The 72,089-nt window shown below is 34.6% G+C and overlaps 3 protein-coding genes and 2 long non-coding RNA genes across 33 annotated transcripts; 1 reads left to right on the top strand and 4 right to left on the bottom strand.

Moving 5' to 3' along the window:
• Positions 1-20,992: 20,992 nt before the first annotated feature.
• LOC113716457 (uncharacterized) lies at positions 20,993-29,386 on the bottom strand. Of its 25 annotated transcripts, XM_072071377.1 has the most exons (12): positions 29,082-29,386; positions 28,740-28,974; positions 28,230-28,313; positions 27,606-27,840; positions 25,166-25,209; positions 22,786-23,219; positions 22,478-22,691; positions 22,155-22,290; positions 21,803-21,955; positions 21,608-21,675; positions 21,244-21,368; positions 20,993-21,140 (listed from the first exon to the last, which is right to left on the bottom strand). In XM_072071377.1, the coding sequence occupies exons 1-6, from the start codon at positions 29,131-29,133 to the stop codon at positions 23,168-23,170; spliced, it is 702 nt and encodes a 233-aa protein (XP_071927478.1). In that variant the 5' UTR covers positions 29,134-29,386; the 3' UTR covers positions 20,993-21,140; positions 21,244-21,368; positions 21,608-21,675; positions 21,803-21,955; positions 22,155-22,290; positions 22,478-22,691; positions 22,786-23,167. The 25 variants fall into 25 exon arrangements, 9 of the variants coding, with proteins under 9 accessions (XP_071927478.1, XP_071927482.1, XP_071927483.1 ...); XR_011823326.1 differs by lacking the exons at positions 21,608-21,675; positions 25,166-25,209 and having other exon boundaries at positions 22,786-23,234; positions 27,606-27,853; positions 28,740-28,776; positions 28,933-28,974; XR_011823324.1 differs by lacking the exons at positions 21,608-21,675; positions 25,166-25,209 and having other exon boundaries at positions 22,786-23,234; positions 27,606-27,853; positions 28,740-28,813; positions 28,933-28,974.
• Positions 29,387-31,522: 2,136 nt separating this feature from the next.
• Positions 31,523-36,643, bottom strand: LOC113717224 (3-isopropylmalate dehydrogenase 2, chloroplastic-like). Its single transcript, XM_027241938.2, has 11 exons — positions 36,227-36,643; positions 35,944-36,073; positions 35,744-35,855; positions 35,511-35,586; positions 35,334-35,422; positions 34,564-34,650; positions 32,893-33,009; positions 32,672-32,779; positions 32,514-32,567; positions 32,256-32,408; positions 31,523-31,929 (listed from the first exon to the last, which is right to left on the bottom strand). The coding sequence occupies exons 1-11, from the start codon at positions 36,450-36,452 to the stop codon at positions 31,855-31,857; spliced, it is 1,227 nt and encodes a 408-aa protein (XP_027097739.1). The 5' UTR covers positions 36,453-36,643; the 3' UTR covers positions 31,523-31,854.
• A 645-nt stretch (positions 36,644-37,288) lies between these two features.
• LOC140016626 (uncharacterized) lies at positions 37,289-44,832 on the top strand. 2 transcript variants are annotated; one of them, XR_011822824.1, is made up of 4 exons: positions 37,289-37,618; positions 38,695-38,780; positions 38,906-43,530; positions 43,651-44,832. It is a non-coding gene; the product is annotated as an uncharacterized lncRNA (long non-coding RNA). The 2 variants fall into 2 exon arrangements; XR_011822823.1 differs by having other exon boundaries at positions 38,906-44,832.
• Positions 44,833-59,795: 14,963 nt separating this feature from the next.
• LOC113715557 (BRAP2 RING ZnF UBP domain-containing protein 2) lies at positions 59,796-67,561 on the bottom strand. 4 transcript variants are annotated; one of them, XM_027239784.2, is made up of 12 exons: positions 67,340-67,561; positions 66,480-66,595; positions 66,240-66,348; positions 66,031-66,145; positions 65,094-65,191; positions 64,033-64,139; positions 63,651-63,900; positions 63,490-63,543; positions 62,098-62,247; positions 61,934-61,998; positions 60,422-60,476; positions 59,796-60,332 (listed from the first exon to the last, which is right to left on the bottom strand). In XM_027239784.2, the coding sequence occupies exons 1-12, from the start codon at positions 67,433-67,435 to the stop codon at positions 60,261-60,263; spliced, it is 1,287 nt and encodes a 428-aa protein (XP_027095585.1). In that variant the 5' UTR covers positions 67,436-67,561; the 3' UTR covers positions 59,796-60,260. The 4 variants fall into 4 exon arrangements, with proteins under 4 accessions (XP_027095585.1, XP_027095583.1, XP_027095586.1 ...); XM_027239782.2 differs by having other exon boundaries at positions 67,313-67,561; XM_027239785.2 differs by having other exon boundaries at positions 67,290-67,474.
• A 2,242-nt stretch (positions 67,562-69,803) lies between these two features.
• On the bottom strand, positions 69,804-70,059 carry LOC140016799 (uncharacterized). The gene is made up of 2 exons (XR_011823033.1): positions 70,008-70,059; positions 69,804-69,886 (listed from the first exon to the last, which is right to left on the bottom strand). It is a non-coding gene; the product is annotated as an uncharacterized lncRNA (long non-coding RNA).
• Positions 70,060-72,089: the final 2,030 nt, after the last annotated feature.

The raw sequence follows: 72,089 nt of genomic DNA on the forward strand, positions 1-72,089 counted from the left end.
GTCGTTTTGCAACTGCAATAATCTCATGGAAATTGACACACACTCATATTAATATAAGATGGCAGTCAGCATCACCTGATATTGAATCTCTGCTAAAGGGGTTTCTACTAGCATATGCTATTCTTTCCACGAAAATATGTGGTGAAGGACTTGTTGATTCTGAACTAAAATAGTCATATTAGTGACAACAACTTCTTCAATTAAATTCAACAAGAAAATTAACAAAAATTCTTATACCTCAATATTGCATAAAAATGCAAATAATTTATACCATTAAAGTACGTTTAGCATGGGTTGAGACGCGGATTAGATCGCTCTTTTTAAAACTATTCGTGCTCCTACGGACTGTAATCCGATGTAGTCGGTTTCAACACGTCATCTCTAGATTATAATAGCCCAAACCTTTTGTCACTGTAGTTCATTCCAGTCTACACTATTGGAGTAAGACAAAAACCTCACATAACACTGTTCTTGCTCTATAAACTCTAATAATAGTGAGAGAAAGAAAAGTAGAAGACAGACTAGAGACAGCAAACTACATGTATGATTTGGTTGATAGAATCCTCTATTTATAAGATGAGAAATTAGGAGTACTAAAATACCAACATTAAGAGGAATTAACACCTCATATTTTTAGCTACAAAATTGAAAAGGTTTAGAGTCATTGTATAACCGTAAAAGTTCACTAAATGAATTAAGAAATAAATCTCATTTTAAAGACTTAAGTTACACTTTTGAATGATTGAATATGTATTTGAAATTCATTAAAGAATTTGTACTTTATTGTGTTCGAATGCAAAATAAACATGTGACATTTTTTTAATTAAAATATCTAACAGGACTTCTATACTTGTTACCTATAAATATAATTTATAATATATGCATTAACACAATAAATGTACGTACTAACACAATGAATTTATGAACTTAAACAACAATTGTGAAGCAACAACAATTTCTTACAAGCTATTGGGATTTGTGTGGCAAAACCTCTTGTTACTCTAGATGTGTTGTAGCTCATATATTAATTGTTGAGTACATACATTTTAGAAGGATATAATTATCGTTGATAATTGTATAGATCCTTAACCCAAAACTCTGAGTTATGATGAATCTTTCAGAATTGTTTATGCAATAGTCTCTTGTCCATGTCTACACAATCATATACTTTACATTTCATTGTTTTTAATAGTTTAATTCCACTACCATCATGTAAAATTCTTCAATGACAAAGACAGAGGCAATTTTACATCAAATTAGGTAGCGATGGAACCTGGAAGTTGTGTTATCAGTGATAGGTTGGGTGACTGTAAACTTCTTTGTTTGGTCAATTTCATTTATGAAAAAAATGAAAATCAATAACAAGGACAAGCGCACTTCAGTACACACTCAACCAATGACAAAGATAAGACATTCAGGCAAATAAGGTCAGTCAGCATAGTCTAAATCTATGAAGAAATGCGTACTCGGTTACATCTATAAATTTGGGTTAATCCTGTCAACACGGACGGCGAATACACTAAGCCGGTCTGAATGCATGACAGCAGATTTTGATTTAAATTTGACTCCAAATTTTGTACATGTAACATATATTCAAGTCCGCTATGGTATATATTCAAGTGGGGAAGATTAATCCATAAAAATCTATTTTGAAGACAAATTAAAATTCAAATAACTTTCTTATCTTTCAAATAATTCTAAAACTTTCTATATTTTGGTGTAACAGCAAACAATTAGCATTTGTTTAGCAAGGTAATGAAAAGAAGATGAGGATGTTATTAAATTTAAGATCGATTGGAGGTCATAGCAGTGATGAAAAACAAATAAAATATTTACTGGACTCCCTAGCATAATTTAAGTTAGGTTTATGAGTAAAGAATTATGTCTCACATTGGTTCGAGAAATAGAAAAATAACGGTTAATATGTAAGGGTCCGAAATCTAATAATTTAAACTTTTGAATTAATCAGAGTTGAGTTTCTGACTTGCATATTAGGCTCTTTGATGGGTTCTCTTGAGTTTGACAGGTGACCGGTGAAAATTTTCTTGGGTTTGGCAGGGGGACTACTCATGATCTTAGGTGTTAAGGTGGATTTGCTTTGAGTAATAAAGTGGGTTCGAAGAAGAGTTTGTAAATTTGAATTTAATGTGAGGGGGGGACTTATTAGATTCATAAATAAAGGATTATGTCTTACATTGGTTCGAAAGAGCCCTTAATATAAGTAAGGGTTTAAAATCTAATAGTTTAAACTTTTGGATTAGAGTTGGATTCCTGACTTATATATTGGACTCTTTGATGGACTTTCTCGAAGTGTTTCTTCCTAACAATTTACAATATTTTCAAACTTGAGTCTTGACCACTGTCTAAGTCTAATGTGGCATACAACAATTTGCATTTCATTTCCTATATATTGCTGCGTTCTACCGTTTGATGTAAAATTTGCAAAATATTGCTTGAAAATTCTTCAATTTGGCTTAAGACAATGTAATGGCTTGGCATTTTAGAGTAACCAGAACTCAAAATACCTGAACTCCTGAAGCCTTAATTGTGGTCATGTTGTATAAAGGGTTTGAAACTAAGACACAAAATTGATACGAGCTTTTATAAATTTATCATATGAATTTTTAATTGTTAATGAAAACTACAATTTATTTTCGTTGTTTGTTGTTTTCCTAAAGAATTAATCCACCTTTATTGGCTTCTTATAAAAAAAATTAAGCAAAGGGAAAAGATGAAGACACTTCAAGAAAATAATACAGCATTATGCGTATGTGTTTGTGTCTGTCTATATGTATATTTAAATACATATAAAAAAGTATATCCAAAATTCTATCAATACTTTCACTAATTTATGCAATAGAGAAAATTTGTTATTGCATAAGAATCATTTACCTTAAAAGGAAGAATATACACTTTAATCATTTCAATTTTAATGTACACTATTATCAGGCAATACATTTATAGGCAGTTGCTTATGACGCACTTCGAAGTTTGTATTACAACTTATAATAGTTAGAGAGACTGAGATGGTTCAAGCTCAACATTAAATGGTCTAGGGTACTATATGGAGAAAAATTTGGTTCGTTCTCAAATGTAGTGTTAGTATATATGTACAAGCTCTCACGAATAGCATATCCACAAGCTCATTAGGTGGTTCTCAGCAGAAAGGTCCAATAATACAAGACAGTACGTGATTGGTTTCGAAAAGTTCCTGAACTTCAGGCATTCATCCACAAGCCTAAAAAAGCTAATTTTGTCTTTGAATTTATTTATCTGACACTATTAGCACAAAAAAAAAGTACATAACGGAAGTAAAACTATCATATTGAATTTCGATAGATTAAAAAATAAGCTCGCATTTCACAATTGAGTGGATGAACCAGGATAAAAGAAAAGGAACCATAAGAAGAAGACTTGGAGCAAAATAATACTCCCTCCGTCCCATTGTTAATGTCATATTTCCACTTTTTGTTTGTCCCAAAATTTGAGTCACTTTGAAAAAGTCAAATCACTTTTACAATTATTTTCCAGTTATACCTTTCTATTGACAAGTCAAGATTGCACTAACCAATTCTGATGGACCCCGCCACGACACATCATGGAAAGTTATACCCTTCTGATTGTCTTTGCTTTTTAGTCAAAGTGACTTAATGGCAAGTGGTCCCACCAATTTGTTGTTTCACTCCACAAACAGCAAAGGGTACGCTTGGAAGAGTCAGATAAGCCTGTCCCGTAATGCTACTGTACATAAAAAGTGCGTTTCCCAAAAAGCGTCCCAAATTTTGGGACGGAGGGAGTACTATACTATTATCTTAATATTGGATGAATTTGCTAAAATCAGAACAACTGACCACAATGCCATTAAATAGATACTATACTAATCAATTCCTACGTAGACTCTACCACTATCACGTAGACAACTTTCTCAACCAACTACGAATCCAAATTCCCCTGCAATTTTAACAAATAATAAAACCCAATACGATCTTGACATCAATATATAACATAACTAAAGCACTACTATAGAATTCTGAGTCATTTGGTTTAAATTAGTCCAAGAGACAAAATGAAATAATCAAGTCTCATTTGTCTTGCTATGGACATCCCACACTTTGAATAAGTGAAGCCCTCGCTTCTTATCCCTGTGCGGGTGTCTATACGCATCCTAGCTTACCCTCTTCAAATATCCTTTTGAAGCCACACCTTTCATTGGAGGTAAACCTAGGAAGACTAACATGTAATACGTTATTCATAAGTTGGTTACAGATATACTAATGGCTAGAGCCACACTACGTAGGGAAAGAAATGGATTGGATGGTACGGGGAGAGGGTACGCAAGTAACAAATTCCAGATTCAAAATTTTTCATTTACACAAAAAAAATTTTAAGAAAAGAGCCACACTATGTAGAGAGTGGGCAATTGTCCTCTCTCAACTTTACAAAATTTAAAGAGTAGTCTTAAAACTAGTACAAATTTTTATGTTTTTTTTATCATAATTGTACCCCTTAATTTTTTGAAAATACATATTGCCCTCCTATATTATGAAAAAGTTTCATTCCACACATATTATCTCCTTAAACAACCAATTTTTGAAGCATCTTTCTTGTAATACAAATGCTTTAAAAGCTATTAAAACACAAATTGATTACTATTTGAATAAATAACTTCAATAATTTCACAATACAAAAAATTTGTAATAAAAATATTATGTTTAATTAAATATCTTTTCACATAATAGCTACATCACAATACAAAAAATTTGTAATAAAAATATTATGTTTAATTAAATATCTTTTCACATAATAGCTACATCATTTTAGGTGTACAATGTTGTCTCCACTGGCTATATGTCTTGGCTCCGCCACTAATAATGGTATAATCATGTGCAAACTTTTGGTTTCTCATAATCATTTCAAATGCCACATTTGAACAAAACATAAAACTTGCGTCAACATATTATATTTCTTACGTACGGCAGAGTACATGCTCATCAAGTGTGCCAATAACCTGTATACATAGAACTTATAGAAACTTTAGCTTACGTGAACAAATTGATTTTTGCCATTTGAATCGGTTTGATGCCATTAGTAAACTTCTCAGGCATTCTCAGTGGAAATCAAGGGAGGAAAAAAGTTATCTTTAACACTTGGAAAGTACTTTAAGCCTATCTCTTGGAAGGTAGCCTATCTTGTTGTGGACAATTAGAGCTTAGCCCTCGAAGAAAATTACATGTGCAGTTTGGTATAAGGAACGTGAAAATATGTGGTGTAGTTTGATGTTGATAAAAATGTAAGGAGAAAAATTAAATTATGTTTATTGAAATCTTTTTGCTTCTTGCAACGGGAGAATGATCGAATTGAAGAACAACCTACGTACTTTACCTTTTTTTTAAAAAAAAAAAAAAAAAAAATTTAAGTTTCATATTCTTAGCATCTACTTATCACACTGGTTATCCATTAGTTACTATTTTGATATAAAAGATTGCAAATTGTTTTTACATATTTAAGGCAATTTAAGGGAACCAAATTCAAGCTAATTATCCTTATCAGAACTCCAGACGATAAGGGAGACTGAGGATTTTATTTCATCAGTCAATATATCTGAAGTGAAATGTTGAAATTCAATATTCCTATATATCAATCATAATGTGCCTCGAAAATTTTTTATATCCAATTAATATTCAAGAACACAAATAGCTCACATTAATAGGAAAAAAACACAAGCACATTACAACTCAACAACATGGCATTAATTCACAATTGGGTTCTAATATCTGGGACTAATTATGACTTAAAAAGTTGACCTGTTAGCCACCCAGCTTATCATCTTCATCATATTTTAGATACTTGCAGATAGTGTACATCAATTCTTCACAATTAAGAACAGCTTATCATCTTCATCATATTTTACTCCAATCCAATCTAAAAGTTTCTTAAAGATCATAGAAAAAGGTGATGACTGAATCACTGTTTTTATTTGTCTTATTCATAATTTTTTCAAAGTTTTGACATCATAGAGAACACAGAGTCACAGACACATCAGCCTGTCAAATGCCCAATTAGATTAAGTTTCTTCAATCTTGTAGTGGCAACCATTATAGTGTATTAAACATACTTTAACTCAAAAAAAAAAAACACTTAACTTTTCGTCAACGGATTGATTAATATACACCCAAGTTGGGCTTAGCTTCTTCAAAGTACTTTAAGAACAGTCCTATTTTATTAGCCTATAATAAAAGGTGGGACTTTGTTTTCAAAATCTGTAAAATTTATTAGTTAAATTGTTCACAGTTCAGAGATGAATGATTGTCCTAGAAATGAGTTGGGTATTAATTACTTTGTTTTCAAAAATTGTAAAACTTTTTATTTAAAATTTACAGCATTCATAGATTAATGGTAATTTTTAGAGGTTTCTTGGCGGGGCATTAGCCTTTGGAAAAAAAAAATTGATATCTTTTTGTAAAGGACAAAACAAAAGAAAACTTCCACACGCTTACCACATCTTATAATATTCAGGTATGGAATTCTTAGTTGACACCCTTTTCTCCTAGTCCAATTCCACTACAACTCATGGTCCCTTGTCCAGTAGCTTGAAAATGCCAATTTTTGACTAATTAGCTGGCTACTTATCCATCAACTTTTACATGCTTTATAAGCCCAACCGTATGAGATAATGACGTTATGATTTTTTTGTTCACCTTTTAAAAATTAGGTTGGGTGATGTTTTTTCCTGTGGGTCATACTTGCATGCCCTAGTTTTGAAGCCAATTGTAAGTATCAATTTGATGATCAACTGGTATCTAGGTTTACATTAATCCTTAGTTGGGACGCCGGAATGTTCAAAATGAAAAGTGATTTTTCACTCAAAATATATTTTCACCCAGAATGATAGGAAAAACATTTATTATTCTATAGTCCGGTACACATGTTAGAATAGAATGTTCATTCAGTTTTTAATATTTGGTATAACTAATATTTCAATGTTAGAATGGAATACAGTAAATACAAATTTGACTTATTTGCTCTAGATTAATTAATAGATATAAATATTTAATGCCTTTTGTTTTATTTGTTTTTACAATAGTTTTTATTTATTTACGGGAAATTTTGACATTTTTTACTTTAAGATTAAATGAGGACTGATATCAAAATTCTTCAGTTGTAACACTTGATTCGTTATAACAATTAGATTTTATGTTAAAGTTTTGTGTCCTTTAACAAATATAATTAGCAATGTGAAATATATTTACGTAAACTCAAACAATCATAATTTATATTCTAATAAGAAATTCTTCCACAATTGCTCAAAATACAAGGAACTAAGTATCTTAAAACATTCATTTCCTAGTAAAAAAGAAAGAACTATTTTAAACACAAGAAAACTACTTATTACGAAAAATTACTTTCAAATATTAATTAACCTTACAAATAGGCTAAAATATGGTAATATCAGAATAAACTTGACAACCTACTCTTTTGGCATTTCGAATTAAAAGGGAAAAGAGCTTGACAAATATGATTCCAAAAAAAATGGAATAAATATTTTAGAGAGAAAGGACTTTTTCACTTAATGATCTATACCAAATACTGGAATGGAATGAATAAGTTAGAAAAGTCTTTTCCTTTCAGTTTATTCCTAGGCACCAAACAAGGGGTAAGGAACGTTTGAAGGGGCGGATTTGGATTTAATGGAAGGATATTAAATAGGGACTCAAAATATGTGAATTGAAATCCACATATATTGAAATATATTGTTTGCCTGGCAATTACGACATGGAGGCTAACCATGTCAATTAGAACATTCTTTTGTATACTTTTGCAATTTTGTCTTAAATTAAAAAAGGCATGATAATCTCATGGTTAACGTTTTCTTAGCTAACTAATTGTCAACATTTACCCCCGAAAAGGCTAAGCCCAAGAAAACGTTAACCATATATATATAATGGTAGGTTAGGCTTTTGTCACTTACTTTTGGGAAGGAGTGGGGAGTGTGGGGTTCGTTCATTTTAGGCCATAAAAACTACAAAACAAGTTCCTATTGATTCACTTATTATATATATATATATATATATATATATATATATATATTCTTGTCAATATGGCCCCCAAAAAGGCTAAGCCTAAGAAAACGTTAACCCCATATATATATATATATATATATAGAGGTTATTATGGAGGCTTTTGTCACTTACTTTTGGGAAAGAGTGGGGAGTGTGGGGTTCGTTCATTTTAGGCCATAAAAACTACAAAACAAGTTCCTGTTGATTCACTTATTATAGTTAGTTTAATCTAACTTTTGAAATCAATGCAACTTCTGTAGCATAAGAATGAACTCTTGTGAGTAAAACAATATTGTCTAAGAAGCTAAGAACTTGTCATTGGCTTACAAATATATATGCTCAAATTGAAGCAGCTCAATTTTTGTGGTCTCCGCAATAAGAAAATTCAATTTGTCATTAATAGTCAATTTTTCAAACATTCTACCGCAATTGACACTGTGAGGTACTAAAAGCATATTAAACATATAATGGAATTTATAGATCAACTTGATCCTTAATGTCTTTCACTTGGATTTTTACTTCATTTTGAGGGATTGGGTCTCCCACCTCCACCTTTTTTCAGGAGCTAGTGATAAGATAGAATAAATACTTGGATGTTTACTAGCAATAGAAGTATTTCTAAAGAAAGGTTGGATTGGGTGATAAGGGAAAGGGCCACTTACCAAGAAAGGGGATTTGGGGGAGGGGAGAGAGGGAGGCAAAGGATGCATTGGATGGTATGGAGGAGAGTGTGTTACTGAGTATGGTTAGTCATCGCGGGTTGCAGTCACAGTTGTTTTATATCTATCACATTATATCGGGTGATACGCACATTATAACACATAAAAGTTTTTAAAAATATTTAAAAAATTACTAAAAATAGAAAAATATCATAACAAGCACAATTATCAAATTAGATGTTGATCTTGGTCCCTATCTTTTGATGTTTACAAAACAAATGGATGATACTAATATCTCTTCAAGATATTCTTTCAGTTATGAAGCAAATTAGATTCCAAGTTCAACTGCAATTGAAAGAAACAAAGGTTGTTGAAAGTTGTCGGACGCTGTCGAACGCTTGTGAAGTCAAGATCGGACATCCGATAATCATTGTGCAACTTCGGACGCATGAAGAACTCCATCACTGGACGTCCGAAGGAAATAAGACATTCCCCCTAGCTCACTGACATCGATCGGACGCAAGCATCGAGCGTCCGATAGAATCCTTCAAACTTTTTGTCTGCTATCGAACGGAAGTACCGGACATCCAATAGAATCCTTCAAACTATACGAAAGCTGTCTGACGCTCACAAAGACGATACCGGACATCCGATAGAATTGAAGAAGATTTTTCAAACTCACTCACTGCCTGCTGTCGGACGCATGCTTCGGATGTACCGAACGTCCGATACTCCCAACGGCTAGTTAACTCTTCAGCTACTTTTTATTCGTTGGAAATATTAATGAAACACTTTTTTGGTCTCCTATAAATAGAGTATGGTCAGAAATTTCAAATAACTTTTGCACACTAAAGATACAAAAGATCTAGAGTGATTTTAGTGAGAAAATACTCTTCAAGGAAGATTTGTAGTCTTGGTGATGTGAAGTTCATTGTAAACTTTTCATTTATGAGTGAATACTTCAATAGTGTAGCTCTGTGAGAGTTATCCTGAGAGATAGTAAAACTTTCTACCTTGACCGAGTGGAGCTTGGGGCAAGGAGAAAGTGAACCTTCCTTTGTACACAAGATTGGTTGTATTTCATCAATTTGAAGAAACTTGTTTAAATTGATCTACAAGTTCAAGAGAAGTTTGGTAGTCAATTGGTTTGCAATTCTTCCCTTCTTATTTACTTATTGTTATTTGTGATCTTTAAATTGCTTATATCTTTTACTTCTCTCAAGTAATTTTGTTCATTGATTGATTGATTCATTATGTGATCACTTATCACTTAGAAAAGATGGTAAATTTCATATTGAGCAAAAAGTGCTCATAACTTGATTAGTTTTCTAATCAACCTAATTCACCCACTCTTAGATTGTTTTCGATCCTTACATTAGATTTGGTGAATACCTACATTATCATATATATATATATATATATATATATATATATATACACACACACACACTAACTAATAATGAAATAAAGTGATGCTAATGTAACTATGGACCCATAGCATTAAAAGTAAGTAATTATACTGGCAAAAGCACCTTGTATTCCTATTATCATTAACAAATTAGCATTAAATGAAACACGAAATTTAGAGCTTAAGATGGAGCTAGTTAGGGTCTGTTTAATAATATAAAAAAGTGTTGAATTTGAATTTTTTCAAACATTCAGATGTTTGAGTGTTTGATAAATGAAAATATATTTGCTGAACTTGTTAAGCAGTACTGAACCTGTGTGTATTTTTTTTAGCACAAGAATCCTAACTGAATGCTTAATTCTGATGAAAATCAATAGAATTACTTCAACTATCTTATCTTATCTACCAAATCTACCCTTGTTTGTTAATTATATTCAAAATTCTTATCCAATTAAACAACCTAAAATTCTCTCTCTAATGATTTTTAGTTTCTCTTTTCTCTCTTTTTAATGACTTTCATATCTTCTCCATACTCTTCATATAATATATTTCATCTTTTATACTAATTTGATTTAAAAATAAATATTGTCATTTTTATACCTACAATTTTAAACTAATTAAATCATTGATTCTATTTCTTTTTTGAATAAAAGGATATAAGGGCCAAATTATCAAATTAAACTTATTAAGCATTCAGCTATAAATATTTATAAACAGTATAACTAGATTTAGCGTTAAAATTCAGACATTCATATTTTTTTTTAGTGCTTCAAATTCAGCAAATTAATTATTTCAGTATTCAAATTTCAGAATTCAGATTCAGTTTTATCAAACGGAACCTTAGTAAGGATGAAATTGAAAGTAGGAAAAAGTGATCATCCCTTTCTTTTTTTTTTTTTTTTGACTCTCTCTCTTTCACATGTACTCACCTTAATTCTCACACTAGAACTATTCTTCTCCCATTTCTTCACCTCTCTATTTCTCTCTTATATATATATAAATTTTTCCTTCTTATTTTTCTATGTTCACACTCCAAATTCTACCACGAATTAGGAATCATTACTATGCTTTATTTGATTTATTGTTGAAAGAGACCCTAATTTTGATTTTTATGTAATTAATGGTAAACAGTTTCGAATCTAGTCCTATGTTAGCTGCAGCTTTTGTCCCTCTACAGCCAAAAATTTTTTTTGTTCCATTTTCAAAACAACTCAGTTTAACTTGCCGATTTCTCAACAGTATGCACCGCAACTGCTACAACTCATCCGATCTCGGCTGGGTTATTACAAGTCACGTCGGATATAGCTAAATTTGTGATTCAGGAATTGGTATTGTACTGATTCCCATTGCTCCAGTTATGTCTCAGTTGAGTCATCAGAAACTCAGTCGAGACGACAAACCATGTAAGTGAGAGCTCTCAAGTTCCGCACCTCCTCTTACACCAAAAAAAAGAAGGTGTAGTTTTTGGTTGATAGAGAGCAAGGTCTGCATCTAAAGTTGAGAGGACAAAAAGAGGAGATAAACTTTTCTCTGTACAAGTTCATCAATAATAGATCTAGAATTTTTTGCGAACAAATGGCTGCTTCATTTTAGAATTCGAAGAACCATCATACTTTCCAAATTTAAGAAATCTTGGAATAAAATAAAGATCCCATCAAAGAGTTCCATGCTTCCAATCATTAAATTCCATGCATTGGACCATCTTGATAACCTTGACTAAATCATCCTCCAAGACAATGTGCCAAGAATTAAACTGAAGTAGAGCCTTTAGAAGCTAATACGCCTCTTAGTTTCTTACCAGCGATGAATTTGCCTCCATTATTCATAATTTCAATCAACTCCTGTGAAACCTTTTTAAACGCTTCTGCACACTTTTCATTATCTATGTGTCCAAGTCCGACACATTGTTGTTGGAAGTTCTCATACCATACTCTCGGGATCGATTTTCTCAGGGAAGAAGCAACCCCACTACATTCCCGGAAAACATAGGTATAGTAGCTTCCTGCACAATGGATCTGTCTTTTTGGTACTTACACATAACTGATCCAGGAGGGTAATTTATGAGGAGTTCCTTGATATACACCATGTTCGACATTAAACCCCATGTCGTCAAAGCTTTTTGAGGATGTTGAAGGTATGTTGCTGGCTTGTACATCATCAGTTAGTGGAGGCAAATGTTAACACGCTAATTGATCATAGGAACCAAACTGCAGCAGGCCATTTAGCAATTGTTCTATTGGGACTCCAGCGAGGAGACTCTCTAGATGCCGATCACGTGACTTTTTTGTGGTTTTCTTATCAAAGGAAGGGTGTCTGGAAATTCCTCTGTTTTTAAACACAGACCGGACCGGCCCGGCAAGTTGGCGGTCCGAGTTAATTCTAAAAATCAGGAAATCAAAAACTCGGTCAAATCAGATCAAAATCAGAGTTTGACCAGGTTTTGACCCAATTTGACCGGAAAAATGAATCCGGTCTTTTTTTTTTTTTACTTTTTTTGAAAGGGCAGAATATTTTTAATATGATGTTTTGATCCTTAAGTTGTTAAAAATTATTAACATACCTCAAATATTTCATACTTTATAAATGTTGGCGTAAAGTTTGGTGTTATTTTTCAATTAAGTCCATAATTCTAATTCTAAACTTGTCAATGCTTATTAAATAATATAAATTGCTACTTGATTGCTCTAATTTATTTATATTTTCTTATTAAATATATTTGAAACATCAAATGTATATGAATATACCTTTATTAATATTAACATGTTATTAAGTATTTTACATATAATATTTTAATTTTTAAATAAATTTTATTTATGACGTCATCCGGTTCACCCCCTATCAAACCCGGTTGAACCCATTGACCTCTGACCCCTGAGCTCGACCGAATCGATATCTAGTCCGGTTCTGAAAACATAGGGAAATTCTAGCAATTGTCCTGGCACACCTACTTACAAACCTATCATCAAAATGGATGAGGAGCTGTTGCAGCTGCTAGTGCAATGCGACACAGGGTACAATTGATGGCCAGACCTGAGTCGTTGAATTCAAAAATGAAAAAAAAAAATCTTTCTTGAAAATTTGAATTGGATGGCTCAGAGCTGACCAAGCTCAGCTCGGCCAGATCTGGCCATTGATTATGGGGTGCACTTGTCACTGGCAACCGCAGAAGCCTCGAATCCCACCAAGATAGTAGAATATACCTGTTGGGCCTTCAAGCAACAACCTAGTAGAGTTGAGCCATATTTGCTGACTATCTAATCCTCGAGAATACTCATGTTTTACTAGGCATTCTAGCAAACCTACGGAGGAGGCAGAATAACCTCCAATGCAAGTGCCAGCATTGCTAGTTGCCAAGAATTTGGTTATTTTTAGGAAGGATGTCTATAGGTCATGAATTACCTGTCTAGCATCAATATTGTTGATTGGTTACAATACTTTAGCAACCGATGATATTCCATGCACTATGACTCCATAACTAGGATGTCCTCTCCACAGTGAGGGAATTTGGTTGCGGTCCTCCTTTACCGGAATGAAGGGCTGTAGAAGAAGTATTTCTTAAGCCCAAACCCGGGGAAGTTGACGACAGTCCTTTAGAAGAAATATTACTCTCTGAAAAAAGAAAATATTTAATAAAAGTTGTTGGTGCAATATTTACAAGGTTTATGCTCATTTTATCCCCTAACTTTTATAGCTACTTAGATCAATTTGTCCCCTAATATTATCTTTTAATTAGTTTACTCCCAAAACTAATGGTCAAAGCAAACGGCATTATATGATTTAGATGCAATGACATATGTTGCCCAAAATAATAGTTGATAACAACAATGGCCATTTATTCCAAAATTGCACTGGGCGGGAAAAAGATACGTTACATAGGAAAATAAAAGCCTTAAACTTACGAAAAAGTTCATATGACTTTTTTACACTTACGAAAAAGTTTAGATAGGTTTAGAAAAATTTCATATTATAACCTTGTAGCTAAAGTAGTCAAGAAATTAAGAGAAACAACAAGAAAAAAGAAAAAAAAATTTAAAAAATTAAGGGATTTGTGAATAATTTAAGAAAAAAAAGGATAAAAAAAAGGCTAGACATCATTTTAAGAGAAAAGGGATTTAAACAAAAAAATCAGGACAGTTGCAAATGTTATGAGCCAAAAAGAGAAGAAACAAGGCTTAAGGGTATTTTCATCCTGAAAATTAGTAACGATACAGAAAAAAATCACATGGCCAACTTTTCAATCAACTTGCTGAGTTGGCTAATGGAAATGAGTATACTGACTAAAAAATAATATTATGGGGTAAATTAATAGTAAATATAAAGGTTATGGGGTAAAGTGATAATAACCCTATTTACTAAGTATTGGCAACATTCATTTAGGGTCTGTTTGGTTGGAAGTAAAATGTTTTCCTTGGAAAAATATTTTTCGTGGAAGTAATTTTCCATGAAAATCATTTCCCTTTTATCATTTTCAGGTGTTTGGTTAGTTTATTGAAAATATTTTCTTACTTCATTTTTCTGGTGTTTGTTTAACTTTTGAAATATTTTCACTTTTATCTCTATCTTTACTTTCTACACATTATAACTACATACTTCTTCCCATGCAAAATAAGAAAATTTATCTCATTGTTTAACTTTAAAAAATCTTGGAGAAATGTATATATGGATAAAAAATATCTCCTTAAGCAATAAACAAATTGCTGTCCATTTAGTGGCAAATATCAATCACATGCAATGCTTATTGTGACATATATCTTGGACTCTCACTGCTGAAAGTTTCTCTAGAAAAGAATGTTCTTATTATACATAATTAATTACTAGCATAGGATGAGCATGATGAAGTTTTTTTTTTTATTTTGAATATACTAGGGGGAGGGTTGGGTGGTACGGGAGAGGGAATGTAAGGAAGAGATCTTGCGTTCGAATCCTCCTGTTTACACTAAAAAAAAAGAAGAATATACTACAAGATGTTTTCAATAAGTTTGGAACATACTACAGGCGGGATGCATGCATTTCGGAAAACAACTTCAGTAAGTTTGGAAGGGAAGTTGTTTTCCATAAGATGAGTGAAAATATTTTACATAGGAAAATGTTTTCAGTAACTTTTGTACAACCAAACACGGGAAATTAGGAAAATATTTTCCTGGAAAACATTTTCACCCGAAACAAACGGACCCTTAAAGCTGATCGACAATCGATATGATGGCTGATATTCATCAAATATTGATTAATCACAATTAGCTTATAGGAAGCTATTGGGAACATCTATTTGAGACCGATCAATAATCAGCGTGGTAGTTGATATTCATGCACCCATCGGTATGAAAGAATATATGCTGATATGTGTAGATTTAAAAAGGAGATAGGAAATCAATTGTGCTAGTGAATCTATTTAGGCCTGATAGTTCATCCATAGTCGTCATAGGGATAATCAATTGTATCATAAGGAGCTCATCAGTTATGACAAATGAAGGTCACATGAGGGACTTGATTGATAACTAGTCTTTGAAAATTTTCAACTAGAAATCAATCAGCAGCATCGGTTCAAAGTTGATAAGGGGGAGCGGTGAAGGTATTGTATGAAATCAACTATCATGACTGATATTTGCATACTCATCGATGCATACAGATACATGCTAATGCATGCTTGTCGATGTGTATAAATGCTGATGCAAAAGGAGTTGATAAATTGATAGGATTTTTTTTTTTTATCGACAAGAAGTGTTTCAGCATTGGCTAGATTAATCTTCCTGCGCTTGTGCCCCGCCCCCCAAGGAAACACAAGACAATAGAAGCAGTTGGCCTGCAAATTAGGGAAGTGGTATAAGCATCAACTATGGCCTGCAAATTGGTGGTTGCATCATCCCTTGAACATAGGAGTGAGTAGTTAATAATACTCATGATCTAGCATGATGGGCAGTTAAATACAAAAATGGGCCACCAAGGAAGAAATGGGTTTATTATCAGAAGTAAAGAGATAACCGTCAAACATCTTCAACTATAAATAGAACGAGAAGACAAGACAACACTTTAACTCCACAAAAATGACAAATATGATGTTTCTTTCTTTTTAACAGCTTTCTTGAAGTTATAGGTTAGAATAGGATTCCAAGCTTTTCCTAGAATCATTAGGCTAAAAGTTAGGATTTCTTGATTTTTATGCAGCCATTTCTTTCCCATTTCATGCTTTCCAGGCAAGTTAATGTTATTCTCAACAAATTTTCCTTAGAATTGTTATGAAATTTCTTTGTATGCAAGCAATCATTACATTTTCAAGCAATTTTCATGAATTTTTAGCAATCCTTACGTTTCTTGTCGAGTAGTTTATCAACTTTCATTTGTATATCAGTTTCCTTCATTTTCACTTTCTTAATCGATTGTTCCTACTACGAAATTTAAGTCCTTGAGGCTATTCAAGGCAAAACGAACAACAGTCATGTCACAGGTCAGAAATTTAGCGACACAATCTCCTCAGCATATTCATGAGGTTTTCCTGGTTTTGCTCATAAAAATTAGGTGGCGCGCTAGTGATTATCAGTTCACCGGCAATAGCTTGTTGGCCGGAAAAAGTCGGCGCAAACAGAAGAAATTCAACAACTAAGGATTGACAATATCCCTACGGTTTAGGAATCAACAAAACATCGATTCTTGTAATTCCCCATCCATTTGTCTATTAATCTCAATACATAAACTCTACTGGCCTTTTTTTTAACAGAAAGTTTTATATATATATATATATATATATATATATATATATATATATATATATTTACTTATGAATTGTAATCTGTTTTAACTCTTTAATTCATATTCTTTAAATTTGTGAAGCTTTGATTTCTTTCTACAAATTCTAAAATTTTAAAATTTACTTAACTAAATTATCTGAAATAACACTCCATCTATTGACGACTTTAAAATAAACTAATTTGTGCCTATTTTAATCCATAGAACTTTGGTTAAAACGTAATAATATAAATTTAGTAAGTGGAACAAAAGACACAATTTTTTTAAATGAGGGAAAATTCTAACAAGTATCTTATAATTTATAGGTATATTTATGACATCACGGATCGATTACAATTGGTCCAACAGTTGAATTATTGACTCTTAACCCAATGATTTTCCTGGTTACTGGACGGGTTAGGTTTCCAAACCTTTCTCCTACGTAATTCACCCCACCATTTGGCAATGTTACCGGTTGAACCACAAGAATGGATACTAACTTAAGAAGTGCGGCTGATTCGATCTCTTACTATAAGTTTTCTGAGACCGTTGGATCCATAACCTCTTATTCCCGCAGGTGACAGCAGGAGTAAGGTCTACTTATGAGGGCTGAGCTTAGGGAAAACAGTGAGTTGCTTCGCTCTTCCACTAGCTAATTCGAAGTTTTTTCCCCAGGCAGGTCAAAGAAGAGGAAGTCGAAACCTAATATTGTAGATTTTTTTGGACGATTGAAGGGAGATGCCTTTTCTATACTAGTGGATTCGGTTCGAATTTTCCTATTGAGACACTGGTATTGTTATTACTAGGTTGTGTAGAATGCTAGGTTGTATTTCCCTATAACTAGTGAAGACCACCAGGCTAGTGTTAGCTTGTCATCTTGTAAGGAAGCAATGACAAGTATTTTTATTTTTATTTTTTTCATCCCATCCCTCCCAATACCCTTCTCATCTCTAACAGTTAGGACTAAATTTGACAGTGGAAAAAACCTTAAAAGTCCTTCCCTAGCCACTGAAAACTAGTGACAAGCATATAGGTTATTATTATACAAAGATGGGGAATTACAAGAATCAATGTGGAACGGGAATTAGCTGAGAGGATAGAAACAAGATGGAGGAAAAAGAAGAACAAGAAACTATAGTAGTAGTAGCAGGCCATGATGAAATATTTTTATTTAGTAATGATGCTTGTATCAATATTACTTGTTATGATAATGATTCGGTCTTTTTTTTTTTTTTTTTTTGTCGACACAGGGGTGTCCGGATCAATCCTTACGGGACCCGACTAATCCCCTGCGGTCCGGGCCCGGCGTCCCAACCCAACCCGAACATGTTAAGTGCGCGGAAGAATCCAGCGGAGCGGAGACTCAAACTTGTGACCTCAAGATTCACTGGTGAGAGGTAGGGATGGTAATGGGGCGGGGGACCCCTCCCCCATCCCCCGCCCCGCTACCTACAAACTTCCCCCGCCCCCGCCCCGTCCCCTGCCTCCCACTCCCCCCGCCCCGCCCCACTTCCCCCGCGGGGTTAATAAAATTTTTCCCGCTAGATTAATAAAATTTTATTATAGTTAAATTTTAATAAATAATCAAGTACTAAAATATCAACACATCATCAAGTTATTATTTATTTTAATTTTACAATTGAAACTCATAAAAACAATCAAACAAAAATTATTTGAATACAATCCAACATGATGAAATAAATACAACTAAAATAGTTAAGTTTTCACTTTTGGTACAAATACAATCACTAATTCATTATTGTGTTTGTGCTTTTTTTTTTAGCAAAAAAATGTTATTCTATTAAGTATAATTAGAAATTTAGTATAAATGTATTAGTAAATTTAGTATAACTAATTAATAAATTCTATTAGTAGACATGTCTAATTATTCGTATAATTGATAATATTAATTATATTACATACACTAATATACATTATATAATACATCTAACTAATAATATCATTATCATAAGTTTATAACTAATTAAATTACATATTATATATAATTATATATATATAATTTTTTTTTTTGCGGGTGACGGGGCGGGGGATGGGGCGGGGGTATACTCCCCCGCCCCCCGCCCCGAGAGCCCCCCGCGGGGCGGTTGCCCGCGGGCACCCGCCCCCATTGCCATCCCTAATGAGAGGTGCTGCCGCTGAACCATTCACGCGGGAGTGATTCGGTCATTGACTCGTGTGTAACTTATCATGTTGCCCATCACAGGTGCTTCTACTCAACCTCTACATCAAACGATATTTTAGCTATATTAGCATGGAAAATGAAGTCTCATTCAAAGAATTGGCTTGAAAGATATTTACATAACGCATACAGGGTGCTAGTTGGTTTTGAAAAAGGGATAATTGCAGAAACCTCCCCTGAGATTTCTGACATTTGCACTGACCTCCTCTCTAGGTTTAGAAATTGCATTCACCTCCCCTGAACAGTAACAATTCGTTGCAGAAACCTCCTTGACAGCTTTTGTAGAAGTGAGATAAGAATTTTCTTCCAATTTTGCCCTTACTTGCTTGACAATTATTATTTGCTTGACAATTGCTTAACTAATTATCTAATTAGTTAATAGTTAAACTAATTAACTATTAACTAATTATCTAATTAACTATTAACTAATTAACTAATTATCTAATTAATTAACTAATTATCTAATTAACTAATTAACTAAAGCTGTTGTCTGTCCGAAACTAACAAATTATTTGCATGTTAAACTAATTAACTAATTAACTAACTAACTAATTAACAAACTATTTGCATGTTAAACTATATGCAGTACGCATTACCTATTTAAAGTGTCGGCTCTTTATAGGTATTTTACTTTCAAACATTTAATTTATGATAAAAACATCAATGTTTGTAAGTAAAATTCAAAAAGTGTTACAGTAATATTCTTACAAAAAGGGAGGGGCATAGGGCCATAAATTAAATGTTTGAAAGTAAGAATATTGATATTACTGTAACACTTTTTTGAATTTTACTTACAAAACATTGATGTTTTTATCATAAATTAAATGTTTGAAAGTAAAATACCCATAAAGAGCCGATATTTTAAATAGATAATGCGTACTGCATATAGTTTAACATGCAAATAGTTTGTTAATTAGTTAGTTAGTTAATTAGTTAATTAGTTTAACATGCAAATAATTTGTTAGTTTCGGATAGATAACAGTTTTAGTTAATTAGTTAATTAGATAAACATAAATTAGTTAATTAGTTAATTAATTAATTAGATAATTAGTTAGTTAATTAGTTAAGCAGTTAATTAATTAATTAGTTTAACATGCAAATAGTTTGTTAGTTTCGGATAGACAACAGCTTTAGTTAATTAGTTAATTAGTTTAACATGCAAATAGTTTGTTAGTTTCGGATAGACAACAACTTTAGTTAATTAGTTAATTAGATAAACAAAAATTAGTTAATTAGTTATTAATTAATTAGATAATTAGGTAGTTAATTAGTTAAGCAGTTAATTAGTTTAACATGCAAATAGTTTGTTAGTTTCGTACAGACAACAGCTTTAGTTAATTAGTTAATTAGTTAAACTATGCAGAAATAGTTAATTTAGTGTAATTTTTATTAACAAATGTTTTGTTGGATTTGATGAAAGTACTCATCACATTCATTAGGTAAAATTAAATCATGTCAGGGGTACTTTAGTAAATTGATCCACTTTTGCCTATTAAATTGCCTCCAACTTTTGATAGGGGAGGTCAGTGCTATTTCAAAATTGATAGGGGAGATCAATGCTATTACTATAAAAGTCAGGGGAGGTTTCTGCAATTATCCCTTTGAAAAATGCAAGACATGTTGCTTGTGTCCACCTAAACCTTATTTCTACCCCCAAAAAAAAGGGGGCATGATGAAGAGGGCTACCGTATACCCAATTAGAGATAGACTAGGAGGTGTACACCGCGCGTATGCGCGGTGTAGAATTCGAAGACTGGCATGCCTAGTTTTGCCCAATAAGCTAATAAGAATCTAGAAAATAAAAATAAAAAACGAAATCGAAAAGTATAATAAAGGACATAATAGGACTATAGATGTAGTAAAGTTATGACCAAAAACAGATAATAAGTAGACTGTAGATCGTCGGTGCAACAAAGGTACAATTAAAAATAACACAAGAAGTAGATTGTCAGTCATTAATCTTGAGATTGTTGATGTTGAGGTTGTCAATATTGAGAGCTTCATCCATAGGCAGTGATTATTTCATGAGCTACATATCTGGTCAGTCTAAATCTAGAAGGAGAAGGCTCGATGTAACACATAACCATATTTCCCTGTAGAGTAGTCAGGAGATGTTGAGTTAAATCTACATTTTGGTGGAGATAAAAAAAGAAAGTATTATAAGCTGTTGAAGAAATAGAAGGAAACAGTTATTACATAAAAAGAAATGATAATCACTTCTGTCTGTAAATAGTAGAGCTTTAGTGGCCTCTAAATAGCCTTGATCAGCTTTATCCCTCTATAATCACCACTCATATGGCTTCTGAATCAGTTTTTGCCACCTATAACAAGCAGTAAACAAATTTCAGCAAATGGGAAGAGCGAGGGAACAAGCTCATTTGCATTATAATGTTGATTAAAAAAATAACAATAAACAAAAAAAAAAAGATTTGGCCATCTTTAACTCTTTGAACAATTTTTCTAGGAAATGTAACGCAAAAACTGAACAGTAACTGCTTGTTTTTAAATCATCTCGAGCATCAGCCATAAAATTGTCAAAAAAAAATAATAATAATCTCACCAAGCCTAGTTACACCATGGTTCAACATGCAAGAAGCAAAGTAGGTTATAAAGGTCTTCCAACTTGTTCTGCAGCAATTGATAATGACCTTAATTGATACATGCTAGACAATAGCCAGTGGTTTAATAACAATCAGGAAAAACATTACTGGGGCACTTGTTCAACTAATGCCAGAATTCTTTGCTGCTGCCATACCTGAAGAGGGGTACCAGTAAGACACCACATGCAATAGGATGACAATTTGAAGGCAGCCTGGGCACCTAGAGTTTTAGAGGACTTGATGGTATGAGCTTCATCCAAAACCACTCTGTACCAGTCAACTCTATGGAAAATACTATTCTCCCCATCCTGTGTTGAACATATAAAATAGTAATCATTAAAAATGTTTCAACAGGGGAAAAGAACAAGCAGCATTAGCAATTGGATTTAAGTGGTGGAAACTTAAAAAAATGGAAATGGCCAGCTTTTCATTCTTATAAGCTACAAGTGAATGGATTTCGGTGGTGGAAAGTAACAAAAAATGGAAATAGCTAGCTTATATTCTTACAAGCAGCCGTTAAGACACTGTATGTGGTCAAGATCACATTAGGTTCAGCAATCACTCTAGGGTCACTGCTCCGATCCCCACCAAAAAAGACAGAAACAGATATGCTATCTGGCTTTGAGTGTGTTTCAAGTTCATCCTGTTCATTCAGTAAATTCTTATTCACAGAAGACGACAGTATATCCTTGTGCCTATCCATTAACTAACATACGATCAGAAAATCAGTAATGCAGTTTCAGAACAATGTAGCTAAACCTATTCAGAATGCATACAAACTCAGAAAACTTTATTATTCTGGCTGAATCAAATATATTATAAGGACTCACCTTCCGCTAGCCAAGCAACGCCATAGGACAAATAATGAGAGTGCTGCCTTTCACTTTTCTAAAAGGTTTGAGATCAGATTCCTTTTTCTTTTTCTTGATGTACTCTGTATCACCCTCACTTTTGGCAATTGATTCTTAATCCTCAGGGTACCTCTGCCTTGCCTTGCAAGAATCAGAGCAATAGTCATCACAGTTTTCCCAAGCCCCATTGCATCTGCCAAGATCCGCAGAATATTCAGCTTAGAATATATAATAATTAGCATTGATACTCAAATGGACAGTCAGTAACAGTAGCAAGAGAAACTTGCCCCTCCTCTTGCCGTCTGTGTTGCTATTGGAAATTGTGTTGCAGCTTCCCAAGAGAAAATGTTAACATATATTGTGGGAGCCCTCCTGAAACAAATGATCAAATAGTAGCATAATCAAGCTTAAGGCAGTTAATGCTCAAGGATTTTATAAGCAGCTGCTCTTTTTTTTTTAATATTTCAAGGACAGAAATACATATTCATCACATATACAATACTCCAACAAGGATGAAACGCTTTTGCCCCCTTTCAGCATAACCTACATATCAACTAACCTGACTGCGTCGATCTTGTCGGCATAACATTTGTATGATCCTTCATTCGAGTTGCAAAACCAACAGGAATATCAGATGATTTGCTGGTCCCATCTTTGTTAGTCGACACATCATTTATTATTTGAGAATGAACCACCATATTTTTCTGAATCAATGGGATATCTGCAATGGCAAATCCTAATAAGGTGCCCAAAAGACACAACATTATCTTAGAAGTGGAGAAGAATTTTTTTTAAGTACCAGAGATTGAACAAGAAAAGCAAGCAAAATAATTGGTACATATAATAATATTTGTGTCTTGAGAAGTACTAGAAGACTGGAGATTCAATGTAGTAGAAGAATAAATACAGTCATTTGACGAGCAATTCAAAAATGGACTCTGCAAAGAACCAAGAATTTTAGAATTCAAGTTCCGCGTAGGTTCAAAGATGTTAGCTGTATTTTAACATCAAGCACCACAGGTTTGTTCATTGTCTTAAGAGATCACAATGTTAACTTCTGAAACAGGAGACCATGTCTTAGACAATGCATTTCCATGCCTGCTTACAAGGCTGGTCATTAGGTAAGGAATCAAAAGATAGATGTCCTTTTTTTTCCTTTTTCCAGCATTAGTTTCTATCTGACATTTCTAACGCTGAGCTCTGTCATTGAATGGAGTTGCTGCAATGTGCATAAATAGACGGCCTTATTTTATTAAGAATAGTTTATGAAAGACAACGATACTAAAGGCTGAATAAGAAAAGCTAGAAGAATGATTTGTTGGATGCAGTAATATCTCTACCTCGCGGAATGCTGAAAGATCAGGGATTCAATGCAATAGAAGAGGAAACACAGTCTCTGGACAAACGATTTAAAGACGGAGTGTTCAAAGAGTTAAGGATTCCAGAGTTTGAGTCCTTTAAAGATTGAAGTATGTTATTTGGTTGACATTTTGAGAATCCCAAGTTTGTTCGTTCTCATTGAAGACTGTAATGTTATCTAAAAGGTCAGGCAATCCTTTAGGTAAGACTTCTTTATGACTGTGCTAAGAAGGCTGATCATTAATAGAAGGCCAAACGTTCGGCCAAAGATGAGAAGACACAGTTTTTTTTCCGCACTAGATTCTGGTTGACCTTTTGTAACCTGAACTATGTCATTCAATGGAGCTGCTGTAATGTGCAAAAATAGATGGCTTCAATTGTAACGGCCCCACTTCTCCCTAGAGCGTACCCCAGGGTATCGGCGGACCGCCTGCCCAACTCTCGCCGGGACTCAGTCAGTCACTATAAGAAAAGATAAGAAAATCCACAAAACAATCGAAATAACAATAATTTCAAACTTAAACGTAAACTTATATGCATATCCATCCCAATAGCAATACAACTTATGTACAAAGGTTCTCCATTCTCCATACAACCAGCCCACGAAACATCGGGGCGAGAACCACAACAAAAGAGTCAAAAGTACTAGATCGGCTAGTCTATACGTAGCTTCCGTCCTCGCACGTCTTCCCCTGCTAAGGAAAACAAAAACTAAAGGGATGAGCTGGAAAGCTCAGTGAGGTTCCGTACACATAGGCAACAAGAGAAACAAATGCATGTAAACAACAATTCACGATACAAGTACAATAAAGCGATAAACACATTTATTAAAAGGATACGGCTCACAAGGAGCCAATCGTTCATTCATTCATTCATTCATTCTCCTTCCATTCTCCTTCCTTCAATCATTTGAAAATGCATTTTGTATAAGTAAAACCCCTCGTTCATTCATTCATTCATTTCATTCACCCCGTCCCTGGCTTTTGGCCAGGCTCCACCAACCTACAGGGTAATACTCGAGTATACCGGATCGTTCACCCAAGTTCCTAATCGCTCGACCGAGTCCAACTGGCTCGAGACGACCGGTAACAAGGGGCAATGGCTAGTTCAGCCCGAAGGCCTACATTCATGCACAATTAACATTTCAATCGCTCAATCATTAAAATTTCACAATCATTTAGGCTAAGTGCGGTAAAGTGCACACTCGCCTCGAAAATCATTTTAGCAATCATTGAAAGCGTTTAACACGTTATCAATCATTCAAACAAGCCATAAAATCAGGAAACATAACAAACAAGGAACACTCACCTATACACGCAAAACAACGCCCACTTCTCAATCACCAATGAAACCTAAAATTCCACAAAGATCACATTACAATCCATCTAACATGATTTAGATGAAATCAACCAATACCCGACTACTCGCAAGTAAACGTATAAAAGGACTTTTAAAGTGTAGAGAGGGCATTTGGATCCATGGATGGAAATAATTAGAACTCGAAATCCAAACGTAAACCCAAACCAAAAAGGGTTATTAAAATCTCTAAGGGGAAACACTTAATTCAAAACAATTCAAAATTCCAATAGAGACTAAGAAAACATTCTTTCAAAATTGCTTATATGACTCAAAAGCATATTTATACAAGTGGCCAATAAATAACCAATGCCTTGATAAAAATCATGTGAAAAGGAGGACAAAATACTTTAACTTCCACGCTTAAAACCTTGCTTAGAAACAATGCACTTACGGCCGATAAAACCCGAACTCATACCCCTATAGGTTGGAAGGCTTAAGGAACATTTGAAGTTTGGAACGGAAAAGGTATCATGTTTTCAAAAGATAAAACGGTCACATTATTTGCCAAAGACAATATACGAGTTCGAATAGAAATTTAGTCTTCGATCCTTTATTCAAAAACCCGAAGACGCTTCCAAGGAAATACGTTCAATATGATACAAAATACATTTTCGAAAACCACTTTAACTCATTCATTTTACAAGAAATAAACGGACGGCATGTCCCTTGTGTTTACCTATTTTTCCAGCCATTAATAGCTTCATTATTTTTCTCAAATCAGTCCCAACATGTCGTATAGAATAATCTCATGTCCACAAGCCGTTCACTAGGCTTACAATCATATAAATACAACAATAAATACGAAAAGCAAGCTAGAAACATTTTCAGATAAAACAATGCTTGACATCATTTTGCGGGAATGGCACTAAAGGCACTACGATTATCGGATTAGGGTGCAAGACCCACCGTTTCGAAGCTAAGAGACAGGGCTACAACAATGTAGAAGGTCACTCAGTCCAGTTTGTAGTGAAACTAGGTCAAAAATACAAGATACCAGATCAGAACCGCAAAAACAGGTGGACAAACCACGTTCTGGTTAACGAACTACAATTCGGTCTACTTAGGTTCAAATCCATTGATTCCAAAGCCAAATGATAGCTAGGACATCAGGCTACATTTCATTAGAAGACCTCTACAACCAGTTCAGAAGTTTTCCTAGCCAAAATAGCTAATTACTGCAACAATTCCCAAGTTCGGATGAAACCAGAGCAGCAGGGGTAAATTCGACTTTTCTCACTCTACACTACTCCGATTAACCTGAAATTTTACAGGCACCTCAAACACATCAATACCTACAACTTTCATGTTTTAAGCCAAGGCCAATTCGGCCTCTAACTAGGGTGAACAGTGCCGGACAGAATTGAAGATAATGAAGCCTTAAGTTTTCCAAATTTCCTTCCAAACAACATTTTCTTGCAATTAACCATCATTCACACCAACTAGCCTCATTCTATAACATTCCCCTTCATCATACATGGCCACATAGACAAAATCATATGCAAACAGAAAATTCATAATTAAATATAAAACTTCACCATAAATCACCCCAAATCAAGATATAACTCACAAAATGACATATCCAACCCTTACAATTCACAATTTAACCATTATCAATGCAAGAGAGAACCTTCTTAAACATCTTACCTCACAACTCAAGAAGACTAGCAATTCCAAGCTCCCCTTTAAAAATCACTCCACCCAAAAGCTTTAACCTTCTAAGAAGCTCACTTGTATGGAGGGAATTAAAAATCTATTGGTGAAGTTTCAAGATTGAAGAAAATCAAAGATGAAGAATGAAGAGTTTTCCTCTCTTTTCCTCTCAAGCTAGCCGGCTGAACAAGGGAAGAAATGAGATATTTTGGTGATCAAAAGTGATAAGAAGGAAGAAAAAAACGCTGGTCAAACCAGCTGTCCTGTCACAATCCGGCCGGATTCCCGGCCGGATTCCTGGCCGGATATGAGGCCGAGGCTAACTCAATTTTTTTTCAAAACTTACCTACAATCCGGCCAACAATCCGGCCAAGAACTGGCCGGATTTGCGGCCGGATTCGGCCCCTTCAGCTTTTCTCAAAATTTTTCCCTCTTTCCGAATTCGATTGTCGCGCTCAACCGCACTTCTAACACATACACATATACACATATCTCACACATAATTGCACATAACAACTAGGCCTTCCTTTGTTTAACCGAAAGGGTTAACAAATTTTCACTAAAAATGGAGAAAAGAAAATAAGCAAAAGGCCAAGAAAATTGAGGGAAGTTAGGGTTCTCACATCAATCGTAAATGGCACAGAAACGTGAAGCCATTCAAAGATAATGATCTGACACAAGGCTAAATAAACTAACAGATACAGAATAGACGAGTAAAATACTACAACGGCACATATACCTCGAGGAGTAAAACCATAGCCTTCAAGAGTAGCTTGCTATCGCCCTCAAGAGTAGAACCAGGAAAACAAACACCAGGTTCTATGCAACCAAACGGTACCCTATGAACATAAGAGCGTGAGGATTTCTCCCTTTTTTTCCAAAAGCCTGGCTTCACGCCTCCAACATGAAAGCACAGCCTTCTCACTCTGTGACATTTCAACATACCATTTTTGACGAATAGTATTTCTATCCACCTGACTTAAATGACTAAGAACCATCAGTCCAAAAAAAAAAAAAAATCAGCCAATGGCAATTTACAATAGCCACCAAAAACTATAGTCGAATGATTGTAAAGAAGAACAAAAACAACATTTACGAACTGCTGTAAAGAACATAAGATATATGATACAATGAAATAAAAAACATGCATGCATACCAGCCTATTGCCAAAAAGTAAGAAGCAAAAAGAACAGAGCATAAATTTTTTAAACCATGCATGGCAACTCTTACATGCGAGTTAACAACTATTACGTAGAGGTGATACTCATGCATGAACTAAAAACGGAAAAGCAAAAGTGGCAACTAAATAAAGAATGTACGACAAAAGGAAAAAGTAAACAAGACAAATAAACAAGCATCTGACCTGCAACAGAATTCCTGTCCCAACAAATGACAAAGGATTAGCTTCAAAGAAGGCTCCTTGCAAGAATCAAAAGGCCAGCGAATTCTACAAAGAAAGGCATACCATACGGATGTAAAACAGGCAATCACAAGAATAGAAAGAAAAACTGAAAACAGAAAGAAAAAGGCAGGAAGTTTAAAATGAACTCGCCACAACGGCAAAAGCATATACCAACAGCAGTTATAAAAAAACGAGGAAAAAACTTGAAGTCAGTTCATAAAAAAGACAACGTTACAAAAGCGCTTAGATAACAATAGTCCAAAACACATAAATCTGTAGCAAGAAACTCACCAAGGCAATTTTCCTAAAAACTCATCCAAGTTGTTTTTGTCCCAAAAAATTGCAAAAATCTCTTCTAAACTTGAAAATCAAGAAGGCTACCGATAAATAAAAATAGTTCAAGCAAAAAAACAACAATAGGCTATTGATTTAAAAAATCATTGATAAAAACCATTAAACATAACCTCAAACCTGAAAAAGATGCCTCCTTTATCATTGATCCCTTGCTCTATTGGGAAAAAACAGAAAAACCCACAACACGGTTTCTTCAGAAAACAAAAAAAAAAGTACAAAAGAACTCGGGCATAAGAAAGTGGAGGAATTAGAAGAATCAAAACTTTTAAGCATACAGAATGCACTTTAGAAAAGGAAACAAAAGACTTGCAAGATGTCATCAGGTTGCCGGAAGTAATTTCCAATTTGTCACCTGCAATATCAGAAATATGTAAATTAGACAACTATAACCCATTTTAAAAAAAAAAAAAAAGAAAAAAATGAGGGCTAGAGAAGTTCTGCAAAGGAAGAAACAAGAACCTTTAAAAGTATATATATAAACCATCTTTTTTGGCTTATCATTATTCTCCATCAGAAGACGAAGACAAAGAAAAGAGAAAGAGAAGAAGGTGGCTTTCTCGTCGGAGATGAAGAAACGAAGAGAAAGAGAGAGAGAGAGACGATGAACAAAGAGGGAGGGATAAATGATGGTTCTGATCCAGTAGGTGTGACCGAAAAAGCTGACATTAGGTAAGGTGGGAAAGAGAAATAGGCCCAACCACAGTGTTTGAAAAAGAAAAAGGACTATTACTACTATTATCACTCTCTTTAGTGGGTTGGATGCAAGCAAAAAGACTCGGTCTGAAGACCATTGCACGAAAGAATGAAAGAAAGAGCAAAAAAGGTCACGTGCAGGACATGTTCAAGGGAACCAAACTTGACACCAATCACCGTGCGCCACGTCACCATCCAGCCAATCCCATATCGCCACGCGGAGGACGACCACGTCCGACGTGGATCCCGTGGCTCCGCCTTTAGTCTATATGGTTAATGAACAGACAACAGCTTTAGTTAATTAGTTAATTAGTTAAACTATGCAGAAATAGTTAATTTAGTGTAATTTTTATTAACAAATGTTTTGTTGGATTTGATGAAAGTACTCATCACATTCATTAGGTAAAATTAAATCATGTCAGGGGTACTTTAGTAAATTGATCCACTTTTGCCTATTAAATTGCCTCCAACTTTTGATAGGGGAGGTCAGTGCTATTTCAAAATTGATAGGGGAGGTCAATGCTATTACTATAAAAGTCAGGAGAGGTTTCTGCAATTATCCCTTTGAAAAATGCAAGACATGTTGCTTGTGTCCACCTAAACCTTATTTCTACCCCCAAAAAAAAGGGGGCATGATGAAGAGGGCTATCATATACCCAATTCGAGATAGATGAAAGCTCAAGAAACAGAAGCTCATTGTTTCAAGAGGGAAAAAACGAAGTACTCTCTACTTGAAGCAAGTCAAGTTGAAGAAGGGAGAAGTGATCAATGCTGCTCAAGACGCCTCCATTGACTTTGGTACAAGCTACTTACAGTTACACACATGAGTGGAAAGGAAGAAGACGCTTGTTCAAAAATACCTTCTTTATTAAGTCGAAAGATAGTGCATTCAAAACTTGTATTCGTTACATTTTGAAAAACAAATTGCATTTTAAAAATTTTCTATTAGAAATGAGACTTTCCCTCACATTTATAAACTAACAACCGAGCTCTTTCATAATCAATGCAGGATAAATCAACTTTCACTTCACTTGTTAGGCTCTAGGTTAGATCAGATCATCAATCTTTCATCCAGTTGTAGTTGATGCTAGTGTTGGGTGTTATTAGATTCTCTAACTCTAAAAACTAACTCTAGAGATACTTTTCTTTACACTTACAAGCAAACACTAATTCCTTCCATAGCCAATGTGGGATAAATCTAACACACATCAATGTAAAACCGTAAGATTGGGTCGAACAAATATTATGGTTTTACCATTGCCGACTCAAGAAAAAAGAAACTACTTGACACTTTCTTTTTGTATTTCGTTGTTGGCGTGTCTTTTTACTAATGGTTAAGTAGCCATTTAGTCCATATTTTTCTTATACCACAGATTTTCTATGTTCTCTAGGGTAAAATATATTCGGATATTGATGTGATAGTTATGATTTAAAAAGGAAGGGAAGGTTCTTGATATTGTCAAGAATCAAGATACGGAAAAAAATGCCGCAAAGTAACAAAACTGAAGCAGGGTTGGCTGTATTTGCATGTATTTTGTTGTTACATGAAGGAAAAAAGTAGAAGGATAAGAATTTAAAAAAGAAAACGAAATAATTACTCTGTGGAAGGTTTTGTAGCTTGGATTGCCATTGATTCAATTTCACATTGGCTCGCCTTCATCATGCAGTTTCACTCCTCTATTTACCTGGTTCTAGTTTGAACCAAAAAAAAAAAAAAAAAATTGGGAATTTGAGATTTGAAAGGTACTAATACGAGTAATATTTCGAGTCTATGAGTAGAGTTCAAGAATTTTACATTGGTTTTGCACTTGGTGCTGATAAGTAGAAGGGAAATTTTGAAAGAAAGAGCAGTGGAAAATCATTTAACTTCATTTGTGAACTTGAAAATCATGGTCCTTTAATGGCAGACAAATTGCTGACTCTTTAGGTTATGGCGCGGCTCTGTGGCCAAAACTAACTGTAATTTCATAGTTTTATATTTCTAATATATATATATATAGCTTGTAACCTAATGATGAGAGACAAAGATATAACTTACGCTGCAAAAAGAACTAAATAACTTAAATTAATTAACCACATAACCAAAAAAAAATGTAAATTTAGTTTCTGCGAAGAAAAGAAATTCGAAAAGACTGGTATACGATTAGAAATGAGGGAAACCCGGATTGAAACAGAAGAATTGAAGGTTATAATTTACTTCCATAATATAGCAAGAAAACAATATCCATTTATCAACTGATAAAAAAAAAAATCATTTCTACCATTATTCCAATGTTACAACAGCATAAACAACACAGTTACAACTAAAATTGGGGGGGAAAAATGCAAGACTAGACATGCTACCACAACTTCCACATCTTCTTACTTTTGGAAACAAAAGGAAGAGTTACATTTTGGAAAACTCACAAGATATTCATATTCAGTTCCAATAATAAGAGTAACTTCACCAAAAATCACTGTCATCTCCAAAAGATCAATGGGTTAACAAAGCAACTGAGTTGGGAAAGTTCAGCATTCATGGAGCTAAGCGATTGTGATGTCAAACAGCTGCAGGTATCTTATGTTCTATTGACTTCAATACTTCTTCACCCATCTCCTTGCATCCTACCAAGTTCTGGGGGCATGAGAAAATGAGTCAGGCACTTCGAATCACATTTCATGGAAAGAGATCAGCAGGTAATGTCTATCGAAAATATGATGTAATTTTGTATAATATATGGTAATATGAAGCTTATCAAGTTAACTTCTCCTAACAATCTATACAAGAGAAACTACACATCTACTTAGCTTTTGAAATTATCTCCACAACATTAGCCAGATTTCTATTTGCGTTGTTTCCTCCAGCATGTTTGTTATATGTCCTATGTTATTGGCCCAAGCGTGAAGTCCTACCAGTCTGCTCTTTTAACTACTGACAAAGCAATGAGTTACTGTACATACATATCCAGCTGTGTGTATATCACCAGTACGGAATCCTTTGTTTAAGGCATCAAGTACAGCATCCTCAATTCTTTGGGCAGCCTTCTCCTCTCCTAAGCCATACTTCAGAAGCATAGCAGCACTCAAAACTGTTGCCAATGGGTTTGCTTTGTCCTAAAACATTACAATTAGAAAACTCAAAACACAAAAACTGCGCCGATGCTCCCATTTGCAAGTGACAGAGCAATTGATATCCATATGAAATGTTACTGAACCAACCTGTCCAGCTATATCAGGAGCAGAACCATGTATAGGCTCAAATAATCCAGGTCCCTAGAGAAAACACAAAGATAATTTGACAAACCCATGAAATCAACATCAGAGTTGCGTTTAAAAAAAAGAGAGAGAGAGAGAGACAGAGAGGAACTTGTCTATACCGATTCCCCAAGGCTAGCAGATGGAAGCATCCCAATACTTCCAGTTATCATTGAGGCCTCATCAGATAGGATATCACCAAATATGTTATTTGTCACAATTGTGTCGAACTGCAATTTTAGGGAACTAGACGTGTCAACTCTGTATACTCTCCAAACTTTGTGAATTTGAAATGAACAAGATAACAAAATGCTAAAAACCAATGTAAAGACATCTAGAAAACCTGCTTCGGATTGCGAACAAGCTGCATAGCAGCATTGTCAACGTACATGTGTGAGAGTTCAATATCAGGGTACTCAGAGGCTAAAGCTGTAACTCTCTTCCTCCAAAGCATTGATGCCTGGTTATTAGTGCAAAAGACAAAACCCATTAGCAATAACTCGTGGTATAGTTGAGCTGAATGGAGTCAAGTATTCAGTTTATTGAGCTCGATCTTGACTCAGAACAAAAAATTTGAACTTGATCAAGGTCCTCAGCCTTCTTGAGTTTAAATGTTAGCTTAAGTATTGAATGTTTCTCCTTTTAAGTAATTATATGCATAATGAATAGTTAAAAAAATATAAATCATGTAAAGCTCAATTTAGCTCATCAAGATCGCATGTGAACACCTAACTGTTGGAGCTACACCAGTTTACATAATCAAGTAACTTGATCAGGACTCCAACTCAGTCAAAGTCAATGGAAACAAGCATTATACCAAGCGCCTGAGCTGCTCACATTAGTTACAACCTTAGTTTTTACTGTTAAATCAAAATGAAGCCATTTTCAAGTTATAATAGAATCACCCATGCTTAAAACATTGTGCAAGGGTCATAAAATTCCCCATAGATATCCTTTCATAGATGAGTTATATCATTCTTCATGCTAGCATAATGTGCAGTTAAAGAAAGAGGTCCTGGAACCTGTAGATTAACATTTCAAAAGTCAAACTAACAATCACGTATGCTGCTGTTCCATTTGAATATATGAAATCAAATTTAATTATGCTACAGTGTTTGGAATATTTTACCATCAGAATGCAATCAAGTTTCAATCTTCCACATTCCAAGGATTCATAATTCTTTCCACTTTGTTTCAACCTTCGAGTGGCTTGGAATTTTACCATGTAAATGCCAAGCAACTTAATGGAAAAGAAGTTTAATTTATGTTACTGTACAAATATAACAACTGGTCTACAACTTATGCACAGCCTAAAATTGTTGGACAACAGTTTTTAAGCCTTATTTCTTCCCTGTTACAATCACTGACAAATCATTTGTAAAATATGATGGTCAGAGTCTTTAAGTAATCTTGTTTTCATGGACATTCTATGCAACTTCTGCTGGTAGTTATACTTAATAGTTGAGTTTGAACGCTTGTACAACAGATAATATTACACCTTTTATTAGATTGAGCTTCATAAACTACACAGAAAATCGAAGTGGTCAATCCCCCAAAACTAATTTATATAAATGGATCATGCCATACCATTCCTTATTTGTGTAAACACAAGATTATTTTTATCTTCTGGAAGCGAAGTATAAGATGTCAAATGAGACCTGTAATTCATAGTTAAACATGTTCGATAGACTGAAGCATAATTGAAGATGTTCACCGTAGCATCTATTTCACCTGACGGGTACATGTGACTACTATGGCAAGCAAGAAGAGAACTTCAGTCTTACAGCACCACAACCGGACTCAACTTCAAGGGAGAACAGCAAATATGGTATAAAAGGAATTGAAAGAACAATAAGGAAGGAAGAAAAAAGAAGAACTCCCAACGAATCTGCAAATTAATTAACAACAATAACAAGATTACCTCCTAATAGAGTTGAAGGCCAAAGCATGTATGGGAAGAATCATAATTAAGGTTGTAACTGACAGAAAAACCAATCTCTGTTCAAAAAATTACCTCCAAAACATTTGCTTTATCAACAGAACAGAGTTTTCCATGACGTTTCCGTGCCGTTTCAAATGCAATACGAGCAATGCGATCAATCTGGCAAAGGAATATCACCATAAGAAACTTAAGAGGTTAAAAATTGGAATAGCTGCTAAACCTATTAGTGAGAGTGCTATGATAAAACCAACTACTCTAGTTGGCCACCAAGAGAGCTTTAAAGCTCTACTTGGGTGTAGGTCAAAGGATCGAATCCCTTGGCCTACATTCTATAAATCCAGGATTTCCTGAAATGTTCCGTCAGTGGGTGCATAGGCACCCGTCTGAGCCGGTGGTGCTTCAATCTCTGTCGGGTTCCCCCTTGACCCCTTTGGGTCCCCCCTCCCCCTAGTATAGAGCAGGCGTACAATAGAATAGGAGTAGGTGTAGAATAGAACCTATCGTGTCCGACCAAAAAAAAAAAAGAGTGCTATGATTAAGTCATGCTGTCAAGTTCTTGATAACAGAGACAAAGATTCAAGCTCATCTTCATTTTCTTTTCTCTGCTGTATGTAATAAGAACTGATTCATTTTCTATTCTTGTGAAAAAAAAAGATGGTTATCCACTTCCCCTCACACAGTCCACATGCATAAAGCGCGGAAAATCAGCAAATTACGAGGCGTTGTTGAACTCAAAATGTTGTTACAGCCCAAAGACATGGAAGACATACTAAGTAGACTACAAACCAGTGTATTTTTCAAAAGGAATCTATCTGGTGACAAAATCTTGATCAAGTAGTTACCTCAGGAGCAGAATACACCTCAGTGTTGAAACCAATTTCTTCACCAATGTCGTTTGTGCTAAAGCCCCTTGGTTGCCCAAAATAAATACCTAAACTTAAATTAAAAACTATGGAGATTAATTGCAGTATCACAAAAAAAAAAAGTTTTTATAAGAGAAATAAGCATAAAGACCAAACCTCCAGTAAGTTCCCTTACAACCATTACGTCTACACCTTCAGCAACTTCTTTCTTCAAAGTTGAAGCTTCTACTAACTGGAATGAATGAAAAAGCAAATAAGAACATTCTATGAGCTTACAACGATTAGCAGTTTCAGTTCAACATATAACAGACAGCAAAGACAAGAAAAGCATGAGACAAAAACACAAAATTGAACTGCAAACTTCACACAAATGGCTCAAACCAACTTACCATTGGCAGAACAGTAGCTGGCCTCAAATTAGCAAAGACCTTAAGCCCTTTTCGGAGCTGAAGCAATCCAGTTTCTGGCTTCAAATGTTTCTCATTATTATCCCATTTATACCTTAATCCAAAGGACAACAACGATCAGCATTTAGGCAATAAAAGATTGCTACAAATAATAAAACTATAATGAGCTTCTATATTCTTACCCTCCAATAGCTCCAAGAAGAACAGCATCAGATTGCTGTGCAGTAGAAAGAGTCTCTTCTGGCAATGGCACTCCTGTCAAATCCAAGGCTGCCCCACCCATTGGCATCTCCTTGAACCCAAAATCAATCCCTATTAAATCCCCAATTTCATCCAAAAAATCAATACTTACCACAATTTTTTGCGAAAGAAATAGCTATAAAGTTGCTACCTTTACATCTTTAACTAAAGCTTGATTCTTCATTTCTTTGAACTTAAAATACAGGGGAAAATTAACACGGGTACCTTCAAGAGAACCGGCAAGTTGGAGAGCGTTCTTGGCGACGGAGATGACTTCTGGGCCAATTCCGTCGCCAGGGAGGAGAGTGATAGTGTACCGTCTGGTGGATGGGGTGGTGGCAGCGGCACAGCGAATTGTGGCCCATCTGCAGCAGTGTCTGGAACAGGGTTTGGAGTTGAATAGAAGTTGGTGGTTTAGGGGCTTCACGTTGATTTGCAGGGTTGCCGCCATTGCTGTAGACCAGCCTGAAGTTGATCAGCTGGTTTGGATGGAACGATTCAGAGAGGAAGAAGAGAGGAGGAGAAGGAAGGAGGAAGCTTTTCTGTTCTTTTGCTGCTTGAAGTGGAAGGGAAGGTTTAGGATGATGAAATAACTTTTTTTCCTCAAAACCTTTTTCATTCCTAAACGGCAAAATCATCCTCAATTTGATTTACATTTCGCCGAATGAATTTTTTCTCTTCCTCACTTTTAAATATTAATTTTTTGGTTAATAAAAAAGGTAGGTTAAATTTGCTCTCAACCTAAATATGTGATGATTCTTTGGCTTGAATTTATTTCCTTTAATATTAAGCTTATATAATTTTACATCATTTATTTAGAAATTTGATCCCAATCTAAGTTATATCTAGGATTGCAAACGAATCAAGTCGAATCGAATTTCGACTTAATTGAATCAAGTTTCAACATAATTTTACGAAGTTCGAACTCGAGTTCAAACTCGACGAGCTCAGAATATCAAGTTCGAGTTTAAGGTCGACTCGAATTTGAATTCAAATTTAAATAGAGCTCGAACTTAAAAAAATAAAAAATAATAATTTTTCTTAACAAATAATAAAATATTAAGGATATATATGTAATTTTACTATCAAAATAAAAAATAAAAATATATATAATCGAGCTCGAACCGGCTCGCGAGTTAACAAGTTTAGATCGTGTTTGGATTGAATTTTTCACATAAAAACCCTATTTTCTGATTAGGTGGACCCACAATTTTCCGTGAAAAATCTACTTGTGTTTTTCCGGCCCCACCTAAAATTACCTACGAAAATTCGGACTATTTGGACTATTCACGACAAAACGTATACTTGTTTACTTTACTCTTCTTACACGCAAACGGTCCGAACAACTCCAAAAGTTTTCTCATCTTCTTCAGCTTTTCGACATCCTTCCACTTTTTCGTTTCCTCATTGGAATGCAATCCACTGCTGCAGAGGAGCGGATCATTCAGATCCCATTGAATTTACGATACACAAGGAGGCACACTTCGGTATGTTCTTCCATTCAAAACCATTTTCTAGGGAAGGAGAAGACGAAGCCAGCATCAGTTGCTTCGTACTACTGAAACGGGTGGTAAACAAACGAATACCATACATCCGTTGGAGTTCGAGTTACACCAGGTTCATGCCTTTTTTCTTACGTTAGTGCGATATTGATTTCCCATTTAACAATGCTATGCTGCTGAACCTATTGAGCATGAATTTGTAGTACCAGGGTTTGTAAATTGGGGTTTCTTGTACAGCTTTAGGATTGGGCAGGCTTTTGGTTGTTTGCTATCGAATTTTATTTCAACACTAATTTATTTGATTGTACAGGCTTATCTGAATGCATTTTACTATAATGTGCCTAAAGTTTTTTTAATTCAAGTTTTTTTCCTTATGCTGCCTATCATGCTTTGGACTGCATAAGTATAGATTCACATGGCTGATTTTTTTTTTGCCTTACAATGTAGTAGGGAAATTAGCTTTGTGTTTCAATGTGCTAGTTGTTTTCATTGCCTATGAAGTTCGCATGATGTAGTCATAGGCCATTACCTTACCAATGCTCTTACGGGTAGCCACACAATTTTGAACCCCTTAAGCAAACATTGCGATTTTCAACTGCATCCAATGTGTGGATTAACTTTGGTGCTATGGTTTGTCATGCCCTTCAATTTGAACACACCCCTGCTGTATCACATGATTGTGATGTTTTATTTTTTTTTTCTGCCCCTTGGCCAATATAGTATAACAAATGAAGCAAGCTTGACATAGCACCCGTACAAGAAAATGTAGGGGAACTTAATTTGTGTCTATCTGCTAAGGTTTAGCATAGAACTGGATACTATTTTCCATTTGAATATTTACTTGTGCATTTGGGTACAAACAATAATTTGCTAAGCCAAGTACAGTTTTTACATAGCAACTTCCGCTACAAAGTTCATGAGGCACATAACAGTAATTGGTTTTGTCACTTTACAAGACTCAACTATGGACAGTACACTTGTTCCGTACCTTCATTGTTTACCTTTTTACAATGGCATAAGTAAATGCATTGCTTTACATAAATGAATGAAAAAAAGTACGAATTAGAGCCCTCCCCAATCTTAATGGTAGTATTGCAATGTGAGATTAATAGTATCAATCATGTCTTATATTAGTACCGCTTTAGCATAAGTTCTTTTACGACGCCTTTGTTTTTGTTGCATTCCTTCTAGGCGTTGCCATAGCCTCTGATCCGTGCTTGATCTATTTCAATTGCGGTCACACCGTATGTTGTCTTTGAGTCCGCCACTTGGAAAAGGTGAATTATTTACGTTGGCTTGTATTCATGGGTCCATACTATTTTTTAGTTACGTAGATATGTCGTATTTGGATTGCATTTATAAGTACTTTGAAGTTTTGCCTAAAGTTAGTCATATCATTTAGGAAACTCCCCTACGCCGTGTTCTAGTACCAGTAATTGTATTCAATCAGAGAGTGGCTCAAACAACCTTGAGTTGTGTTCGAACTACTACCATAAAGGTACTCAACAATTTTTTTTTCAGTGCACAACTCTATTTTGTGTTATTTTCATTGCTTCGACTAGCCCCATTCAAGTCGACTGCTAATACTTTCTCATTTTTTTCATCTTAGATGACTCGAGGCAATACTGTAGATTGTAGGGTTTCTATTGACAAAGTTAAGTGGGAATATAAAATTGAGTACTATTATGTTCAGTTTCTACAAGAACACAAGGAAATCGGCAATCTGTCAAAAATAACATTAACGGCTGTATGTTTAAGGATGTGTGGAATAGGTTCAACATGAGGTTCAGTCATAAATCATACGATTATGATCAAGTTAAAACGAAGTACTACAATTTCGTGAGGGTTGGCTGCCGGTTTAAGGAAACTGGGGCCCAAACTAGCATAGGATGGAATGAAAGTTTAAAGTGCTTTACTACACTAGATTATATTCGGAGGTACTACAGCTAGATTAAGGACTTCCTTCAACGTAGCAGTAGAATGTTTCACAACCATGTTTAGGATCCTCCTTAATTAATCGCCATGTTTCACTACCGATATGATGCTTTTAACTATCACGTTAAATTTGACTACTTGTGTAGGACAACAACATAAAGAACCGGCGCACTGACCACTACTGGAATTTGATTGAACTTTTTGAAGACATTGGCTCTCTAGGCATTTAGGGCCAGTCTTCTAATGACCCACCTCTAACTGGGGAAGAGGCCTTATCAAGACAAATGAACTATGATAGAAATAGGGGTGATCGTATAATAGGTACAGAGGGGTCAGCAAGAGTACAAGGTACGGGGGTTGATGTAGCTAACGATGACTGTATTGCTGTATTTGATAATGAGCCACAAGTTCGCATCCCCCAGAAGGGAAAGCGTAAAAATAGTCAAGCTAACTCTTCTTTGCAAGAGGGTTTAAAGTCTACTAAGAAGAAACGGCGTGATGAAATATATGATCGTGCTTATGAGGAGATGGGCCTTGTAGCTAAGGCGAAACGTGAATATTACTCCTGTAAGTCTGAATCATATAACTCACCTAACCCCAATTGTAAGTACTCCACTAGCAATTATGTTCAAGAAGTGGACAAATTGAATGATTTCCTTATTCCTAGTCAAAACAATAAGGCATATGATTTTTTTAAAAACCTAGATTGGAAGCAGATGTTCATAGCCATGTTGACCGACCAGAGGGTTTCATGGATTAATAGCCTATAACCTGGGGGGCTGTTCATGTATTGTCATGTTATTGCAATTGAACCTGTACGATTACTATTGTACTTCAATTGGTGTGTCTTAATAGTAGCTGTTGTACTATTAGATTTGACATTGTGTTAGACACTGATTAGTAGTATCTATGTATGGGCTCCAACTGACCCAATCAAATTAGACAATTTTGTATCCGGTCCACAATTTCAACGTAGCATTGTCCTGTATTTGAGTCGCCTAACATTTTCGTATTCTAAGTAAAAATATATTTGTCTCTCTCTCTCTCTCTCTTGTACAACTTGAATTCTTATGTCATACTACTTGCGGTTTCAAATTTTTTATTTCCCAACTGCATTTTTAGTTGTAGTAGACATAATGTGGAATGCAAGCGAAGGAAAAAATTCATCTTCATTGTCGGATTATGATGAACTTGAGTTTTTAACTGCTTTTGTCCACATGCACCTTTGTGGCCACGCTACGCATTGGGAGAGTAGGTGGGACAAAAGCGATGGTGTCATAATTCTAAGTAAACCGAGAAAGATTGGATCGATGAACTAAAAGTAGGACATCATGACAGAATGCTGGAGAACATTCGATGGATGTTCCATCTTTCTTAAAACTTTGTGAAATTTTACAAGTAGGCAATTACATTAATCAATATTACCGCAAAAGGGTTCAAGCTAAAAAGACTATAGACATGGCTTTACATTATGTTAGCCATGATAAGCAACATAGAAATCTTGTGGAGAGATTTCAGCACTCCACTGAAACGATTCATAGGAATATTATGTAGGCATTGCAAGCTATTGTGAGGTTAGTTTCGATTCTAATAAAGCCGAGGAACTAAACTGCTGTACATCCTAAAATATACAACAGCAACAGCTTCTATCCATGGTTTAAGGTACACGCTTCAGTAAGTCATAGTAGTACACATTGATTTGTCTGAAATCAGGAGCTAATGCTGATAAGTGAATATTTTGAGTGTTTTAAGTGTATTTTATTAGTTAGTTTTGGTGTGCTTTATTTAGTTTTATAACTAACTAGTTAGGATTCTAGTGAAAATATGTGGTTTGTAATTTAAGTAATAAAAATTGCATTTCTATGGATTTTTATGGTGAAAACTTTATGTTCTTCTAGGTTTAAGGATTCAATCATCAATTGGAGTGATTTGAGAAAATAATTGGATGATTGATGATAGTTTGAAATGATAAAAAGAGAATATGAAGTGCAAAAGAGGAAATGCAATCAAGAATAAAAGGAACCAAGTTTCACCACTTTAACATCTTGTGATATTTCAACTATATCTTGAGTTACAAGCATCGGATTAAGTTGATTCTTGAACCATTTTGAATTTAAAAGATATATTTATATTTGGTATGAAGACATCGAAGTCTAGTTCAGTCGTTTTCATTGTCAAAATTTCGAAATATAGAAGTGCATTTTCATTGTCGAAAGCTGAAATAGAGCCCTGACCAGTCGAGGGTATTTTGATAATTTTTCAATCCACAGAGTTCCAAATAGGATGATTCTTATGTATTGAAAATATAACTCAAAGAGTTACAACTTTCATGTTTTATGAAAGAGTTAGTTCAGCCTCTATCATCAAGAAAATATCAATTAAATTCAGACAAAAAACAAAGCAAGTAAATCTGAGTTCGGATCTGTATTAAACTTGATATTGGATAAACTTCTGTAATCAGAGGCTACATCCGAGAGGAGGATCCGAGCTCGGATCCCTATGTTACAGGTCTCGCATCCTAATGTGCAGTGAAGAAAAAAATAAAGAAAAATGGATCCGAGTGGCATTTTGAGCAATCCGACCTTGGATCTTGGCCTCGAATCCCCAATTGAGGCTCTGCAACTTGCTCTGCAACTTGTGCTCTGTTCACACAAGCTTTTTAACCAATTTATCTGCAAGAAATCCGACTGAAACTTAGCAAACAAGTATAGAGAATTCAAGAAGCATCTTTTGGTGATTACAAGGAGCAATTTACATTAACTTTAACAACTCAACTTGAGTTTAAATTCCTCTATAAATAGCAGTCTTGAAGGACATTTTCACAACTTTTGGAAGGTTAGAGAAACTTACCAAAAATGCAGTTTTCACTAGAATTTCCTTAATTCATCAATTAGAGTAGTATAGTATAATTAGTGTAGTTTTTCCTTCTTATATTTGTAGTTTATTTGGCTGAAAAATCAAGGAGCAAAAATGGAGAGTGGGAGCTCATATGATAAGGGTGATTTCTCTCCTATCACTTTCTCTTTTGTATTTGAATTCATATTTATCTATAATATAAGTTTGGTGTTTATTTTCATGTGTTGCTAAAATTTATTCCTACAGTTATAGATGAACTTTCTATATTTCGCTTGTGATATTTACGTGGTTATTTGATAATGTTATAATGAGCAAGTTATTTATCACTTTTGCTTTTCTAATCATGATTAACCGACCATTAATTGTGATAATCTTAAGGTATTAAATTTGCAATGAAAATTGAAATTTATCACTAATTTAAGGAAATGATAAACCTAGGATGTACACATACGAAATTAGAGATGCACATTTGTGATTTTAGTGACTTGTTTCAGGTATTTCATAAAAGAAATGAATTTGTAACTAATTTTATAACCATGAAAATAGGTATGAATTAACTACAGGTATAGTTGGTACACCGGCGAAAGTGGTTATCACATACAATAGAAAAATACGCATAACAAGCGAAGATAATAGCATTTATTTAATCGATAATTTCATTTGCAAGACTAGTGAGAAATTTCATACCTCTAGGAGTGTTTTATTGTTATCGCATATTTGTAGTGTAGATTTAATATTTTGCATTTGTGATAATCTAAATAATAAAAGAGTTCAAAAATTACCGGTAATTGAAAATCTTTCTTGTGGGATTGACACTTAATACCCCTGTACTCAATAAACGACTCGTATACTTGCGAAAAATCACGTGTGGGATATTTAGAATTTATAAATGTAAAACTTGACTGTGAAATGAGTTCATTATTATATGTATACCCTGCGCTCGTCAAATGCAATTGATGATTGATTACCTAGTCTAAACTAACACTTTATAATCTTGCTTTGTTGGAGGACTGTGTTGGTGCCCTGGATGGCACTCTGATTTCAGCTTCTGCACCAATGTGTAGGCAATGTGCTTTTCACAGTAGGAAAGGCGAAGTTTCACAGAATGTACTAGCTCCTTGTGACCACGACATGCGATTTACTTATATTTACACTGGGATCGAAGGCAGTGCACATGACGCTAGAGTTTTTCAACATACTATCTTATCCCCTAGATCTTCATTTTCAATGCTTCCTGTAGGTTAAATTATCCTACCTATTATAAACAAAAATTTAATGGCGCTTAAATTGTGCTTTCTTTTTGTGATAATATTAATTAACATGTTACTATTGTTGTGTGTTAACTTGTGAATTCAGTGTATAAGAGTATGCCAGATTTTTTGGCTCCACACAAAGCCTACAGATACCAAAAAGATCAGTTTGAAGGTAGATCTGGAGGATCAAGAGGTAAGTATGACTTATTCAATTATAGGCATTCGCAACTTCGCAATGTCATTGAGCGGACATTTGGAGTGCTAAAAGTGAGATTCCCTATCTTCAAAGGGTCAATGCCAAACTACATGATGAGTAGACAAGTTGAATTGATAATTGCCTGTTGTGTGTTGCATAACTTCATTAGAGATGAACTACCCATAGATGATTTGTTTGCAAGGGAGGCAAGCTAACTTGAAAACATAAATGGGAATCCTGGTGCACAACCTCAGCAAATAGATTTATCCACGATAGCACAACGTGATTGAAATGTTTTCAAGATGGCCATAACTGATCATATGTACGACCACTGGAATGGGAGACTGTAGTTTATTTTTTAACAGTAGGGCTAGAGAATATCAGTATTACTGTTGGCTTAGCAGTTTGTGGAATAAACGATTGGTGATTTTTGAGTTTTTGAACATGCATGTCTATTGTACTTTATTGCTCAAACTGTGGGAATACTTATTGGTGCATTAGACTCTCCTAATGCTATCCACAAATATTGCGCTGGAAGCAAAAAAATTTGCTGGTAACTTTGTGTGGCCATCTTCAATATATTATATATTTAAATTCTGTAATCGCACATTTCATGAGGTCAATTCTTAAAGATTTATTAATTGTTAGAAAAGTGGTGTTTTGGAGTTGCAAAAAACAAAGATGCTATAGGATTACAGGACGAGCAAACAGACTGAAATGTCGCAGTGTAAGAGCACAACACTGGCGTCGGTTTGCTTTCTTGTGACTGCACCGGTGTTTGTCTAGTGAGCATATTACAGACATTGTTTGCAGGAACACTTGCGCCGATCTTTTTACAGTGTTATTGCCGGAGATTGTCATGACTTACACTCCAAACACTTTTTGATTCACCAGTATGAAACCTACGCCAACTAATTTCAGTACAATGTCTACATGTTGATATCTATGGTTTAAGAGGGATGTCTTGAACCGTTTTATGTTTCCTACATTGTTTCTTGCCATTTGTATTGAATCAAAACTATATTTTGTATTGAATAATTGCAATGCGCTTTAAATGCATAATAAAAGTATGCTTTAATTGATTTTGTATATTAATACGCTTTAAATGAATAATTAGTATACAGTTTCCCTTGTGTATTAATAAGAATGTTTGGTAAACATTAATAAGTTACAATGATTTAGAAACAATTATAATAAAATTGATGTTAAAAAATAAAAAAAAAGTACTACTTTTACTAAATACTTTCTATTTAGTTGAGACTTTTTTTTTTTGTTGCGCATGCCTTTTATTTGTAACCTTTATTTTGAAAAAATTGTTGAGAAACTCAATTGTAAGTATAATAAAGGTAAAAATTCCATTAAACGGAGTTCATGCCCATCCAAATTCACGTCTCGAATTTTCACACCATAAATTATACAGATAAAGAGTTGGTAGTTTATGGGGATCCTAGTAGAAAAGCCTTCAAGAGCTACTAGTTTATGTGCGAATTAAAATGTAAATGTCAAACACTCATTGCTTCTTAATTTTTCTGTCATTTATATATGTAGCTATATTTGTTTTTCAGTCATTTATTATATACTTCATCGGGGTACAGGTGTTTTCTTACTTCTTAGTTGTTAGTTGTTTTAATAAATACGAGTTATTTTTAATGAAATTTTCAGGCCACACAAAAAGGACTGGTTAATAAATATCGGATGGATAAACTTCGGTGAAAATGCCTATCCAAAAACAATAGGGAACTAGTTTTGAAAATTTTTAATGAATAAGGTTGACAAAGGAACACTGGCAAAAACAAGAAGCCGCAGTTTTTCTTCTTTTACACCTCAACTCCTATTTCCTCTGTTTCCAGATACAGTTATCATTCACCTGTTCTAGTAACAATTTCGTGTCTTATTACCCAAACTGTGACGACTGTGGGGGTAGGATTCGTTCACATTCACATTATGTTGGAAGATTAATCAACATAACACTATCGAAGCAAAGTTTCTTTTTAAACTTTGTCTCGCGGGAGCCCTAGCATTACAATCTTCCAAATTGGGATAAATTGACGTAGTGATTTAGGGGGCTTCTACTTCGGATTGTCTCAGAAGTAAGTTGTTCTATTTCTAGTTTCATTAAAACGTACTTGTTGGCAGAAATTGGAAGAATTGATGCTGCTATGTGTTAAATTGGTGTGTAGCGTTTTTAGTATTTTAAAGCAATCTTTATGCGCATTTATTTGGCAAGACTGGTGTTTCTGATGTATGTCCCATGCCTATGCACTTCATTTCTACCGATTAGTTGAGCCACATTATTGGTTGAGCCACATTTTGTTGAGTTGTGATAAGTGATTAATTTGAGCTATATTTGAATGACATTTTATACTATTTTCAGTCATTTTGACAATATTATAGAAAGAAAAATAGATCATTTTGGCTATAATTGGTGTCAAGTGCTCTTAAATGATTGAATAACATTTTTGTCACTTTTTTACTTGCATTTTGTCCATAATTTGTATAGGAGTTAGAAATATACTTCATTTGGATGTAAAGGAAAGTTGACAGTTTTGACACATTTTCGTATTTCAATTATAACTTGAATTACAATATCGGATTGAGATGATTCTTAAATCATTTTGAAAATAAGAGATAGATCTACAAATTTTGTGAAGACATCAAAATCCAGTTTAAAGGTTGTTTAGGTCAAAAAGCCAAATTACAGTAACTAATTTCTATGGTCAAAACTGGAATAAGGCATTGAGCAGTGAAGGGTATTTCAGTCATTTATCAACCTACACAAATCCAAATGAGGTGATTCTTGACGCATTCGAAAGTTAACTCAAAAGACTACAAGTTTTATGTTTTGGTTAAGAGTAATTTAGCTTCTATCATCAAGAAAAGTTCAGTTGAAATTGAGGCAAAATTGGAGCAACATTGAAGACTGAACAGAAATTGGTAAAAATGGCAAAGGAGTAATCCAGCCAACCATTCGGCCGTATTCTGTAGGGGTGAACAAAATTATCCGCTTACCCGAAAACCTATTATATCCGATCCGAAAATTAGAAGATTCGATTTTTATTATTTGATCGGGTCAACAGAGGGTCGGGTACCCGCTACGATGCGATGCGAGTTAGGGTCACATAATTAAAAATTCGCGGGTACCGGATCCGTCCCACATATTTTTATTTTTATTTTTATACACACACTATAAAATAATAAATTAGAACTAAATAAGTAATTTTATTAAACAAATTACATTACAAATATGAGACACTATAGTTTATTTATAAGATTCATTTGTAGAGGTCATGATCTTATATTTTATAGAAAAAAGTTTAATTAATGTGGAACATATATATTAAAAATTGTGCTACTTATTTCAAACTTTTATTGATTTTGAATTCTTTTAATTTTTTTCTTTATCTTATATTCTCTTCACATGCTTGTTTCTTGGTAGGAAACATTTTTTTAGAAAAAAAATTTATTAAATCTTAGATGAATGTGTAAAAATATAAAATAAAATTGATATAAATTATTTTTTATTAAAATTAAATGATAAATGGGGCGAGGCGAGTACTCGCTGACTCGACTTTATCTCAACGGGTACCCGATTATAGGGTACCCGTCGATATACGGGGCGGGTAAGAGTAAGAAAATGGTTGATCCGTAAGGTGTGGGTCGGGTTAGTCAAATGGTGAATGGGACGAGAACCCGATCTGTGCCCACCCCTAGTATTCTGGCCAGAAAATGGCTGCTCTCCACTTGCACAACTTGTTTCCTCTTTCAATAATTTACAGCTATTGATGGACGTGTGACAATCACTTTGCAGCTGTAAAAAAGATGTTTGAAGTCTCATTTCTTGACTAAATTCATCTATATATAGCCATGGATTTGCAAGGATAAAGAGAACTTGGAGAGTGCAAGAAACACCACAAAAATGTAGTTTCTTGATTCTTTAGTGTAGAATAGTGTAGGATAGTTTAGTTTTAGATAGTTTATCCTTTCTTGTATGTTAGCTACATGAAAATGAAGATGGAGATGAAAAAGGCAAGGAAAGAGTTTATGTGACAAGGGTTACTTTACATTTCCAACTCTTTATCTTTTGTATTGGATTCTAAGTTTAGTTAATCTACAAGTTATGGATTTTATGTTTATTATGTGTCTTTAAAAGTTTATGTCTTGGGTTTGGTTAAACTTTCTATGATTGTTATTGTTTATTATTTGGCAATTTGATGCTATTATTTTGAATAAGTTATTTAGCACTTTAACTCTTTAAATCATGATTAACTTCATACCATTAATTGTGATTATCTAAAGGTGTTATTTCTTCAATGAAAATTGATATTTAACACTAGTTCAAGAAGTGCTAAACCTAGGGAGTACACTCACGAGAGTAAAGGTACATCTTTGTGGTTTTAGTGATTTATTTCATGTAATTTTATAGAAGAAATAAACTTGTAACTAATTCATAACCACGAGAGTAAGTATGGATTAATTATAAATATAGTTGATTCACTACGAAAGTAAGTTTCACTAGTCAAGTTGGTGCTTTAGTTGCCTTAGGGCATAGCCAAAATAATTCTTTGAGGTGTACTTGTGCTGTTGAAATAGAAGTCTATATTATCCAACAATACTGTGCAAAAAAATAAGAAATGATTCTTAATGAATACTAAGTTGGTAGTCATGCCCCTTAGATCTAGAAATAGCAGCGCTTGCAAGAGAAGTCATTGGGAAACCGATGGTGCTAGCACTAGTCGTCCCAAAATTTGATGCATCTAGATTCAGTGGCATTGAAAATCAAGATTGTTTTGTCATTCGGGCTAATAATACAGTTCTAGCTGAAACCGACCTTGACCCGCACTTTGATGTGTTATATCACTTTCGAGAATTGTTCGCTAAAATGGGTTGGAATTGTATATTGAATTTACCTTGACTGTATTACCCGACTTTAGTGCGGCAATTTTATGCGAACATCACGAACAAGAAAACTGCTAGTTCCGTCAGCATAAAGAGTTATGTTCAAGGTGTACCCATAGTTCTAACTAGACAGTCTTTATCTGAGATTTTGGGAGCAAGGGATGAGGGTCCCGTATTTGAACATAGAAAATACATTGTCCAAGGGGATCCAACATGGCAATTCGAGTTGACTCTCCTTAAGTATAGCTGTAGTTGGACTTCTTTTAAACAGAAAGCGGATGCAGTGATTAGAGAGGTAAGAATGGAATCAGTACCTATTCCTACTAAGAGTCTGAGGCTACGACATAGCATATTGGTTTATTTGTTTAATCACAACATTGTTCCCACTTCCAGTAGCAAGAATGAAGTCTGGGTAATGGATGTGTACTTCTTAGACAAATTAGAGGCTGAATTAGGCAATATATCAGGGATTCCGATATCTACAATCATACTCGGGGCTATGTCAAGAATTGCAGCGTTTAAGAGTGCTAAGAAAACACTGCCTTATGCTAGGGTTCTGATGCATATTTTTGAGTACTTTAGTGTAGATTTGATAGGTGAATCGTGCAACACTACTTTAACTATTGTGTACTAATCCACAATCAATCGAATCGCCTATCACCATGAACAGGAATTGGGAGACGAAGAACAAGGTGATGAGGAGGAAGACATGCATTCTGACCATGCAGTAGGCACGTCTCAGTCAGCCTCTCGACCGACCGTTCGCGACCTACTTCAAACAGTGTTAAGTGAGGTCTATGGTACTCGTGCCATAATTGATGCACTGGATGGGAGAGTGACGGCCATGGAAGGTCAGTTGTCTACCATCCAAGAGAAATTGGCTGCATGGACTCCCTACCATAACGGTTCGTAGTAGTGCTTTTATTTGCTAACAATATGTTTTTTGTACTATTTTTGTTGCAGCTATTGAAGATCAGTGTTACGGGATTCTAGGGTAGTCAATATTCGGGGGGTTGTTATGTATTTTGTATTTTCTTGTTGTGTTTGATCTGTTGGTTAGCCGCAAATTGTATACACTGTGGTTCGATGCTTTGGCCCCACAAGCATAGGTTGTTGCGCTTTGTCGATATTCTAATGATAGGTATGTTAAATCTTGGTAAGGTTCAGGGGGGTTTTCTTATCTATTTTTATTATTGCAGTGTATTGGTTTCCCAAACAAACACGAATGTCTTGTTTTAAGAATGGGATGATAATTTGCTAACTCATAAGGCGTAATTTTATATGCAGAAACGGGTAGCCACGATTATAGGTCAGCTATTAAGAGTTTGAGTGTTAAATAGGAGGGCATATACCCCATGAAATGATCTTGGTGAATGTTTGACATTGTGATAAGTTTGAAATCAGTGTGTAATAGTAAGCAGAGAGGTTGTATAATGTTGGTTAAGGCTTTTGGTAAATGGGAAAATAGTTATTAATATTACATAACTAAGCGAAATGTACAAATATGAACTCTCATGGATGTTTATAGGTTCTTCCAGTATGCAAATTTTAAACAATTGATATGGACTCCGCTGGAAGGAAAAAAACAATAGCCTATTGAACCAGATGGCAATTAAATGTGTGTGATATTTTGGATGATGGCTGGGTAAAAGGCGGGCACTTGCCTTCGACTATTTCCATTATACATATGTGGGGTGACTGGCTAAGAATGAATTGGCCTCGGAAGTTATACGGCCTGCAATAGCGTGATACTTATAAGTATGGAGACAATATAGCAAATGAAAAGAAGTAACTTTGTTGCCTAACTAACAATAAAAAATATGGCGCCATCATTTTCTGCTGAAAAATCATGCAATCCAAATAAAGTATTTGAACATATGCAATCCAAACGAGTTTTTGCATTTTCCATAGGAAAACTACAATGATTTTCCGTTGAAAAATCGCAATCCAAACGCAACCTTAGTATTTTTGAGCTCGAATTCGACTTGGTCAACTCAAACTCAACTCCAGCTCAATGTTGACCGAACTCGGATTCGAGCCACTTGCAATAGGCTCGCGAGCGGTTCAATTTGTTTGCAACCATAGTTGTATATGATGATGGTTTAGTTTGAATACACCACGTGACCTATTATTTGTTATGATATTAAGATTATATAATTTCACATCCGCATCATGTATGAATTTAAAAAAAAGGTTGAATCATGTCGATGATATTGCTTAGGATATAACCACAAATTAGAACATTATTTTTGTAGCACAAGCAAAATTTAAAAAAAAAGCTAGAAAAATTAATCAAAATGATAATCAATAATCAATAATATTTTGATTCTTGAAAACTCTTGTAGACAATGGAATTTTAATTAATTTAAAAAATTACCATTGGTCTATACATTATTTTTATGGCTAATTTCAAAAACCTCCTCCCTAGGTTTTTTATAATATCATTCAACTCCCATGAGGTTTCAAAATTCTCACTTACCTTCCTTGGATTGACATTTCTTGTAACATTTAACCCCTTTGGAAGATAAAACTTTTATTTCAATACTACCCTTATGTTATCCTATTATGAAATTTATAACAACAATAAAAATAAAATAAGGTTAAATTTTTATAAGGTGTAAATTTTTTGACGTAAACTATTCATTTTAATTGTATTTGAATAAAAAAATTTACACCTTGAAAATTTCACACATATGAAGAAATTATTTTAGTTTTCAATACAACTTAAACTACACCGTGAATTAAACATATGTTTCCAACAAATATCTTAACTTCCTTAATTGTAACTTAACTATTCACAAAATTTTTTAAGGTATTAATTACTCAACAAAATCCTCCTAAGTGGTTGACCTTGATTATATTTAATTTACCATGTCTTTTACTACCCTACCATGATCCCAATATAAAGAAATATGGGCCATTATTAGCTAGCAATTTGTTTGTTTTTAATTTTCATTTTTTAGTTTTAAAATTTTATTTTGTTTTGGCTTTTTGGTTAAATAGCTATTAAGAGTAAGGCTAATATTGTCAATTTGTGACATTTGATAGGAATATTTAGTCTTGTCAAGTTGACGAGAAAAGGTAAGTGAGATTTTAAAACATTACAGAAGCTGAGTAATATTATGACAAACCTTAATGGAGGCTTCTGAATTTATCCCTATTTTTGTTTATCCAATTGAATATTGACACATGCAATACACACTTGCAAATTTGATTATTTGGCAGCCAATCATGTCTCTATGTATGTCAGGTTAAGGTGTTCCGACTAATTAAAAATACCGAACTATCTCTGCCAATCAAATTATGCCATGTCACATATCTTTGATTTGGCAAAATTATGGATAAATAACTAAATAATTATTTCTTTATTAAAGAAATAATACTTAGAATTATTTAATTCATATATATGTCTTATATACTGCGATGGTTCGTCCAAATAAATGGTACCACGTCATATGTCCCTATGGCCAATCAAGAAATATTCATTAATGTTATCTCTTTATTAATAAATGCAAAGTAAAGAGATAATATTTGAAGTGGTATAGTCTTGATATGACTGTATATCCTGCAATACAAGCAAAATGGCATATATGTCTTCAGTTTCTACCTTGTTCTACCGCTACGGTCTCTTCACAAGCTCCAAGGATATGAAAGCTCTGCATCTTCAAGTTCCTCGTATCAAGACTTGAATATTCAAGTACTTGAGTTCATCAAGCTCTTCTATATCAAAATTTGAAGGAATTGACAATCGATCCAAGAGCAAGTTGCGGATCCCTTGGATTAACATTTAAGGAAAGGGATTAACGTTTGAGGAGAAGAATCGAAAGAAGCTCTCTACAAATTAGAGAAAATTTCGAACATTGTAACTCACATATTTTCTAAAAATTCATAATTCATATTTGTCGTACATTTCTTGCAGAATTGAATTTTATCACATACAACTCTCCTTACCAAAAGACAGATAGCAGCTTGCCAGACGTTGAGGTCTTCTATTTGCTTATTAGTGTCTAAAAGAATGTGAAAGCTTTTATTCATTTCAATGCCAATTCCTAGCAGAACGTGAAGTATTATAAAGATCTAAATCAAATTAGTGATAAAAAGATGTAGCATAAGACATTGGTTTTATCTAAGGTCAAGTGCACATGCCTATACCTGGAAAGGATAATAACCTTGCTAGTTGCTATATATTCTATGTGGAAGCATGAATAATCCGAGAACTGCACCATTTTTGCTTCTTGGATGAAAATTTGGGAAAGGGTTGCCATTGTTAAAAGGACATTGGGAATGTTACATGCATGCCTCTTTCTTGGCAAAATTTCACATATTTTCATGTACTTTTCAAAGATTGAATGTACATTTTAAGGGTGCAATCAACAAAATTGTCAGAGTGATTGCACACATCAAAAGTGATTTCTCCACAATTATCAGAGCAATTACACTCAACAGAAGTGGATCTGTTTGGGTAGGAAGAGTTTGAATGATTTGGATTGAAATTTTGAATTGCATGATTTACCTTATTTGAGTATGGTTTTGTGCTGGATGTTTGCAATTTGAATTCTGGCGGATTGGTGTAATGAGAGAGGAATGATTACGTGACTTTTGTCAGGAAGGTAGTACATTTTACTTCCTTTGCTAAATCGTACGCGGGTCCCACAGTTTGATCAAAAGGATTCTTATTCACTTGTTGTCTGGCACTTGATGAATTGAGGTGTATGGGAAGCGAATTAGTTATCGGTATTCCTTCCATATAACATGCCCGAGAGCGTCAACAACTTTTCCCACATGACTAATAACAAGTTATTGATTTCGATTTTTCTAAAAACGCAACCAATTTTGTTGTTAAATCTTAGGACAGAATAAACCCCAAGTTTTTTATTCTAGCTTGTCAAGCGACCAATACTAAAAACTCAAGACTCATGGTATAACTATTACACGACATTAATGCTCCAATTACAACGAAAGGCAACAACTATATTACTAAGAAAAAGAAATATACTTGGGCATCACAAATATGGTAGTACGACAAATAACTTTGCGAGATTGTAGTGAATAGCAAATCAAAACTTTGACTGCTTCATACACGATTTCGCATATTTCTATAGGTATTGAACATATGTGTCGCTATTGTATCTCTCATGGCAATCCATTGTTCAATAACTTCAGGTAGAGAATGCAATAGCTGTATCTCGGGATATAAAAGAATTGCACCATGAATATCTGGATCTCTCTCATCAGGGTTAGCAAAGTACATATCATTTGGCTGTTGATTCCTAATAAAGTTATGCACGGCACAACAAACAATAGCTACATTTATTTGTATTGTCATCATGTAGTTCGGTACGGCTCCCCTTAAAATGGCAAATCTCCTTTTAAGGACACCAAAACTTTGCTCTTTGACATTCTATAGTGCAAAGTGTCGGTAATTAAAAAGTTCTTTCGCAGTTGCAAATCTCCTCCTCCCACGACCACTTACATCCGCTTGGCGTCCCCTATATGATGGTAAGAAACCGGGCAAGTTTCGATACGCGGAGTCAACCAAATAATATTTTCTTATGACAATTAAAAGAACGATCGAATTAGTTGCATTTGTACTTTTTGACTATTTTTCAAATTATTCAAGGTCCGTACAATTTGATAAACATAAAAGATGATTATAGCCCAAGGTTTTCAATTGAAAAAGGCAAAACAAATAATATAAGGGACAAAATCAATTTTTAACTGTTCACAGTGTTAGTGAAAAGATAAATAATTAGATTTTCTAAGAATTGAGATAAAAAGATACAATTGAATTTGGGGCATATATGCATGGAGGGATTACAAATTATACCTGAAGGAGGCACAGGGAAGTGATTTGGGCCGATCAAAACTCCATCAAAGACTTGGGCATCATGTACACTTCCCTCCCAACCGGCATACACATATACAAATCGCATATCATGGTCGCATACAGCTAAAATATTTTGTGATTGCATGCCATGTCTATTAGTGTATGCCATTTGTTGTCCACTTGGGACAAAAGCAGGTATATGTGTCCCATCAATAGCTCCGATGCAGTCCTTCAAAAAGAAATTCTTCAATGGATAAGGTATAAACCAGTATATGAATGACACGTGATCTAAGTACACTATTAATATGGCCTAAAAATAATCCACTAAATTTATGTTAACACCAAACAAGGAAAAACAAAAAAATTGGCAACTAAAACTTCAATGTACAATGCTTTTTGTCACTTTTAATGTCCCTGGTATGAATTCCTATGGTGAAGTGTCATCTTATTGGAAGGCGGGACAACACCTGCATTCACTGGTATTAGATGAAATTTGAAAAGAAAGAGATTTTTATTCGAAAGCAATTTTGATTTAACCGCACTTCAAACCAAGGATAAAACCTCCTGTCATTTAGAATTTTTGGATGAATTTCGTCCTACTGTCTTGGAATACTGATGAATTGCACGAATGTGCATAGGCCCCGAATGACTTCGTGAATATTACGATGCACTATTTCCGTCGAATGGTTAAATCGGTCAGCAATCATGCACATTCTCATATTGTGGCTCATCATGACCAATGTCATCGTGAGTGTCTCATCTATTGTAACCTGTTTCTGATGATTTTGGGGAACAAATCCACATTCGGCCAAAAGCTGGTACAATCGAATGAAGAATCAACATTTAACCTTGTTGCATCCATAAATCGGGTATGGTGGCCTGGCATCAATTCTTCAACCCAGTGTCGTCTCGTTAATGCAGATGTCCTGCATGATACCTTCTGCATTGGACCTCCGTATGGTTCTACATGTGGTCCAAATAACAGCACTGTACCAGTAGCAAATAGAAGATCATCTTCGTCTGAAGATGAGCTCGTCCCCTGGACATCACCAAATACGTCCATTTAGATTTTTTCTACCAAAACAGAGATAGAATAGGGGTTTCTCCGACAACATTTCCTAAATGAAAGCTGTATGGTTAAATGCGCTCACATGCTCTCTTTCCTTTTATGCTATCTGTATGTTCGTATTTGGATACATTTTTTTGCATCCTTTTAAAGGCCATGACCCTTCGCAAGATAACTTTTCTTTTTCATGGGGTCCTTGGAGGTGTTTACGTTAATAATAGTCAGGAATTATTACCATTATTACTAGCTCGCATGAGTCGTCTTTGGATTCCATTACGATGACCTGTAAGCAGCTTTTGCCTCTCCATGTGCGCAACCCTGTAAGCATTTTATTTGTATGCTTACGATAACGTCCATTGAGAAGGCTATATGAGAGGTCAAATCTCATAAAAAGAAATCTGAAACCAGATTTTTTCCGAATCACGTGGTATCTGTTTGAGCACGCCAATACTCTGACAATTTGAAAGGTTACGAATATAGGATGCATGTGTTGGTCGGTGGTGGATACTGTATAGCATCAGGTTACTGTTTTGCTGTCTACTATAGTTGTATATCTAGTACTTTTTAAGAGAATGCACTTTTGTAAGGGAATGCATGAATTGCTGCAATCAATCTACTAATTTCTACTGGACTTTTTATTACTTTTGTGCAAAACCTACTTGGCATAATAAATAGAAAGTTTGGGTATGTAGAAAACTACTTTATTACTTTTTACTAATTTCTACTATTTCTACTATTTACTAATCCAAGTACCCATCGCTGGACTTTCTACTATTTCTACTCTGCAATCAATCTACTAATTGGAACTATTTCTTATTATTTGTATCCAGACTTTTGTAAACTCAATTTCCTAATTTTAACATGGCTGGACCATCCTGTCCTTCATTAGACTTGCATCATGTAAAATAAGGCCACAACACTTTAAAATGCAAATCAAAACCGACATTCGTATAGCAAGAAAAAAATTGCAAATAAAAGAATGCTACCAATATCCTGCAAGTTTAAGCATAATATATATCTATTATTATCAATTCCTCCAAACAAGTGAATTAACAAGCCAAAGTTTTAAAAGTACAGGGCTGTCCAAACATTTGCGGAATACGAAACTCAACATCGACAAATTATCCAAACAAGTTTATTCAAGGCAGTAGATTTAAATCACATACAAGGAACTAAAAATCTCAACTCAAATCCCAAGTGCAAGGGACTTCCACTCAAATAACTGCATAGGCCGAGCAGTCTATCGTCCCAAAGTAGTTGCCCCGAAGCTCCCATTAAAATCTAAAATTTTGACTACTTTCCATCGGGTCCCCTCTGAGGGGCAATTTCCAAAGAGTTCAACCAATACTCTTGAAGATCGCGACTGAGACTAAGGAAAATATTCTGCCACTTGTCGTCCTGGAGTTGAAAAACTGCAGCGAGCTTCCTCCCTTTGTCCAGCAATTCGAACAATTCCATGACCTGAGTTGCCATATCCATATCAAATTTCTCTTTTTCAGATTCTCGGCGACCCTTGATATGTAGTTTAGAATTTGCTAGGGTGGAGAGCGAGTTGCCACACTCGATGAATGGATTGTCCGTACTTCTACTTGACTTGCTTTTCCGGGATCCAGCTGGGAGCGAGGTCGTGACCCCCTGACTGCTCGAAACTCGCTTAACCCCTACAATTGGAGCTTCTTCATTGAAGTTTGTATCCTGGCCGGCATTGTAAATTTTATCACCAAAAGGCAAAGAGAAAATCTACCCATGACCATACCCAGCTCACTTGCATGGATTGTAAATTGAAGGTGATTAATTTGCATTACATCTTGCTATTCTTTGATTATACTAATTAAACTGGAGCCTCATTTGTTGCGTGAAGGTTCCTGGATTTTACTTAGAGGTTACTTAGTGGTTTGATGGAAAAGTTTCATAAGCGATACAAGGAAGCTCCACCTTTGTCCAAGTTTTGCTACCATATTTTTGTTAAGAAGAATTCTTCTGGTTTTGGAATCATGATAAATGGATTACATTAGCAACAAAGGAATCAACAAGCATGGCAGATTAAGATTCCAGCAACTATAACTTCTTGAAATTCTCATCTCTTTACTACTTTTTATTGAATTCATCATAAAATCAAATAAAAAAGAAGGAAATGAAAGAAAAAGCAATTGGGGAAGTCTAGGGTGAATGACAACGGCATAATAAAAGTTGTACCAGTAGCAAGGGTTAAAAAAATAAGTAATCTGGCAATGGTGAATGGTGTTTATTGGTGCAAAACTGACAAAGGTAAGCAAATTAGAAATTTAAATTATTAAAAAATCACGTCTATACCAAGAATAAATAAACACAAAAGCATGCACAACCAAAGTAAAACACAATCTGCCAATTATAACATGCAACGATAGGATTCTAGATTCTCTTTACTTTTACATGTAAAGATCCATTAGGGAACATGGAACACAATCTAATTGAGTTTAAGATCCAGTTGATTAATTTTGTTCAAATCCCTTTTCTGTACAAATAAGAATCTTGAAACAAAGTCAATTTCATAATTAAAGAAATGAAATAGTACTAAGCCATATATAATGGGGAAATATGGCACCACCAATATCTTTTAGGCAACATACTAATGCTAAATAATCGCCAAGCACGTCTCATAATTAAACTTCTCATCACATGAGGATGAATCCTGGTTGGGGATAGAATCATAAGGGGAATTAATTTACAAAAATTTGACCATTATTATTAGAGTATGGCAAAGTTAATTATTAGATCCAATTTATGGTGCATTATATTTGGGCACCTTTTTCACAACAACCGCAGTAATTATACGTACAATTTCACTACCAATATCCTATAATTTAACTGATCTAAAGTAAAGAAACAAAAGCTGTCAAACGAAGACAGACTTCTCATTACAACTACATTAATATTATATTTTGCAAGAATTGCTTCATATCAGACAGCTAAGCCAAAAACATTAGAGTTGGATCTACAAAGTACGGTTGATTTGCCGCGAATTAATCTCCCCCATTGATTTGAGCAACCGCTAAAATGATAAGCAAAAGAATGGGATATAGGCGTGTTAAGAATCCTAATCAAATTATAATTGAATCGAAAATTATTTTCTATTTTCGGACAGGAAATACTAACACTAAGATAAATACATGCCAACGCTCAGTTAATAGCTAGGAATTCGGCCTTAACTGAGCTGCAAATAAGGAATTCTTAATTCTACGTTCGCTCTCTGACTCCGTCGAGCCCGGCGCACAGCAAACCTAGATGACAGGTTCTTCGTTGAAATCCACATTGACAAAATCAGCGCTTAATCAACCCACTTTGACTTCCAACCCACTTTGCCTGTTGTTGCCAATTTACTTGTTCGCAGCAGCCTGTTTGAATGTTTGAGGGGTGAATGCTTTGTAGGAGGACAACGCGGTATAGGAAGGTTGTGGGGAAAAAAAAATTAAAAGATGGAATGGGTTTTCGTTTTATTAAGATCAATACAGAAATCCCAACGGAAGGATATGTCCAGACAAAGTATGGGTGTCTGGCCCTTGATGGGATATTAATACCACTTTTCTGACCATTTCAAGTGATGGAGGAATTGCAACATATTTTAAAACATTTGTGGGATCACCCAACAAATGTTGTCTTTCTTAACCTACGAACTAAACTTCAAGTAGAGTACTCTGACGTGTCCAAATAATAATTTCAAAAATTGTTTTGCTGCAGTAAACTAAGTAAACCAAACCACCAGTCAAAACAGACTCAGAGTGATTTCTCAACAATTGTTAGAGTGATTATTAAGAACAATTAATGATCTTTATTGAACCAAACTAATATGATTCAAATCAGGACCATAAATCTGAAAGACAAAAAGACAAACTAATTTTTTTTTTCTAAATTTTAAAATGAACGGTACAAATCGAATTAACCTAATGTAACTCAACCACACACCTCACCCTGCAAATGCCAGTGGCCATTGGAGTTGTAACTTTTGATGTTAGGACATCTGCCGTGCTAAAGCAAATATTAACACGTGCATCAATATACGAATAACACTTGCTCTAAATTGCAGAGCCTCGATTTCTTCAGGCCAGTTTTTTTCATTTCCGGTCTCTTTGCCTGTCATCTCTTAAGTCTCTATCTCGAGCCTGTTCCAAGTGTTGATGCAGGCGACGCATTGCTTTTAAGCATTCGATTCACTCAGATCAGGTGCACCATTGGATACAAAATCACAGGTTGAATTTGCTTTAAATTATATTTGAAGACAATTAATGCTGGTAAACAAGTTGAAGTCTATTTTGTGAGTGGAAAGGAAGCCAAAAGAGTAATTATTCCTGTGGATCTGCTAACACTTCAATGATCGCTACATTTCTACAGGATCAAAAGCCAATGCAGCTTTATACTTTTACCATCACTAAGATATTTGACATCACTACAAGCCAACACTTCGCTCCTGCTCCATATACCATTGGAAGTTGCATTTCTTAAGGATCATGTACAAGTTCTATAAGTCAGATTTACACCAGCTAGATATTCAATTTACAATGCATGCCAAGTACTAAAGATCCCTCTGCGATTCCCACATTCCATCATAGAACGATCCAAGCATACTTAGCTGAAATACCTACCAATCAAAGAATGATCCAAGCATGCTTGGCGCTTGTTGGGTTACTTGTCCTGATGGCCACTTAACCCCTATTCTTTGAAGAAGATTTATTGGAGGCAAGGTGCTGCCATCTATACATGATTTGAAGTTGGTGAAGGTTCCGCTGCATTCCCAATTTCTAAGGATGTGATCAAACTGCTCAACTGCATATGTTTACCAAATTCATCAAAGGCTTGTAAATCAACAACTGAAACCAGCAAGAGAAAATATTTGACCCAAGAATGTCCTTTACCTCTTCCTGCAAATCTTTTATCCTCTTATCCTTCAAATTCAAATCCTTCTTATCCCTAGAATCCCAAAAAAAAAGAACTTTTATACGAAACTGCATATTCATAAGAAAATGGCTGAAAATCTGTAACTGAAGAAAGATATGATCATCCCCAGCAGAAAAAGCAGAGACGATAGAACCCATTCAGCCAATTTAAATCAAAATGCTATTGTAATTGTTCAATCTTCTAGAATAAGAAGGAATATAGATCAAGCACAGAGAAACTCAACTGTAAAAACCCAAGACCTATAAATACTTGTTCCCTCCAACTTTTGGTGAGTGTTACTCCGCCCCTTTCACTTCTCCTTTCATGACACTTGCACCCTCAACAAAACAAATAACGAAAGGAAACCTACCTCTATACCCAACTCCGGATGCTGTACATTACTGAGGAAAATGTTCAGACAAACTGAGGTAGCTCTATACCTCCAGGTACAAGGCTATGGTCAAGACCTGACCACATAAATTGGAAAAGCTCTATGGACTAGATGAAAACTCTCATGTTGGAAATGAGTTTATCTTTTTGTTTCCAATAAATCACAACAGTTGATTAACAATGTACACACCCAGAAATATATTGTCCCCAGGTATTTGCTGAAGACAGCTTAAGGCTGTAGCTGCTTTAGAAGACTTAGGCACCATACCAGTATTTAGAACCTCCTGTAGGCTTCACACTCATTCATTTAGGACTTACTGCTGAACATCTGATTGGAGGATCACTTTTTTACCCCTAGAATAATTTTTCTTTTCACCTTTTACATGAGTTTCCTCAAATTGAATCAGACTCCAAGATCAAATACTGTCCAGCGATTCAAATTCCAATATCAACTCCAGCGAAACCGAAAGAACAATACTTTTCAGTGACATCAGGTTTTCAGAAGTGTCGCAAAGAACAAGTAGAAGGGACAGACTGAAACACCAATGGCAAATAATCTAATCATTGCACGAAGATAAACCGAATGCATGCACAGACTACAAATAGAAGATTAATATAGCAATATGTTACAAACATTAAATAACACCAAACTTTGTTTCATGTGAAAATCTAAGAAATTCATCTTCACAAAGATTATAAGCCTATTCAAATTGAAACATTTGAAGTATTCTTAAAGAAAAATTGTGAATCTCCACTTTTAGACATGACTTACTGGTTTATTCTAATTTTTTTTACGAGCTACAAAACATAATCAGATGAGCTGACATATACACCAAAATTTTCCTCACAAACGTTTTCTATTTGGGAACAACATTTGCAGTTTGATTTCAGAAATTTGTATGAAATTAAGTTATTTTTGTCAGGAGCAACCAAGAGTGCAAGTTAATATGAAAAAAAATCTGATCTGCCATAAGAAACTAGTGACTAAGGGTCTAAATACTACCCTCCCTAAAAAGAAAGGGTGGGGGCAGATGGAAAAAATTTCCAGAACATATTCTTACCAGAAAAGAAAAAAAGGACAATCATTAAGTTTGGCATACCTTTCTTCGATTTCTGCAATCTTCCCTTCCCATATCTCCAGGTTCTTCAAAAGATTATCATTGATCTACACATTCAATCAAAAATCTATTAAGATTTCTTCCTTTGACAGATTTCTTCACATGAAACATACAAAAAGCAAGACACAGTGCATAACTATACTGACATCATCGAGGAATTTCTTCTCTTCAACAAGTTTGTCCAGCTTAGCTTGCAGCTTGAGCAACTTTGGGTTTTGGCTGATGGCTTGTTCAACAGCCTTAGAGATCCCTTGTTCAGTCTCTTGTTCAATATTTTCAAGCAGAGACTCAAAATACTGGATAAAAGCAGATGGTGTTAGTACAACAAACAAAGATTTCACTATCCTAAATTGTTTGCAAAATATGTTTTGCTTCAACAAACCACTAGAACATCAAGAGCATTAGATGAGAGGGAAAATTTGGGAAAAGAGAAAAGGAAGAATTTGTATATATAACTAGGGTACAACTTTCGGAAATTTGCAAATGTGGAAAAAGTTACTGTTTAACACAGAAGGGAATAATTATTTGCAGACTAAAATTACCTAAAAGTCCCTAATTAGTCAGCAGTCCTAAACTACTTCACTGCTGAAAATTACTTCAAAACTGCAAAGGAAAAGCAGAACTACATGTTTAAAAAAAAAAACCACAAATTGAACAAAAAGTTCCCACATGGCCTGAATTACTTCAAAACCATGACAAAATTTACTTCAAAATTGTACAAAAAGTACCACAGTACATATACACAGTAACAGGAATAACTCAAATTGATGAAAATTTTATAGCAAGGTGGCAGTCAATGATGGTGAGGTATAAGAACATCACTTTGTTCATCAAGAGTGCTAAATCTTCAAGTACCATACATCTTCAACTTATGCATCAAATATCTTCCAAAATTAAGCTAGATCTTGATTTCCACCAGTTAGAAGAACAAGAGTGCACATCAAATCTTTATATTCATAATATAATTCTAATCTCATGAGACATGCACTGCAATCTTGGCTTGGGGGAGAAAGACAGCGAGGGAAAAAAGGATGGAGAGATTAAAAAGAGAGAGAGAGAGAGATGAGATCTAAGGGGAAAAGGGGTGATGTGTTTGTGTTGGTGTATCGGTAATCCTAGTGGCTCTGGTGGTGAAATGATAGTGGTGGTGGTGGTGGAGGTGAGAGGGGGCAGCCTAGTGAAGAGAAGAAAGAAAAATAAGAAGGAAGCCAAAATCAAGGAGGAAAAGAGCGGTTTTTTTTTTTTTTTTTGGTGGAAGAAGGCGGTGCTGGTGACTGGTGGCAGTGGTTGTGGTTAAATGGTGGTGGTGGTGGACTAGTGAGAAGGAAGAAGGTTTTTCTAGTAGTTCTAAAGGTCATATAACATCTTCTGAATTTAATGAATAATACTCTATTCCATTTCCCAAATTGTGCACAAGTGATTCCCTCAAAAATGTTCCATGCTCCACCCACATATCAAAAATAAAAGTGCATACAATTATCATAGAACAAGTTAAATATCCACCAGCACTTTAACACCTTACAAGAAAAGGAACTAACCATTTTCTGGTTCTCCAGTTGTGTAGTAAGGAGCTCATTGTATTCATTCACAATCTGCATTTAACCATATTGAGGATCAGAAGAATATATTAACTTGGACAAACTTAAAGAACTAACGAAATACAAAGGACTACAAATTGATCAAAGTTTAGAGAAAATACAGCTTCGACTTTACTGTTCAATAGAGCATCGCCAATTCCAGGTTCCAAACCACATTCACAGGTACCACATCCATCATTAGCCCAAGCACAACGGTGGTTCAATGCAACTAACTTGCCATCAGTTTTAGATTGAATTAACCGGTGAACATAATTATCTCCAGCATAGTCCCAGACACGACGTGTTTCCAATTCAAGGGAATAGCAGTGTTCTGTCTCTTTCCAGTGTCTTATAGCATGCCCTTCTCTATACCTATATATTAGCTTCAGTTAATATAAATATGTTTCATAATACGATAATTGCTCTCTTCTATTCTATTGACAGAATAAGATTGACTCCCAAGAAAAGTCAAGACTTTATAAATAAAACAAGAAAATGTTATACCTCCCACAACCAATATAACCACAAATTACACACATCCAAAGATTTTCTGAAGTTTGACAGACAAAACAGCTTGATTTCTCAGGTTGCTGCTGGCAAAATCGGCAAACCTGAATTAAATTAAAAGAAGTCAATTCCAAAAACAGAAAACAAATTATACACAACCAAATGTTCTACATCATAAGCAGAATGGAAAACTTCATTGACCTGACTAATAAGATAAAGACCAGAAAGATAGAATCCAAAATATCTAAATATTGGTGATGAGGTAAAAAAGGCAACTACTTCAACATCTACTGACCAAAATGTGTGATGATGTCAGTATTTTATTGCTCCTATACATTGTGTTTTAACAACTCAACTTTTATAACAAGATCACAGAAAAGACAAGGCAGAAAAATAGAGGAGATTCAGGATACTTGTGCACACGAGAGAGAGAGAGAGAGAGAGTTACAACCCAATTTTTGTAAAATGATTTACAGAAAAGAAAGGAGGAAGAGACGAGAAGACGAGAATTAGGGAACTTGAGAGAGAAAAAGTGAGAGTGAGAGAGAGAACACTAAGGATAGCTCTTGCATTCATGAAGTCTAAATTGATCTTAAATTAACAATGGTTAATAGTGAAATATGAGAGAGAGAGAGAGAGAGAGAGAGATACTCTTGCAATTGGGAAGTCCACATTAATGTTAGCTTTTAAAGTCAGAGATAATGATATATGAGTTAATAAATGGACCCTTTGCAGGACATAGGCTACAGTTATTGTCAAGTATCACTACTTAGAAAATTTCAATTTGTCAGACATGCTTACTAAAGAAAAAATAGACGTTACTCCAAATGTCGGCAAAATGATCATCAGGACAAAAAGAAGGTTATCTTGCAGATTTGTCCATATGTTGCTGTGAATTTAGAAATCTCAAAATTTTCATCAATGAAAACAAAAAGGCTTTACTTGATGTTTCCACCAAATAACAGATTCAGGATAAGAAAAGTCTTATGGTTCCACAATAAAGTATTTAGTAATCTTTTATGTGAGATCAGAAGAGATGATTTTGCTGTAGCACTAACCGGACACGAAGAATCGGTCCACTTAGAGATACATGAGCAATGGAAAGAGTGATTACAAATAGTTGTGAGAATTCCACCCATGTCCTGGTCCAATCTCTCTGCACAATCAAAGCAGCCAAAAAATATAAATATAAAAAATAAGTAACAAAACAGCCAAACATTGTAAAAGGATCTGAAAGTTTTCACATTGATAGCCAATGGATGTCTGCTATATAAATGATACAGGAGACTACAAATTTGACCATGACATTTCACCTGACAGTTTTTTTAATGTGCAATCATGTATTATACAATCAAGTACTGATATATTACATACAGAATTGGAATCATATATGTTAATGCACTCTTAACTGATTCACATCCATGACCATTATCCATATGAAAAATATTTATAATTGATAGGCTTGCTAAAAATGTCCATCAAAATTTTTCCTCCTTTCTGTTGAAAAAGCTTTTTTTCATGCTACCCTCTTAGTAAGAACACAAAATTTTTCCTCCTTTTTTTAATACAACCCCTATTATACCACCACTATACCTATCAAAACCAGAGTTGCACGGAAGTGTGGATGCAATTAAACCAGAAGCATCAACTGCACATAGTGGTTACCACAACTATAACATACTCAACATTTCGGTAAGAACACAAAAATGCAATAAATGCATCAACTAATGGCCAAATAACGAAGTATATCTCTGGTCAAGCATAAAACAATGACATCGAGATTATCTAATGATTTGACAAGATGATTTAGGCAAAGATTGTCTGTGCCGGGACAAATAACTAACGTCAGATGAAATTTATTTCGCAAACAAGATAAAAAAATCAAATTTGCAATGGTTCGTGTTATATTTTGAATATTTATGAATTACTACATGCATGTTACACTATCTCAGAACTCCACCACATGTATTTTTATGACTGAGTTCATTAACATACCAAGGCACACTGGACATGAAGGCTGTTCCATATTGCTAACAGCAGAAGCCTGTGCATGCTCAATTGAACCAGTGAACTGCACATCGACTGTGAATAGTACGCGGCATATCTCGACCTGTAAACATGGACCAAATTGTAAGCATATGCTAAAAAGGGAAACAGTAACAATTTTTAAATGCAAAATAACTGAAAATTGGAGAATAACATACCTCAAGAGATGAAAAACATTTTCCATTAAAATGTTTGTAAAAATTGTCTGCTGAGCTCTGATCATCAAACCTAATCAAAACACTGTAGTTGTCCTCCATTCCATCATTTCTAAGTAATCAGACAGGACAACATACTAATCAGAACCAAAAATTTTCTATCATGCAGAACTTATATAAACATATATTCAGCCAAGTAATTATGTTCATTGCAAGAAGGGATTAAGTTGTATCGAATCAAACCTGACAATTCGCATTTCCAACATATGGTGAATGAATGAACCACAAAATTGACAAAAGTCTGCATATGTCATGTGATTTGGCACCCCAAGAACACAAAGTAGAGGCTTTCTTTCAACCTAAGGAACAAAAACGCAATTGAAAGTCTTCAACCTTTGCAAACACTATCCTAATCTCTATTTTATTTCATAGATTTCAACTTTCCAAGATAAGTGAAATCAATGAAGCAATAAGTGAAATCAAAAAGCAACTCAATACAACAACAATATCTAATTACCAAGACAACTAAATCCACTTTAAGTCATCCGACAAAAGTCCAAAACATCTCTCAGCATTAAAAGCTCAGAAAAGATAAATACCTTCAATTAAAACCTCAAAACTACATGTTTTACTAGCTCGCAAATTTCTAAAACCCCAGAGGTAGGAGGACAGAATTTTTCACTACTTCCAAATTGCAACATTTCAACACTGAAAGAAAAAAAAATCATCAGAGTTTAGTCCATTATACCTTGTTGCACTGACTACGATTCCTACATTTTTATATAAACCACATTAACCACTAATTGATAATAAATTACTAGTAGACTACACGCAAATTAAATAAGAACAGGTTAGCAACCAAAGGTATTGAGTAAACAAGCAAGTTTACAAATTCAACATAACATAAAACGATCAAATTTGACTAGAAAAAATTACCATTAAGGATTTAACTGCTAATAAATTCACTTGCCACTAAAAAAATCAATCCTTTTTTTTCCTAAGATTGATTCGCAGAATCAAAATTGTGCATCTCAGATAATCAAAAACACTTACGCAGATGTAGAATTTGAGCTTACAGGAAGATCAGAGCTCGATGAACCGACCTCGTCACGGAATAGATGCATGACACCCCTTGTTTCTTCTATTCTAGGGTTACCGGAAGAGAAATAGAAGGCTTGCGTCAGATCATCGTGTTCCATGGCGTCTTGCAAATGGGGCAGAGAAGGCCGAAGGGGGCAGAATACGGGCACTGCAAAACACGAGCTGGGAGGGGTAGGGTGTTGCGGTGATGGAAGTTTGATGATGGGCTAATTTTTCTAAATTATCTAAATTTAGGTACTTATTTTGGAATATTAGAGAAACCAGAACGACGTCGTTAGCGAGTTCGAGGCGGCGGTGAGTCGGTGGCACTATACGGAGAAAGGAATTGGAGTCGTGAGGCTGGCAGATTGGCTGAATGGCTCTCCAACTCTTAGGTTATTACGTCTAGGCCCTCTCACTATTAAGCACGTATACCTTAGGCGCTCAAAAGTTTTTTTTTTTTTTTTTTATCGTCACATGAGAAGTCCAATTGAATCACTATCGAATCAGATGAGAATGCGTAGCCTACTCTTTTACTCTATTCTATTCTAGGAGCAGACCCAACTGGAATAAGAGGAATCAACAGAAATTGAATTACCATTAGATTAGATGGGTTATTCTAGAGGAAGGTCCAATCGGATCAGGAGAACCAATATGAACTAAACTATCATTGGATCATACGAGTACTGCACACTTGCATGGATCTAGAAAAGCCACATTGTAGCCTATTCCGAGGGAAGGTTCAATTGGGTCAGGGAAATCGACAGGAACTAAATCACTATCGGATCAGATGAGCGTATTATGCACTCGTATAGATTTGGGAAAATCACATAGTGGTAAAGTGATAAAAAAAATAAGGTTTAAACTGTTGATCTTTTATCTCTATCAAGACTTCAAGTTATTAGTGGTGGCCAACGGACAAAACGGCTATTGGTTTAGGCGCTCACTCAAAACTATACTGTATGCTTTTAACCATTTCTGTCGATTTCAAACGTCATGGATATCAGAAATAGTTGAGGAAGCGAGCAAGCATATATATATATATATATATTGGCAGAATAGTGTGAGGGAAGAATATCAATTTGGAGTTCTTGATCAACACAATTTGAACCATATAAATCATATATTTCGATATCCTCATAATATGAGTAGCATAGTGATATAAAATATTAGAGAAGTGAATACCTACTGAACCCTAAAGAAATGATCATGGCATACATAGTTATACAGTGGAAATTTAAAATACATCCAGCTAAGTTTCTCGATAATTTCCACTCCTTTTAAGAAACACATTGATATAATATTACAAATATGCATGGTAGAACTACCATAAGTGACTTTAGAATCTATTAAAAGATTGAGACTGAATTGGAATTTATTTGAAAAGTGAACTGCGCAGGTATAATTTTATCGAAATTTGATAGCTTAATAATTTTTTATCAATTGGGCAGTTAGAGTATGTTAAACGTAAATATCGGTTGTCACATACTTGAGAAATCAAAATTCAAAAGTAAGCCATTAGATAGAATTTGTTAGGGTTAAAGGATCAAATTGAGAAAAAAGAACGTTTTATGGGTTTATGGACTTCTATGATACACTCAACAAGTGGAGGCCCAAAAATACAAGAGTTCGAGTGTCATTAAACTCATTCTCATTTACCTTCAATAGGAGAAGTAAACATTTGATTTAAATAGGCATGAGCTCAACTGTATTTACATACTCATCACTGATGTTGTCCTTAATTACAAATTGCCCTTTACCTATTGGATTGAATCAAGGTTTGTAAAATCGGGATCCCATGTTGGATCGATTTTAATTTCATAGAATCGAATCGTAGGATCATAAGATCCTACCAAAAGCTCCTAAATTTACTAAATTAATGAATTTGAAATTCATATACCATTTTGTACATCCTAAAAGATATCAAATAAATAAGTTACCCATAAATATATAGTATTTTTTACTTACTATTTGACAAGTAATAAAGATGAGAATATAAACCTGTTATCTGTCATGATTTAAAGTCTTAAAACCAAATGCTTCACAGTTTACATAATCATAATTTCAAATATAAAATAATCATCAACCTTCACAAATACTAAAAAGCCAAACATCCAAAAAGATTTTCAAGATCAAAATTAACTATAGAATGTCATCTGTCAAGTTTAAACAAACATGAAAAAATAAAAAATAAAATAGCAACAATTCATCATTTTCAAGTATCATAATAATTCAGAAATAAATTAAATTATAACCAATCATTTTCATCATTTGAATCAAATTCATTATTCCCATAATCCACATTATCAAAATCATTATTTCCCAATCATCTTCACTATCCCAATTCTCTTGAAATTTATTTTCAGCATTATCTTCATCATCATCCAAATTAGTATCATCCAAATCATTAGTTCCCATTTGAACATCATTTTCGGGAATCATATCAAGATAATCATCATCTTGGCGGTCGAATTCAATTGAAGGCCCATCATCCTCATCAATAATATGAATCTCTTTCATTTTATTAACTTGTCTTCGACGGACATGGGTTTGACGATCTTCATGATCATCTAAATAAACAAACAATAATAATAAAAGTTACCAAAAACAAGAGAACTTGCAAAATAAAACTATAAAAACTAAAAAAAAGATAAACTTTATACTTAAATTGGAAGAAAGAAAGAAACTTACAAACTCTCTGCACATTTCTTGTAAGTATTTCAATTTCATCATCTTCATTTCCGTCTTCATCTGAAGTGTCACATTTGGGATTGTCATCTAGAACTCGTAATCAGCTATTTTGTGAGAACCTGAAAATTTTCTTATTTTTATCTTACTTTACTAACTTATTTAATTATTTATTCAACCATTTTCTCCGAATAATTTATTTCAATCATTTTAAATCCATTTACTTAGAACAATGTCTTACTCGTATTTTTAAAACGTTCCATTAGCAAAATTAATTTTCTATGACTCGTTTAGTAAAGGAATAGCAAATACACGTTTTTCGAGGCAATATTCGATCCGAGAGTGTAATAATTTTGGAGAATTAAGAATGGTCAATAGTGGACTAAGAAAAGTTAATTGAGCGATTAGAGGTGAATGAATTCAAATTTTCGCTTTATCGCGCGCGTCGCAAATTTCTCGAAAAGTCACACCGCATGACTAATTAGAGATTTGAGAAATTAATACTAGACTCGTAAGAGTGAATAATTACAGTGTTAAAAGAAATTACATTAGAGGATTAGTGCACTAGTGCAACAAACAAGAGAGGAAAGTGGTGGTACGAAACACTATACCGGCAACTATTCAAAGTTGACTTTGGCTAGTTTTTTTGTTCCTTTTTCCTTCCAATCTTCCCTCACAAGCCAAACACACCCAACACACTCTCTTTCTCTCCTCTTTGGTCGGCCAACACAAGAAAGAAAAGGGGAGGAAGAAAGCTTCACAAATCTTGCTCCAAATCTTCACCCTACTCACATACTACTTGGAGATTAGTTCTAGTTTGGAGAAAGACATCATCTAGTGGAGCTTCTTGGAGGATTTGTGGTGAAAAAATTTCTGGTTTCATCTAGGGTTCGAGGTAAACCCATCAACTTTTCTAATCTTTCCATTATCTTCAAGAATCATGGTTAGTTTTGCATGGGTTTGAAACCCTAAGCAAGAAATAGGTTAGAGGACTTGAGGTGTTTCATTTCTTACTTTAACCTCTAAGCTAACGGTCTTGAAGTGGATTATAGGTAGCTGACTTGAGGATTAAATGCTTGATTAATGTTGTTTATGTGTTATATGGAAGGTTTACGATTAGAATATGGAGAGAAAGTTGGAAAAATTTTGGTTAATGAGCTGGCCGAAATTCGGTCCTTTTTTGTTCTATTTTAATTCGAAATTTTGTTGGTTATTTATAAAATTGATGGATATATGTTTTATATTGTGTGTACAAAGTGCCTTCCAAAAATTGTTTCATTTGGTTGCACAAAATTTGAGTTTTGGCAAGAATCAAATCTGGAAAACGTATAGCACGGGTACTCGAACAGTGCTCCTTTATCCGAACATCAATTTTTGTACAAAAGTTTGAAATTGAGTGTTGTTAGTGGCATTCAAAACTAAACATTCATAGCTTTTTAACGGTATAAAAATCACCTGCTAGTTCGAATTGAGTGAACCATAGTGATCCAACAAATTTGACTGTCCTGTTGTGACTGTCTGTCTGAGAGGAATGGAGAAGCTGCATCTTGTGGTTCGATTTTCTTTCACTTGTGAACTGATTTTGGAAATGATTCTTTCTGATGAAATGTACCATTTTGAACCTAGTTTCCAACGCCATTAACTATTCCTAATTTGAGTTTGTATAGAATTAGATATGGCTTCATTTTGAAAGTGCGACAAAACTAGAAACTGAAAAATTTTTCCTTTCATGCTGACCAAATGGTCAAACCTGTTTTGGGAGGTTATATTTTGAAAATTTTAGTGTTATTTAACCATCAAATGCTTATAAATGTTTCTAGAACCTTGGTTTAAAAAATGGAGTGAATTGAGGTTGATTCCATTGGACAAAAACTTTGAAAAGAAAGAAAGAGTGGGTTGGTAAATTTGCCTTGAAAAATTCACAAACTTTAGTCGTTTTGTTAACTGCCTTCCCATGTGAGTATTTGCGTAAAATTTGATGGAAAGGTAGTCCACATATGGAATTTTAAGTGTACCGAATTTGGTGGAATTTCAATACCATTCGATATCCAAATGATACCTAAAGATTGCTCTTCAAATCTGAAA

The sequence above is a fragment of the Coffea arabica genome, chromosome 11c (genome assembly GCF_036785885.1).
Source record: "Coffea arabica cultivar ET-39 chromosome 11c, Coffea Arabica ET-39 HiFi, whole genome shotgun sequence".
Lineage (NCBI taxonomy): Eukaryota > Viridiplantae > Streptophyta > Magnoliopsida > Gentianales > Rubiaceae > Coffea > Coffea arabica.

Bases quoted from the DNA above. Each gene is read 5' to 3' on its own strand.
- LOC113715557 (XM_027239782.2), bottom strand. From the start codon at position 67,435: ATGGAACACGATGATCTGACGCAAGCCTTCTATTTCTCTTCCGGTAAC. The intron at 66,596-67,312 runs GTAAGCTCAAAT...TTTGTTCCTTAG, and splicing joins CATCGAGCTCTGATCTTCCT to GTTGAAAGAAAGCCTCTACT. The intron at 60,333-60,421 runs GTAAAGGACATT...AAACATATGCAG, and splicing joins TAAAAGATTTGCAGGAAGAG to TTGAGCAGTTTGATCACATC.
- LOC113717224 (XM_027241938.2), bottom strand. From the start codon at position 36,452: ATGGCGGCAACCCTGCAAATCAACGTGAAGCCCCTAAACCACCAACTT. The intron at 35,856-35,943 runs GTAAGAATATAG...CTTTGGATTAAG, and splicing joins CTTCTTGGAGCTATTGGAGG to GTATAAATGGGATAATAATG. The intron at 31,930-32,255 runs GTATGTACAGTA...TCATGCCCCCAG, and splicing joins ATATACACACAGCTGGATAT to AACTTGGTAGGATGCAAGGA.
- LOC113716457 (XM_072071374.1), bottom strand. From the start codon at position 29,133: ATGGAGAATAATGATAAGCCAAAAAAGATGGTTTATATATATACTTTT. The intron at 25,210-27,605 runs GTATATGTGCCG...GTGGAATTTTAG, and splicing joins CTATGGTTTTACTCCTCGAG to GTTTCATTGGTGATTGAGAA. The intron at 24,553-25,165 runs GTGAGTGTTCCT...TGTTTTCCTTAG, and splicing joins GCGTTGTTTTGCGTGTATAG to CAGGGGAAGACGTGCGAGGA.